Below are 72089 nucleotides of genomic sequence, written 5' to 3' on the forward strand. Positions count from 1 at the left end.
GCAATGCCAGATCCCTAGCCCACTATGCTGGGCTGTGTCCCGGCCCTCCCAAGACACTGCTGACCCTGTTGTGCCACAGCGGGACCTCCAAGATATAACCATATATCTATATGTCTATATATAGATATATTTGCTTTTTAGGGCCGCACCTGCGGCAAATGGAAGATCCCAGGCTTGGGGTTGAATCAGAGCTACAGCTGCTGGCCTACACCACAGTCATAGCAAAGCGGGATCTAAGCCGCATCTGTCACCTACACCAGAACCCTGACCCACTGAGTGAGGCCAGGGATTGAACCCACATCCTCATGGATACTAGTTGGATTCGTTTTCATGGCACCACAATGGGAACTCCCCAAGATATATACATTTTTAAGAAGCCGTATATAAAGGGTATAAAATATGGGAGGGGTGGTGTGAGGTTCAGAGCAAACATCTTCATTTACTGGCAAGCCAATGGTGTTTTTTCTTTTTTTTTAATGGTCCAACCTGTGGTCTATGGAAGTTTCTGGGCGGGGATTGAACCACACGTCCACAGTGACCTGAGCAGCTGCAATTGCAATTGGATTCTTTTTTTTTTTTTTGAGATTGGATTCTTAACCCACTGAATGGCAGCAGGTGCTATTTTTAACAAGTGCATTGACTTCAATCACAGTTTTCACTAATGGTTTCCTGAATTTTCCCTCTCCCACCTCCACCAATAATCTTACATCTCATCATATGGAATTTGTGAAAACGTTCTAATTTTTTAATATATTTACATTTATTATTCCACAAATGTATGATCAATTGATTTTGACAAAAGTGCCAAGACAATTCCATGAAGAAAGGGGAGTCTTCAACAAATGGTACTGAAAGAATTGGAAATCCCTATGCAAAAAAAAAAAAAAAAAAATAACACAAAATATATACATAGACATAAAGGTAAATTCTAAAACTATTAAACATTTAGAAGAAAAATAAGAGAAAATGTTTGCAATCTTGGGTCTTAGGACACAAATATTGTGACTCATTAAATTTTTCTGAATTTGGACTTTATCGAGATAATAAATATATATTTTTTATATTCTTTTAAGGAAAAGAAAAGTCAAGCCACACACTGGGAGAAAATTTTTCAAAATAGATGTATGATAGCTGACCTCAGTTGGCCATAAACTTGGTCTTGCATAACTGAGTATGTCATAGAATGGGGACAGTACCTGAAGCTACAGGTAAATTGCATGAGTAGGTGTCTCAGTCTCCTTCAACACACACTCTGTTACATTGCCTCCTTTCCTGAAATCTATGCCTATGTCTCCTTAGGAAGTTCCTTTTGACCACCTGACTAAGGAAGAAAAATCTTAAGCCTGTTTTAGAGATGGATCTGAACCATATGATGGCACTACCATGGTAAAGGAAAACCCTTGCAGTGGCCAGAACTTTGAGTGGAACTTTTGGTTGTCCAATATGACTAGAGTGAGAAATGGCTAGAAGTGAAAGTCTACACTGCTTCACAAGCCTTTGCCAGTGAATTGGTGAAATGGTCAGAGACTGGAAGGATTAGGTTTGGAAGGTTTATGACAAGGAAATCATGCACTTAGTGAGTGTGGCTGGGAACTCAGGAGTCCATGTGAATGAACACAAACTATGAAAATATTTGTGTCCCGTGTGAATGCCCACCAATAGGTATCTTTGGCAGATGAGATTCTAAATCATAAGGTGGCTTAAATACTGTGCTATGTGGATGTCAGGTAGCCTCTTCCCTCAATTACCCTAGTGCTTGTTTCACTGGCCCATGAACAAAGTGGTGTAGTGACAGGGATGGAGTCTATGCCTAGACTCAACAACATGGACTTCCTCTTTCTAAGGCTGGCCTGACACTTGCTGCCGCTGAGTGCCTAGTTTGCCAACTATAGACACCAACATTGAGTTCTACCAATAGAGACAACCATCCCCTAGGGGCCCAGCCAGCCACCTGGCAGCAGGTAGATTACCCTGGACATTTTCTATCATGGATGCGGAAGAGATTCATCCTCACAAGAGCAGACACATATTCTGCAGTGCCATCATCATAGAATGTTTTATTCACCATCTTCCCACAACATCATGTCTTATCAGGGAACTCATTTTAGAGCCAAAAAAAGGAAAAAAAAGAAAAAAAAGTGTGGCAATGTACTTCACAGATCTTACTACATATTCTATCACCTAGAAACGCCTGGTCCAGTTGAAGGGTTTACAGGCTATTGACATATCAGTTGTAGTACTTGTTGGGAGACAGCAACCAGGAAACTTCAGATTCTGTCTTGGAAAACTTAACATGGTCTTTGAACCAACCATCCCTCTTAAAGCCAGAATGAAAGGGCCAATAATCAAGGGGTGGAAGTGGCAGTGATGATCTCACTTTCCTTCTAATGCTACACTCACTGAATTTTTGTTTCTCATCTTGTAAACTTTGAGCTCTGCTGGCTAGGAGGTCATGTACCCCAAGGAGAGGATATTTCCACCAGGGGACCGGGCAGTGGATCCATTGACTTAGAAGATTAAATTGCTGCCTGGCCCTTCCGGACTCCTTCTGCAACTGAGCAATTGGGTAAAATTAAGGTTTCCTACTGGTTGGAGTATTGACCCTAATTCCCAAGAGTAAATTGGTTTGCTAGGACATAATGGGGACAAAGAGAAATCTGTCTGGAACATAGAGGCTTCTCAGGGTGCCAATTACTGCTTTTATATCCTATAATTAAAACTGATTGAAAACTACAGCAACAAATCCAACTTTAAATCCTTATTTTTATAATCACAGCACCATATCCCCCTAATTTACTATCCTTTAACTTTTCATTATTACATTAATGTCTGACAGCACATTGTGTGCCAGTGTCCACAGTCCCAGCAAATTTTCTTCACCAGGGTACTTCACTTATGCCAATGCAAACTGGCTCTAGTCTTCAGCCAAGACTCTTGGGTTTTGTGCCAAGAGATCTTGCCCTCCGGTCACTCAGATTCATTTCCTCCCCTTTGCCTAACACCACTTTAATTGGCACTGATGCCAAAGGGGTTATAGACTCCTCCTGTTTATAATTATCAGGTATTTTTTTTTAAATTAAAGCTAACACTAATTGAGAGCATCCACTGTGGCCCTTTAAGAGTTTGAGGAGTTGGTAGAACATCAGGATCATTTAACATCTTACAGAGATACAGTACAATTTTAGTAGATATTCCATCTATTGTCACCCTTTTCATGCCATTTTTAATGTCAGGATCTAGGCAGCTATCTCCTGATGGATGTCTAATTTTTCAGTCTTTGATTTGTGAGGTTAACTTCTTCCCAAAGGTGATACTTTTCCAGGCAGCTTATTGGAAATACAGTCTTGTTTTGTTTTTTGTTATTTGTATTTTTAGGGCCGCACCCAAGGGAAATGGAAGTTCCCAGACTAGGGGGTCAAATCAGAGCTGTAGCTGCCGGCCTATACTATACCACAGCTCATGGCAACACCAGATCCTTAAGCCATTGAGCAAGGCCAGGGATCGAACTGGTGTCCTCATGGATACTAGTCAGGTTTGCTAACCACTGAGCCACGATGGGAACTCCATAAATACAGTCTTATGTTAATTAAAAAATTTAAAAATACGTACCAGCATAATAACTGTCACTTATTTCCTGCAATGCATTAGAAGGGATGTGGCCGTTAAAGAAAATCCCAGTCAGTTTTTTCAGAACACCTTCTTCAAGTTCTATTTTCTAATTTATAACTTCAAGAATAGAAAAATTCCTTAAAGCACTCAATTACATTAATAATTTTAAAAATTGCCCTCTTTTTTTTTTTTTTTGTCTTTTTGCCATTTCTTGGGCCGCTCCCACGGTATATGGAGGTTCCCAGGCTAGGGGTCGAATCAGAGCTGTAGCCACAGGCCTACGCCAGAGCCACAGCAACGCGGGATCCGAGCCGCGTCTGCAGCCTACACCACAGCTCACGGCAACGCCGGATCATTAACCCACTGAGCAAGGCCAGGGATTGAACCCGCAACCTCATGGTTTCTAGTCGGATTCTTTAACCACTGAGCCACGACAGGAACTCCAAAAAACTGCCCTCTTAAGATGCAGATTTTCAAGGACTTGTGTCTGTCTTTATGAAGTGATCTCAATAAGAAAGTATTAAGAATCTATTTTAAAAATAAACTCAGAATTTTTTCTCTTGAATTGTAAAATAGAAGGAAAAGTTACTTAATATATCTCCTACTTTAGGGAACATCTGAATTTGACTATGCAGTCAAATTTTACAGTGTGAGAAAATTGTTATTTTTTCCCATATTAAAATTAATATGGGATTAATTTTAAAAGTTCCAAAACGTAGGAACATTACTATCTTAGTCAGTATTCTCCAGAGGAATAGAACCAGTGGTTTAGTTATGAAGAATTTACTCATGTTAATTGTTATGAAGAACTGACTCATGTGATTACAGATAAGGTTCACATTCTGCCATCTGCAAGCTGGAGATCCAGGAAGCTGATGGTGTGATTCTAGTCCGAATCTCAAGGCCTCAGAATCTGGGAGCCAATGGTATAAATCCCATTCCAAGGGCAAGAGAAGACTGATGGTGTAGCTGTGTTAAACTCTTGACAAACCCAAAATAAATTAGCTGGTACATTTTACTGCAGTCCTTAAAAATCCTTATGATATAATTGGGAGGTATGTTCATAGTTGTTCTTATTGAAAAATCTAGTACAACTGAGCTGGGAAGAAGGAATATGTAAGAATTAGCTGGTAAGTGGAAGGGTCAATCAACTCATTACACAAAACAATGGTCTCTGGCTGGAAGCCCTTCATCCAAAGTTGGAGGATGACTTATAATTCATCTGGCAAGTGCATTTCATTTAAAATGTCTACAGGTTATTTTGGTCTGTTCTCCCCTCCATCTCCCATGTTGAAAAACAATAGTTTGAAACATCTAGTCATAGTTGAGAATAGGAAGAGTAAAGAATTTTCTAGCTGTCCTCAAATTTGGGAGAGGTAGTTCCAATTTTCCAATAATTCAACTTATTGGAATCAATGTATAAACAAATATCATTATCTGCTATTGTTATAGTGCTGATCATAAGAATAATCAAGATCAATGTACTGCACTATATTTATAGTATTTTTCAGAGTTTATGACATCTTTTGTATTTTCTGTTTCAAGACTGGTTCAACCTGGAGCCAGCCCTATTTGGGAACCTAAAATATGTTTAATTTAACTTACTTGTTCAAGATATTGTTTTTTTGGCCTTTTGCCTTTTCTAGGGCCACACCTGAGGCATATGGAGGTTGCCAGGCTGGGAGTCTAATCGAAGCTACCTATATCTGCCAGCCACAGCCACAGCAATGTGGGATCCAAGCCATGTCTGTGACCTACACCACAGCTCATGGCAACACCAGATCCTTAACCCGCTGAGTGAGGCCAGGGATTGAACCCGTAACCTCACGGGTGCTAGTTGGATTCGTTAACCACTGAGCCACGATGGGAACTCCTGTTCAAGATATACTTTTCTGTATTAATGATAATAGAATAAGACTTTTGAGTAACATGGAAATTCATTAAAAACTTCAAAGAGTGCAAAGTGCCAACTATACTTAACAATGATTGAAACAAAAGTAAACATAACTATTATAATATGAATTTTTTTTAGATATTGTGCTGATTTTCACCAGTCTTTGATATTCTGGGGCTTACAAATTCTTCTGTTGCAAGTGATGAAAGATGGAGAGAGTCAGGATTTAGTATTGGCTTTAAAAATAACATACTACATCTGCTCTTCATTTTTATGTTTTTGCATCATTAGCACTAGCAATTTAAGATTGATGAGAAGAATAATGGAACTTAGAATTGGCCTTGTCTTAATCTCCAGAATCTGTGAATATACTCCACGCTTAGCATCCAAGGGGGCCAGATCCAAGACCCTCATGCCAAAATCTGTAGGTGATCAAGACCCTTATATCAGATGGCATGTATTTGCACATAAACCCGTGCACGTAATCTCAAAAATTTACATAATCTCTAGATTATCTATAAAACCTAATACAATGCTTTTTTTTTTTTTTGCTTTTTTAGGACAGCACTTGTGGCATATGGAATTTCCTGGGCTAAGGGTCGAAATGGAGCTGCAGTGGCTGACATGCCACAACTGAGCTGAATCTGGGACCCACACCACCGCTCGAGGCAATGCTGTATCCTGAACCCATTGAGAAAGGCCAGGGAGTGAACTTGCATCCTCACAGAGACTAGTTGGGCTTTTAACTCACTGAGCCACATAGGAACTCCTGAATCCTTTCTGAAGATAGCACTTTCTCTATCAGCTCTCCAATGGTAGATTCTCTGCCAATTCTTAAGGCCTCCGTCTTTGTCTATGTAGCTAGAAGGTCAATGACCACACTGGTAATGACCTATTTTGATCTTTGAGGTGCCTCTTGTCATCTCCCTGTTCCTAAGATCTCTTTTTTGGATGCTTGTCCACATTGCAGGTGCTCAGTGGCTGTGTGGACAGAGGGCAATTTATCTCCTTGTAAAACTCTTCCTCTTACAAATAAGTGAATCAGAAGAAGACGGTTTTCTCCAATTGGACCAATCATATCCTCTTTCCAGGAATTTGGATTTAGAACTCAGAACTCAGATATTTAAAAATGAATATCCATACACATATCTCAATATATTTAAATGCATTTGATACATATTTGTATATATATTGAATATATCTATGATGGAAATACATATTTGTGAATGATTGAAGCCGCCATTACCTTCCATGTGCACAGACAAGTGGAAAGAAATAGTCTGTAGGGAGAGAAACATGAATCAAGTACGTATTAGTTTTCTGTGATGGCTATAACAAATCACAAACTTACTGGCTTAAAACAACACTACCATGGTCTGTTCCAGTTCTGGAGGAGAGAAATCCAAAGTTAGTTTCACTGGGCCTAAACCTAGCTGCCAGATGCTCTGGGGGGAAAGAATCCATTTCCTTGATTTTTCCAGTGTTTAGATGTGTATTCCTTGGCTCATGGCTCTTTCTTCCACTTCCAAAGCCAGCAGCATGACTTGTTCAAATCTATGCTGCCATCATTGCATGACCTTCTTTGTGTGAATCTCCTTCTATCTCTCTCATGTAATGACATGTGTGATTACCGTTAGTACTCGCCTGGGTAATTCAGGATGCCCTACTTATTTCTAGATATTTAATCACACCTGCAAAATCCTTTTACCGTATACACTCTATATGTTACTTAGATTCACAGGCATCGGAGATTAGGTTGAGAATATCTTCGAGGGCCTTCATTCAGCCTACCGCAAGATATTTGGGAAAAAGCCTAGAAATACAGAACCTGTATGAGCCCAGAGGAAGCTAGAGAGGGATCAGAGATTCAGAGGGAAGAGAGTGCTGTCCTGGATTTTTAAGGATTTCTAGTTCCTTATTCTAGTCCCTTAGCAGGTCTTGCTGTTTCTTACCTTCTGGGATTTCATGTGGCACTCTGGATTATTATTATAATAAATACCCTTTTTACTTAAGCAAGCTTGATAATTTGTATGCTTCTGTTTTTCCCCAACCGATGAATCCTAGAATACTAATGCTTGTGTAGATAATGGCCACATTTTCCAGTTACCACAGATGATCTGTCTGGACTCATTGTCGGTTACTGCCTCTGAATAATTGGTTTTTCTTTCAAAGAAATAGTCTCTTATAGTCTATTCTCCCTCATCCTGATAATCCCTGATCTGCAGGTTTTTCAGATACTTAGTTCTGGGGGGAATGCTCTTGTCTCAGAAAAAGTGGGTAACTTCTATTTTAACTTCTGTTTCCCCTCTTAAGTTTCTTCCCATTCCACACTTCATGATATAAGGAAGTGCTAAAGTAGCATGGACTACTTCACATATATCTGCATATGTGTGTGTGCGGAGTGTGTGTGTGTGTGTGTATACACACTAAAGTACATGTACAAAAACTGGGTTATTATTAATCCTCTTCCTTGTTTTGGTTACTTGTTAATATTATTCTTTATAGTATTTGGATGTTAGTATTGATCAATTACTCTTGTAAATTCTGAAAAAAACCCAGTCAGAAGGGTACACATTTATTTTTTAATTTTTAATTTTTTTATTTTTTTTTGTCTTTTTTGCTATTTCTTGGGCCGCTCCCGCGGCATATGGAGGTTCCCAGGCTAGGGGTCGAATTGGAGCTGTAGCCACCGGCCTACGCCAGAGCCACAGCAACGCGGGACCCGAGCCGCGTCTGCAACCTACACCACAGCTCACGGCAACGCTGGATCGTTAACCCGATGAGCGAGGGCAGGGACCGAACCCGCAACCTCATGGTTCCTAGTCAGATTCGTTAACCACTGCGCCACGACAGGAACTCCGGGTACACATTTAATTACCTATGGTTGCATGTAATTACCTGTGGTTGTATGTCTTGGACTTATCTCAGTTGATCCTACTTTAACTAAAAAAGAAAAAAAAAAAAAAGGAAAAGGGCAAATGATAATTCCCCCTTTCAGATGGGAAACTAAGGCTCAGACTAAGTGTTATCTGATAAAAAAAATGACAGTAGCAGGCTTAAAATTAAGGTTTTCTGAATTTTAGTTTACTTTTCATTAATCAATGCTATTCTATGTGAGAAGGTTCAATACTAGAGTTCAGAAGATGTTATTTTCTTTGGCTGAATTGCCTGCTCTGGACCCTGACTACAATACCTTGCATTTGATGTAGCACAAAGCTTTTTCATCTTTTCCCACATATCTTTAATTCTGTGGTCCTCAAGCATGCCTTTCTCTGCATTGTGTCCAAGAGGTGAAAATGCCATTCTTAGTAAAGAAATTTCATGGTTTCCTGTGCAATAACGTTTCAAGGTTTCTGGTGCCATAAGGACATAATTTTGTTGACTGCATCTCTCAAAACTTCCTTTACCTTTTCATTCCTTAGACTATAAATGAAGGGGTTCAGAAGTGGGGTCCCCATTATGGTGAGGACAGCTGTCACTTTGTCGAATTCCAGGGAATGACTCTGGCTGGGCCTCACATACATGAAGATGTTGCTCCCGTAGGCAATGGAGACGACGGTGATGTGGGAAGCACAGGTGGAGAAGGCTTTCTGACGTCCCTGGGCGGAGGGGATGCGCAGGATGGTGGAAATGATGTAGGTGTAGGACACGGTGGTGAGCACCAGGGAGGTCAGGAGGATGAGGGAAGACAAGAGGAAGCTTATCAACTCAAGGAAATGAGGGTCGATGCAGGCCGCCTGTAGCAGAGGGGCGATGTCACAGAAGAAGTGATTAATCTCCTTAGAGCAGAAAGGCAACCTGGACAGCAGAATAACTGGGCAGAGCACGGACAGGAAGGCCCCCACCCAGCAGCCCAGGACCAGCAGGAGGCAGACCCTGCTGTTCATGATGATGGTATAGCGCAGGGGGTTGCAGATGGCCACGTAGCGGTCAAAGGACATCACCGCCAACAGGATAAACTCCACTGTCCCCAGGAAGAAAAAGAAGTATGTTTGGGTGATGCAGCCTGCAAGGGAGATGGTCTTCCTGTCCTCTAGGAGACAGGCCAACAGTTTTGGGGTAACTGAGCTGGTGAATAAAATGTCCAAAAATGACAAATTACTGAGGAAGAAGTACATTGGGGTTTGGAGGCGATTATCAGCCCATATTAGGGAGATGATGACACCGTTTCCTGTTAGAGTAAGCATGTAAGTCACCAGGAGAACTGCGAAGAGGAAAACCTGCAGCTTGTGGAGGGCAGGGAAGGCAGTCAGGATGAACTCAGTCACTGTGGTCTGATTCTGCACCTCCATTGAATGCAGTGCAAGGCGGGCAACCTGTCTCTGAAAAGAGAACTCCAATCTGTTTCTCTTTTGTTCTTTGCAAGTCAAGCTTAGGAGTTCCCTGGTGGCTCATCAAATTAAAGACCTAGCATTGTCACTTTTGTGGCATGGTTTCAATTCCTGGCTCAGGAATTTCCACAGGCTGGAAGAGTGGCAAAAAAAAGAAAGAAAAGAAAAAGAAAAAAAAGGAAGCAAAATCAGCTTAAATAAGTTTTCAACTGTCATTGATAAGATGCAGTAGAAAAATGTCTGACTGAAGAGTCGAGTGATTTGTTTTTATCCTGACTATGACCCTAATAAACATAGGATCTAAGATAAATGACATGAATTCTCTAAACTTAGTATTGTCATACTTAAAATTTTTAGTTGAATGAAAATAAAACTCTGGTTTTTATGATTTTACTCTTTTTAATACAGTTTTCTTTCTTTTTCTAATTCAACATTCTTGAACTACTTTTTTCCAGCCAAGTTCTGTACGTAAGAGAGACCTACCTGAGAATCCAATCAATTTGGGAAATGGAGAAATGGAATGTGAATAAAGTTGAGTTACTTTTCTCAAAGTTTTTCAACTTTTAGGTATTGTGTAAATCACAGAGCAGAGAGCAATGAAATCTGGACAGTCAAATGAAAGGGAACTTGTATTTGTTTCTACTTACTTTTGCTATTAGTATTATGTGTTCACTATTAATGTAATATCTAGTTGGACACAAGTTATTTTGATGTAATGGTAATTGAATTCTCCATAAGCTTGCATCGTTTAATTTTTTAAGTTTACTATGTGGTATAAATTTTTGAACATATGCAGTTATAAAAGTAGGTTAATGATACATTGTTCATAATTTGTGAAAGCAATTTTACATATTTTGAAAAACATTTTTGGGAAAATGGTCAATGTGTTTTCTTTTTTTTTTTGGCGCTGCTTACGGGATGTGGAAGTTGAAGTCCCTGGGCCAGGGATTGAGCAAGTGCCAAAGGAGTGACCCGAGTAGCTGCAGTGACAATGTCAGATCCTTAACCAGGTGGACTGCAAGAGAACTCCAATCTGTTTCTCTTTTGTTCTTTGCAATAGTATATCTATGGCAGCATCCGGAATAAACTTTACCCCCCCCATCCCCCAACTGATTTTTTTCCTTTTAAAAAGCTTTATTGAAGCATAGTTGATTTACAATGTTGCGATATTTTCTGCTCTACTACAAAGTGATTCAGTTATACATATACACATATCTATTCTTCAGTATCCCAACTGATTCTTATAGGTCCTCTCAAATAGGACTCTTTACCACATATTCTTTTCAGCCATTTGATGATCAGGTTATTAACAGTAGTTCTAAAATTGATGCAGATAGTGTTGGAAGCACTCAACTTAATCTTAATCTTTGTTGAACATCTGCTGCACGTCTATAGAATGCAGTTGACCCACTGTCCTTTACTGTATTGTTTTGTGACTAATCCTTTTGTTCTGAGTTAAAACAAGAAACTTATGAACCTTGAGCTGGGTTTTTCTTAGGCTTGGAGGCCACCTGGTTCCTCTTTAAAGGAGGTCATTTTCCTCAGGGTCTATCTGGAAGAGGTAACTTCTTGGTGCCCTTTGCCTTAAAGATATCTTTGCTGTTTTTTTCTGAACAAATTTCCATCTGAAAAGTTGGCTGTGACTTTTTTTTTTTTTTTTTTGGTCTTTTTGCTATTTCTTTGGGCCACTTCTGCGGCATATGGAGGTTCCCAGGCTAGGGGTCTAATCAGAGCTGTAGCCACCGGCCTACGCCAGAGCCACAGCAATGCGGGATCCGAGCCACATCTGGAACCTACACCACAGCTCACGGCAACGCTGGATCGTTAACCCACTGAGCAAGGGCAGGGACCGAACCCACAACCTCATGGTTCCCAGTCGGATTCGTTAACCACTGCGCCACGACGGGAACTCCGGCTGTGACTTTTTATGATCCTGCATTTGCCTCTTGTTTCTATTCAGTACTCATTTATCCTACAAGTCAAATTATCCTTATTTTAGCAGCAAGAGTTTTGTCTTCACCTTCCCTGTTTTAGATTAGGAAATACTGGTTTCTTAAAATTAGTTTATGTTTCTAAGTAAATAAACTTCTTTGCAGATGCATAATAGTTTCTGTCCATCTAAGAGTAATTTTTTAATATAATTGGATCTGAATAACCTGGCTTGCTGTTGAATTCAACAGGAGAGTTCTTTTCAATTTCTTTTTAATCCTTGGCCCCAGTTTTTGCATCTACAAAAAAGAGTGTTGAAGAGTTCCTGTTGTGGCTCAGGGGAAACGAACTCAACTAGTGTCCATGAGGATGCCGCTTCAATCTCTGGCCTTGATCAGTGGGTTAAGGAGCCAGCGTTGCTGTGGCTGTAGTGTAGGCCAGCAGCTGAAGCTCCAGTTCGGCTCCTAACCTGGGAACTTCGATATGCCACTGGTGCAGCCCTAAAAAGCAAAAAAAAAAGAAAAGAAAAAAGTATTGATTATCTATATATTTCTTTTCAGTCTAAATATATCCTTTGTTTTCAACGAAGGCAGGTACAGTATCTGAGTCCCCTTTCTTTGGGCACAAACAGCACTCATATTTTTAAAGAAATAGATCAGAATTGATGGCACTCCCCCCTTAAGCATGGGGTGATAGCTGCCCACATTAAACACTGATAAGTTCAGTGGTCTGCATTTTCTTGTACCGAATACAGCTTTGATCATAATTTCTGCCTTCCTGGTGTGTGTCAACTTAGTTGATAGTGTGGGATTTATGTAGTTCTAGAAAACTGATTGCTGCACTGTTAATGCTGGGCATGGGGAAGGTATCCATAAGATCTGATCTTTCAGGGTCTGTCTAGTGATGGAGAAGGTGACAAGAAGGCAAGAGTCTGGGATATAAGAGAGCAGTTTACAGTTACAAGGTGCATGATTCCATTTCTCTAATAATCTTCCAAATTGTTACAAAGCAGTTTGTTCCATCTTCCTTTAAATTATCAAAGGTCTCCGAAGAGCCTCACCTATTGAAATAGGGTTTTAGTACCAATAGGAATTCTTTCCACCACAAACATTCTTCTTCTTCTTTTTTTTTTTTGGTGGTGGTGGTGGTGGTGTCTTTTTTTGCCTTCACCACAGCCACAGCAACTTGGGATCTGAGTTGCATCTGCCATCTACACCACAGCTCACGGCAACGCCGGATCCTTAACCCACTGAGCAAGGCCAGGGATCGAACTTGCAACCTTATGGTTCCTAGTCGGATTCGTTAACCACTGCTCCATGACAGGAACTCCCACCACAAACATTCTAATATTCCCTTCTCACCCATTGCTCCTGCACCCAGATAATAAGCTTCCAAGCTGTTTACTACAGCAAGGAAGGAATAACCATGTCTGGGTGGACAAGTATTAATGTTATTGTTGTTTAGTATAATAAGAGAATAGAGCACACGCTGCAGAGTAGAAATGCTCCAAGCTTCCCTTTTCTTTACCCCTCCCCACCTTCATCACTGACAACACTGGAGATTGATAGGTATCTTAAAAGAATACTGTGGATTCTCACAAAGCTGCCTCTCATCTATTCTCTTGTTTCTTTCATTTATCTAGTTAATTGTTTCCCCACTCCGATAATGTTCCCCACTTTCCTTCTTGCCTTTATGGTCTCTGATGGCCCCGGTAGGAGCTTGATTCCCCTCCTGTACTGTAAAATATGAACAATTCGATATCTTCAGAAGCATTATGCCTTTTTTTTTTTTTTTTGCCACACCAGTGGCATGTGGAATTTCTCAGGGCAATGATCAAACCTGCGCCACAGCAGTGACACAAGCTGCTGCATTGACAATGCTGAATCCTTAATGTACTAGGCTACAAGAGAACTCTAGTACTGTGCCATTTTTAATAACAAAAATCTTGGGTGGTTGAATACAAATAGAGTTGCTGTTTGCCGTGGGTGTCATAGGATGTGTAACTATGGGAAAAATGGCATGAGGGCTTTCTATTCTGTTGTATTTTGCTCAAATAAACTTCTCTGAGAAGAACTAAAGAAGTAGCTTTGGGAGTTCCCATCGTGCTCAGTGGCTAACAAATTCGACTAGGAACCATGAGGTTGTAGGTTTGATCCCTGGCCTTCCTCAGTGGGTTAAGGATCTGGTGTTGCCATGAGCTATGGTGTAGGTTGCAGACACGGCTCGGATCCCACGGATCCCACGTTGCTGTGGCTGTGGCGTAGGCCAGTGGCTGCAGCTCTGATTAGACCCCTAGCCTGGGAACCTCCATATACCACGGGAGCGGCCCTAGAAAAGGCAAAAAGACCAAAAAAAAAAAAAAAAAGGAAGTAGCTTTGCTGTCCTCTGTGGAGTCTCTCAAGTTTATGGCAGTGAATAAAACCTGGCTTTGTGTTAGCCTTTTCTAGATGATCTCTGTGCCCTCACCATCCCATCCTGTCCAGGAGGAAAGGTTCTGGATCATGACAATCAGTGTATAACAACCTAATTATAACTTTGTTAAATGAGGCCTTTTGAGGGGGGTATTTTTCCTCATTACCATTTCTGTGGATCTTTAAAATTTGTATAAAACCACATATTTACACATTCAATAATCCAGATTTAGGAAAATGTGGAATGATGGAAAGAGTATAGTATGTATTGGAATCAGAGAACCTGTGCTATATTTCTTCTTTGGCCACTTAGAACTCTGGGATTTTTTTTTTTTTTTTTTTCTTTTCAGGGCCACACCTGAAGCATATGGAAGTTCCCAGACTAGGGGTTGAATCGGAGCTGGATCTTTAACCCACTGGTCAAATCAGAGCAATGCTGGATCCTTAACTCACTGAGCAAGGCCAGGGATCAAACCTACATCCTTATGGGTATTAGTCGAGTTCATAACTTGCTGAGTCACAACGGGAATTCTGAGGCTTGTGATCTTTAATAAGACTCTCCCTCAACCTGAGTCTTATTCCTTATTTCTAAAATGAGGATAGTAGTAATGCCAGATTTAAGGTCCTAAGACAGAGCTGCCACAGTGATTTATACTTATTAGTGTTCAATAAAATTTTAAGAATATAGGGTTGGGGAAGGAAGAATAGAGAAGGACAAAGAGGAGATCCCCTGGTGCCTCAGGGGTTAAGGATCTGACATTGTCACTACTGTGGCAAAATGTTGATCCCTGGATAGCCAGGGAACTTCTATATGCCACAAGCTTGGCCAGAGAGAGAGAGAGAGAGGAGTATTAAGATGTGGTGGGGATGGGGCAATCTGTGCTGCTATCAGTGAAATGTGAAAAAAGTTAACTATAACTGAGGTTACTTTAAAAACATGAATTTTCATAGTTATGGTAAAGCTAGTATATTCAACATCTACTGTCCCTAATTCTTTGGCATAGCAGTAACCGGACTTTATAAAATATACATGCAGAGGAATGTAGTAAGGTTCAGATTATTTAAAATGTAACATAGATAACTACATAATAATATATACTCACATCATACTCAAGTTGGTATTTCCTTCATTCAGTTATATGAAGAACCTTGATTTTGGGATATTTTCTTCTTATGCCTCCATCCATTATTCTTTAAATTCTTTTATTGCTTCAATTTTGAATTCCCTATAAATCTCTCTCAGCCCTAGTCTGTGCCTCTTCCCCTGAAGAAACACATCCCTTTTTTCAAAACCACACCAAATGGTTATTCAGTTTTTGCTGAAGCACTTCATCCTCTTCCTTTGAAAGCAAACCCGTCCTTGTATAACCATGGATTACTTCTCCCAGTTTTTTCTTATTCCCACAAAAAGTCCAAGTTTTGACTTATTATAACCCCAAGTGTTACGTTAACCTTTAATCTTTTACTTTATACATTCAGTGAATCTTAATCTTAGAATATTTTCCCGAGTTTCAAGTAGCATATATTCTGGATCACATTTTGCCAAGAAAGCAGAATGGTGAGTTTGGTAATGAAGTCAGACCCAAATGAATCAAGACAGTCTCTGTCTTCTAGTTTAGATCTCTGGCAAAAAGACCGAAAGTCTTTCTGGCTGAAATCTTCCAAAGTATCAGATCTTTTTTTCCCCCTCACTTGTAGGGAGGTAATTTTTTGTCCATTCACTTAATTTCTATGTCTTCTGTGGATCCATCCAGAAACTTGGAACTATTCAAAACCACAGACTATCAGATTAGAGGAGAACTAAAGGGATACGAGAGAGTCTGATCCTAAAATATTCTGCACCGTCTCTGCTGTCCAGTGATGTGAAACTCACTATTTCTCGAGGTCTTGATTTCTAGAAAAGTTCATATTTGTATTCTTTGAACTACCTAAACTTTCTTCATTTTGTTTAGTCTCTTTGTTCATTCATCAGACATATTGCAACTTGATATTAGGTATATCCACCTTATTCACCTTCTCCTGGAAATAATATTAGCTGCTGGGTATAAATGTGATTCCAGTTGGATGAGTTGTTATATTGAAAGATTTTTATTCACATTTAGAGAGTTTGTTTAGAATGGCTCTTGGGATTCTGGCCTTAAAAAAGGTTAATTATTATTATTGTGATCATGGGATGTTAGAACTGAAGTAACTAATCACAGCAAGTTATGGTCTCCTGGGAGACTCTCTCAGGTGTTTATTTTATTTATTTGAGGAAAACTTAGAGACCTGCTTAAGCCACAATGAACTAGAAATGTGGAAAACTTGAATAAAAAAAATGTTCATAATTATTGATAAGCTTTAAGGTGTTTTTCAAACTGAGGTTATTTATATGATATATGTCTATGTACATATTTTTAAAAGGTATTTTATGGAGATGTGATTTATACACAATAGAACTTGTGGGGTTTTTTTTGCATACCTGTGGCATGAAGAAGTTTCTGGGCCAAGGACCAAACCTGAGCCACAGCAGTAAAATGCTGGATCCTTAACCTGCTGGGCCACCAGGTAACTCTAATAGGAACTTTTAAGGGTATAATTTGTTGACTTTTGACAAATGTATACAGTCATGTAGCTACCACCACCATTATACTAATGGTTTAAAACATTTATTTGACCTTAAACATTTCTTGCGACCTTTCATAGGTAAATGCTATTACCTCCTTACTTCAGCACCCGTCAGGGTAATTTTGCATTTTCTATTTTTTTCCCTAAATTTTTGAATATAAAAGCAACCTTCAGCATGTAGTTTTCATTTTTTTTCCCACTAATCTAATGGGTTGAGATTTATCTGAATGCTTTAGTCATCACGGACACCTGAATTGTTTTCATTTTTTTGTCGTTGTGAGTAAAGCTTCAAAGAACATTTGAATTAATGGTTTTTTTGTTTTTGTTTTTTAGGGCTGCACCTGCGGCATATGGAAGTTCTCAGGCTAGGGGTCTAACCAGAGCTGTAGCCACTGGCCTATGCCAGAGCCCACAGCAATGCAGGATCTGAGCCGCGTCTGCAAACTACACAACAGCTCAAGGCAACGCTGGATCCTTAACCCACTGAGCGAGGCCAGGGATCGAACCCGCAACCCCATGGTTCCTGGTCGGATTTGTTAACCACTGAGCCACGATGGGAACTCCCAGTCTTTTCTTCTTGAAGGAATTTTAGTGCATCTGGAGTAGCATCACCTAAATTATTTATTTTTCATTTTTCTTGAGGTATAATTGACAAAAGTATATGTAGTTAAAGTGTATAGTGTGATGATTTTGCATACACATCCTTTGTGAAATGAATATCACAATTGAGTTAATTAACACATTCTTCATCTCACATAGTTACGATTTTTGTGTGTCTGAGATGCTTAAGGTCTCTCTTCTTAGAAAATATCAGGCATGCAATACAATATTATAAACTATGGTTATCTGTACGCTAGATACCCAGAGCTTTTTTGTCTTATAACTGAAGGTTTATGTCTTTTGACCAGCATCTTCTCATCTCCCTATCCTCCAGGCACTGATAACCACCATTCTTCTCTCTGTTTTAATGAATTTTTTTTATTGTTTTTATGAATTTGATTTATTTTTTATTCCATCTATAAGTGAGATCATATAGTTTTTATCTTTCTTTTTCTGGCTAATTTTACTTAGTGTAATGTCCTCTGAGTTTCATCCCTGTTGCTGCAAAAGTCAGGATTTCCTTCTTTTTAGAGGGCGAATAAATAATAATATTGTCTATCAATCTCTCTCACATAACTATCTTTCTACCTATCATCTATCTCTCTCTCTTTTTTTTTCTTTTTTTCTTTTTTGCTTTTTAGGGCCTCACTCATGGCAGAAGGAAGTTCCTAGGCTAGGGGTTGAATCAGAGCTGTGGCTGTTGGCCTACACCACAACCATAGCAACGTAGGATCCGAGCTGTGTCGGTGACCTACACAGGAGCTCACGGCAATGACGGATCCATAAACCACTGATCTATCTCATCTTCTTTATCCATTCATCCATCAAAGGACACTTCTGTTGTTTCCGGATCTTGGCTAATGAATATGAAATTGCAGCTATCTCTTTGATATATTTCGATATATTTTGAGATATTGATTTTGTTTTCTTTGAATACATACTCAAGAGTGGAATTTCTGGATATTATGGTTGTTTTATTTTATATTTTTGAGGGTCCTCCAGACTGTTTTCTATAGTGCCTGTATCAATTTACATGCCCATCAACAATGCTCCAGGGTTCCCTTTTTCCACATGCTTGTCAACACTTGTCATCTGTTGTCTTTTTTGATGAATACCATCCTAAGAGGGGTGAGGCGATAACTCATTGTGGTTTTGATTTGCTTTCCCTAATGATTAGTGATGTTGAGCACCTTCTCATGTTCTTGTTGGTTATTTGCGCGCCTTATTTGGAGAAAAGGCTATTTAAGTATGTAAAACAAGAATATCACTTGCCATCCGGTTCTACAAAGATTAAGTCATTGTCACCTTCAACCATAGTGTATGCTGAATTGTACATAATCCTTAGCCAAAATCACCACAATCCCGGCCTCTACTCCTAACCCTTTGGAGCAGATCCTCAGAGCTATTTGAGAGGCTGTCTCCTGGGTAATAGTCCTCAGTAAGTCCTAGAATAAAACTGAAACTCAAGTTCTCACATTGTGCATTTTAAAAAATTTTTACTTCTGTCGACCATTACTTTGCCCATTTTAAAATTAGGTTGGGAGAGTTCCCACTGTGGTGTGGTCTGGCATTGCCAAAATGGTGGCTTAGGTCTCAGCTGCAGTTTGGATTTGATCCATAGCCTGGGAACTTCCATATGCTGCAAGTGTAGCCAAAAAAAAAAGGTTATATTTTTTATTTTGCTATTGTGTTGTATTATGGATATTAACATCTTATGAGATATGTGTTGTGCAAATATTTTCTTCTATTCTATAGGTTGCCTTTTAACCCTATCAATTGCTTCCTTTGCTTTGCAGACCTTTTAGTTTTATGTAGACTTATTTGTTTATTTTTGCATTTATTGCCTGTGCGTTTGGTTTAATTTCCCCCCGCCCCAAATCTTGCCAAGACCAATGTCAAGGTGCTTTTCCCTTATGTTTTTTTCCAAGAGTTTTATGGTTTTGGTCTACATTAATGTCTTTAATTTTGAGTTAATTTTTGTGAGTGGTATAAGATAGTGATCCAGTTTCATTCTATTGCATGTGGATATCCAGTTTTCCAATATCAATTTTGAAGAGACTATTCATTACCCATTATGTGTTTTTGGGACCCTTGTCAAAGATTAGTTGACTGTACATGTATAGGTTTGTATCTGAGCTTTGAATTTTGTTTCATCAATCCAGGTTTGTTTTTAATGACAGTATACCACATTGTTTTGAGTATTATAGCTTTGTGAGACAGTTGGAAACTAGCAATTGCGATGCTTGATGACTCTTGCTTTGTTCTTCTTTCTTGACATTTCTCGTCTCTTTGTGGTCTTTTGTGGTTTCTTACAAATTTTAAGATTTTTTTTCTATTTTTTTTGTGAAAAATGCCAATAGAATTTGATAGTGATTGTATTCAATCTATAGATCAGTTTGCTTGGTATGGATATATTAGTATTAATTCTTCTAACCCATGAGAAATATTAATATTAATTCTTCTAACCCATAAGAAATATACATCTTTTATTTGTGTTTTCTTCATTGTTTAAAAATATCTTATAGTTTTCAGGGTACAGGTTCTTAAACTCTTTTTATTTTATTTTTTAGTCTTTTTGCTATTTCTTGGGCCACTCCTGTGGCATATGGAGGTTCCCAGGCTAGGGGTCAAATTGGAGCTGTAGACACAGGCCTACGCTAGAGCCACAGCAACGTGGGATCCGAGCCGCGTCTGCAACCACAGCTCACGGCAATGCCAGATCGTTAACCCACTGAGCAAGGCCAGGGACTGAACCCACAACCTCATGGTTCCTAGTTGGATTCGTTAACCACTGCGCCATGACGGGAACTCCCTTAAACTCTTTTTAAATATTTAGTCCTATGTATTTTCTTCTTTTTGGTATTATTGTGAATGGAGTTGTCTTCTTAATTTCTCTTTCTTTCTTTTTTTTTATTATTCAGTCTTTTTTTTTATTACTCAAATGAATTTATCACATCTGTATTAATTTCTCTTTCTAACAGTTCATTTCAGGGTATAGAAATGCAACTATTGGAGTTCCCATTGTAGCTCAGCTGGTTAAGGACCCAATGTTGTATCTGTGAGGATGCAGGTTTGATCCCTGGCCTTGCTCAGTGGGTTAAGGATCCAGCATTATTGCAAGCTGTGGTGTTGGTTGAAGTTGTGTTTTGGACCCATTGTTGCTGTGGCTGTGGCATAGGCCTGCAGCTGTAGCTCTGATGCAACTCCTAGCCTGGGAACTTCCATATGCTGCAGGTATGGCTGTAAAAGAAAAAAAAAAGGGGGGGCTATTTTGTACATTGATTTTGTTTCCTGAAACTTCATTGCATTCATTTATTCATTCCCAACAGTTTTTTTTTGTGGATTCTTTAGAATTTTCTAAATATAAGACCATCTCTTCTGCAAACAGAGGTGATTTTATTTTTTTCTTGATTTTGATGATTTTATTTTTGTTATGTAATTTTTCTGGCTAGACTTCAGTTTTATGCTAGATAGACATGACAAAATGGACAGCAGCGATGGATCATTTAACCCATTGACCAAGGCCAGGGATCAAACCCGCATCCTCATGGGTACTAGTCAGGTTCTTAACTTGCTCAGTCTCATGTAATGATACTTGTGACTACAGTTAGTAATCATGTGGGTAATCCAGGATAATCTCCCTATCTCAGGATATTTATTAAATCTGCAAAATCCTTCTACCATATACATTCTATATGATACTTAGATTCATAGGCATCAGAGATTGGGTCCAGACATCTTTGGGGGGCCATTATTCAGCCTACCACAAGATATTTGGGAAAAAAAACTAATAATACAGATCTCATATAACCCCAAAGAAAGGCAGAGGGAGAGCAAAAATTCAAAGGGAAGAGAATGCCTGCTTGTATTTTTAAGGATTTCTAGTTCTGATTCTAGTCCTTTAGCATATCTTGCTGTTTCTTACCTTCTGGGATTTCATGTGGCACTGTTGATTATTATTATAATAAATACTCATTTTACATAAGCCAGCTAGATTATTTTTCTGCTTTTATTTTCCCCCAACCAATGAATGCTAGGATACCATTTCTTCTGTAGATGGTAGCCACATTTTCTAGTTGCCATAGATGATCGGTCTAGACTTGAAACCAGCAGAACATGTTCTCAGAACTTAGTAAAGTGTAGGTTCTTCTGTCTCAGCACAGAAAGAATACAGTGAGAAAAAGAGTGACAGGTAAGGAAAGAGTTTATTAGTATAGGATGCTTGTAAGAAATACAAATGATTGGGTAAGACGATGCTGTGCCGAGAACTTCGTAGGCTTCAGTTTTATAATCAAAGGAATGGAGAGGTGAGAAGACTAACTTCTTTCTCATTCTTGAATAGACATCAAGCCTCCATCATCAGCTCCTCCTCCATGTAGGGCAAAGGAGTTTTCTTGTTGGGTCAAACTGGGACTACCGTGGAAAAATGGAAATGAGCAAAAAGGCAGTAGCATATATATGAAGTATGGTAAGTCATCTCAGGTTTCAGTATAATGCCACTTTTCCTATGTTTTTGTTTTTAGTGTGTGTGGAGAAGAATGCCCTAGGCATCATTAACTTACTATCTTCACTGGGCAGGATGTGGGTCTCATTCCACTATCGTTTATTGTTTGGGGGCATGGCTCATGCTTCTGCTGCATGGTTTTGTTTCCAAGCAAGCCTCCTTTCTTGAGTGGTCATTAACTTAGAGGGGTTTCCCATACTTTTTTCTACCTACAGTCCCCTATTGGGATTAATTATATGATCACTTAATTTGTCACTTTACTTTGTACCTATCAGATTCATTGTCAGTTACTGTCTCTGAATAATTGATTTCCCTTTCAAAGCCACTGCCTCTCAGAGTCTATTCTGACTGCATCCAGGTCTGCCTTGATCTGCTTGTCTTTAGATGGTTAGAGCAGGCAGGGAATGCTCTTGTCTCAGAAAAAGTGGATAACTTTCATGTTAACTTCTGTTTCCCATTTCAAATCTCGTCCCATTCCACATTTCATGATATAAAGAAGTACAAGTAGACTGGAATTCACAAGTATCTGTATATCTATATTCAAAACTAGTTGTGGAGTTTGATACAAGTTGCTTAACCTCAATGAACCACAGTTTTCTCATCTGTAAAGTGAAGATAATAGTATCAGCATTTCAAGTTTGTTAAGAGGATTAAATGAGATATATATGTACCTTTTTAAGTACAAGTACACCTATTTAAGTACATTTAACAACTGAAATATGTTACTTCTCTTCCTTGCTATGATGTTGTCGTAATTATCTATAGTATTTGGCCATCAGGGGTGAAAATTATCTTGAAAATTATGAAAAAAATTTAAACTACATGTGGTTGTATTTCTTAGACTATTTTGGTTAACCCTACTTTAACAAAAAGAAAAAGGAAAAGTATAAACTATATTACCCACTTTACAGCTGGGAAACTAAGGTTCAAATAGGATAAGTATCATCTGATAAAAAAAGTGATATAGCAAGGCTTAAAATTTAGGTTTTCTGCCTTTGATATTTTTCTTTTTCTTTCTTTTTTTGGGGGGCCACACCCCTGGTATTTGGAAATTCTCTGGCCAGGGTTTGAACCTGCATCATAGTTTCGACCTGTGCCACAGCTGCAGCAATGCTGGATCCTTAACCTGCTGGGCCAAAAGGGAACTTCCCAGTATTTTTCTTTAACCAATGATATTCTGTGGGTGAGAAGGTCCAATAAAAGTATTCAGAGCATGTTATTTTCTTTATGGCTCAATTGCTTCCTCTGGACCCTGACTACAGTACTTTGCATCTTATGTGAATGAAGCTTTTTCATACTTTTTTTGTTTTTGTTTTTGTTTTGTTTTGTTTTGCTTTTAGGGTTGCACCTGTAGCATATGGAAGTTCCCAAACTAGGGGTTGAATCGGAGATGCAGCTACCAGCCTACACCACAGCCAAAGCAACACGGGATCCTAGTCGAGCCCTATCTGCAACCTATACCACGGATAACAGTAACACTGGGTCCGTAATTCACTGAGCAAGGGCAGGGATGGAACCTGCATCCTCATGGATACTAGTCAAGTTCGCATTGCGCTGAGCCACAACGGGAACTCCTCTTTCCACATGTCTTGATGCTATGGTCTTTGAGCATGCCTTTCTCCATATTGTGTCCAAGAGTTGAAAATGCCATTCTTTTTTTTTTTTTTTCCAGCTGTGTCTGCAGTATGTGAAAGACGAGAGCCACTGCAATGACAATGCCGGATCCTTTACTCACTGCCACACAAGGTAACTCGAAGATGCCATTCTTAGCAAACAGAGTTTCATGGTTTCCTGTGCAATAAGGTTTCAAGGTTTCTGGTGCCATAAAGACATAATTTTGTTGATTATGTCTTTCAAAACTTCCTTCACTGTTTCATTCCTTAGACTATAAATGAAGGGGTTCAGAAGAGGGGTCCCCATTATGGTGAGGACAGCTGTCACTTTGTCGAATTCCAGGGAATGATTCTGGCTGGGCCTCACATACATGAAGATGTTGCTCCCGTAGGCGATGGAGACGACGGTGATGTGGGAAGCACAGGTGGAGAAGGCTTTCTGACGTCCCTGGGCGGAGGGGATGCGCAGGATGGTGGAAATGATGTAGGTGTAGGACACGGTGGTGAGCACCAGGGAGGTCAGGAGGACGAGGGAAGACAAGAGGAAGTTTATCATCTCAATAAAATGTGTGTCTATACAGGCGACTTGTAGGAGAGGGGCGATGTCACAGAAGAAGTGACTAATTTCCTTAGAACAAAAGGGCAACCTGGACACCACAATAGTAGGGCAGAGCATGGACAGGAAGGCCCCCACCCAGCAGCCCAGGACCAGCAGGAGGCAGACCCTGCTGTTCATGATGATGGTATAGCGCAGGGGGTTGCAGATGGCCACGTAGCGGTCAAAGGACATCACCGCCAACAGGATAAACTCCACTGTCCCCAGGAAGAAAAAGAAGTATGTTTGGGTGATGCAGCCTGCAAACGATATGCTTTTCCTGTCCTCTAGGAGACAGGCCAGCAGTTTTGGGGTAACCGAGGTAGTGTATAAAATGTCCAAAAATGACAAATTACTGAGGAAGAAGTACATTGGGGTTTGGAGGCGATTATCAGCCCATATTAGGGAGATGATGACACCGTTTCCTGTTAGAGTAAGCATGTAAGTCACCAGGAGAACCGCGAAGAGGAAAACCTGCAGCTTGTGGAGGGCAGGGAAGGCAGTCAGGATGAACTCAGTCACTGTGGTCTGATTCTGCACCTCCATTGAATGCAGTGAAGGCGGGCAACCTGTCCCTGAAAAAAAAAAAAAGAATATAAAGATGAAAATCAGCTTAAATAGGTTTTTAGTTGTCAATATCATTGAAAAGATGTAGTAGAAAAAAGTCCGAATGAAGAATCAAGAGTGATTTGTTTGTCACCCTATCTCTGACCTTAATAAACGCAGAACCTTGGATCAATAACATGAATTCTCTAAACTCAGTATTTTCATATTTAAAATTTTTGGTTGAATATTGCATGTCTACAGAATACAGTTGACTCACTGTCCTTTGTTGTATTATTATGTGACTAATTCTTTAGTTTCAAGTTAAAACAAGAAACTTTTGGAGACTGAGCTTGGTTCTTTCTAGGCTTGGAGCCCAACTAATTCTTCTTTAAAGGAGGTCATTTTCCTTAGGCTTTATATGGGTAAGTAACTCCAAACTGCTGTTTTTGCCTTAATTTTTTTTGTGTGTGTGAACAAATTTCCATTTGAATAGTTGGCTGTGACTTTTTGTGGTCCTGTAGTTTCTTCTTTATTTCTATTAAATATTCATCATCTCATGTATCAACTTATCCTTATTATTTTAATAGTAAGACTTTCATCTTCACCTTTTTGTTCAAGTCAGGACATATTGCTTTCTCAAAATTATATGACATTTCTAAGCTGTTTGTTAAGTAAACTCCTTTACAAATGCATAGTGGTTTCTGTCCATCTCAAGGAGTAATTTTGGGGTAAACTGGATCTGAATAACCTGGCTTGCTGTTGAATTTAGTAGGAGAGCTCGTTTTACTTTCTTTTTAATCCTTGGCTCCAGTTTCTACATCTACAAAAAAGAATATTGAGGAGTTCCTGTCGTGGCGCAGTGGTTAACGAATCTGACTAGGAACCATGAGGTTGCGGGTTTGATCCCTGGCCTTGCTCAGTGGGTTAAGGATCTGGTGTTGCTGTAAGCTGTGGTGTAGGTTGCATATGTGGCTCAGATCCTGCGTTGCTGTTGCTCTGGCGTAGGCTGGTGGGTACAGCTCTGATTCGACTCCTAGCCTGGGAACTTCCATATGCCATGAGAGCGGCCCAAGAAAATGGAAAAAGACAAAAAAAAAAAAAATTGAACATCTACATATTCCTTTTCAGTCTACATCCTTTGTTTTCAATGAAAGCAGGTACAGTATCTATTTGAGTCCCCTTTCTTTGGGCATAAACAGCACTCATATTTTTAAAGAAATAGATCAGAATTGATGGCACTCCCCCCTTAAGCATGGGGTGATAGCTGCCCACATTAAGCACTGATAAGCTCAGTGGTCTGCATTTTCTTGTACCAAATACAGCTTTGATCATAATTTCTGCCTTCCTGGTGTGTGTCAACTTAGTTGATAGTGTGGGATTTATGCAGTTCTAGAAAACTGATTGCTGCACTGTTAATGCTGGGCATGGGGAAGGGATCCATAAGATCTGATGTTTCAGGGTCTGTCTAGTGATGGAGAAGGTGACAAGAAGGCAAGAGTCTGGGATATAAGAGAGCAGTTTACAGTTACAAGGTGCATGATTCCATTTCTCTAATAATCTTCCAAATTGTTACAAAGCAGTTTGTTCCATCTTCCTTTAAATTATCAAAGGTCTCCGAAGAGTCTGGCCTATTGAAATAGGGTCTTGGTACCAGTAGGAATTGTTTCCACCACAAATATTCTAATATTCACTTCTCATCCACTTGTCCTGTACCCAGATAGTAAGCTTCCAAACTGTTTACTACAGCAAGAAAGGAACAACCCTGTCAGGATGGACCAGTATTAACGTTATTGTGGTTTAGAATAATAATGGAACAGAGCACACTCTGTAAAGAAGTAAAAATGCTTTAAAATTCCCTTTCATTTCCAGGTACTCACCTTTATCATTGACAACACTGAGGATTGATATTTATCTTAAAAGAATCATGTGGGTTCTTATGAAGCTGCCTCTCATCTATTCTCTTATTTCTTTCATTTATCTAGTTAATTGTTTCCCCACCTCCATAATGTTCTCCACTTTCCTTCTTGCCTTTATGTCTCTGATGGCCCTGGTAGGTGCTTGATTCCCCTCCTGTACTATAAAATTTGAAGAATTTGATATCTTCAAAAGCACTGTGCCTTTGTTTTTTTGTTTTTTTTTTTTGACTTTTTAGGACCTGACCTGTGGCATATAGAAGTTCCCAGGCTGGGGGTGGAATCTGAGCTGCAGATGCCAGCCTACACCACAGCCAAAGCAACGCTGGATCCTTAACCCACTGAGTGAGGCCAAGGATTGAACCTGCATCCTTGTGGACACCAGTTGGGTTCATAACCTACTAAGCCACAATGGGAACTCCCTGTTCTGTTGTATTTTGGTCAAATACACTTGTCTGAGTAGAACAAGAGAAGTAGCATTGCTTTCCTCTGTGGAATCTCTGAAGTTTATGACAGCAAATAAAATGTGGCTTTGTGTTAGCCTTTTCTAGATGACCTCTGCACCCTCAGGATCCCATCCTGTCCAGGGGGAAAAGTTCTGGACCATGACAATTTGTGTATAACAATTTAATTGTAACTGTGCCAAATGAAGGCTTTCTCTCTCTCTCTCTTTTTTTTTGGATTTTTTTCCTCATAACCATTTCTGTGAATCCTTAAAATTTGCATAAAAATTGCACATTTTAGGAGTTCCTGTCGTGGCGCAGTGGTTAACGAATCCGACTAGGAACCATGAGGTTGCGGGTTTGGTCCCTGCCCTTGCTCAGTGGGTTAACGATCCGGCGTTGCCGTGAGCTGTGGTGTAGGTTGCAGACGCGGCTCAGATCCTGTGTTGCTGTGGCTCTGGCGTAGGCCGGTGGCTACAGCTCTGATTCGACCCCTAGCCTGGGAACCTCCATACGCCGCGGGAGCGGCCCAAGAAATAGCAACAACAACAACAACAACAACAAAAGACAAAAGACAAAAAAAATTGCACATTTTAAAAATCCAGATTTAGTCAAGAAAATGTGGAATGACAGCATATTAGGTTTTGGAGTCAGAGAACCTGTGTCGTATTTCTTGTCTGGCCACTTAGAGCTTCGTGATCTTTAATAAGACTCTCAAGCAACTTGAGTCTTATTTTCCTCATTTCTAAAATGAGGATAGCTGTAGATTCAAGGTCTTAAGACAGAGCTACCACAGTGAATTATACATACTTTGTGTTCAATAAATACCTGTTAAGAATATAGAGTTTGGGAAGGATGAACAGAAAAGGACTAAGTTGTGGTGGGGATGGTATAATCTGTGTTGCTATCAGTAAAAATGTGAAAAAGGTTTAACTCTAATGGAGGTACATTAAAAATATGAATCTATATAGTTATGATAAAGCAATTACATTTGACATTTCTGGTCTATAATCTTTTGGCAATATGATGATTAGACTAATTTATTACACACACACATACATATATATACATATATATACACATAAACTTAGTATATATGTAAAGAAATTTAATTAGATTCAGACTGTTTAAAATATAAATATGGATAAAAGTATAAAATATACTTACATCATACTTATTGTAAAATCGTTGCTTTTTTTCTTCATTCAAATATGTTAACGACCAAGAACTTTGGGTATTCTCTTCCTACTGGCTTCCATCCATTTTTCTTTAAGATCCTTCTTTCCTTCAACTTTGAATTCCATATAAATCTCTCCCAGTCTTAGTCTGAGACTCTTCCCCATATGATTCACATCCCCTTTTGTCAAAACCACATCGAACGGTTATTCGGTTTTTGCTGAAGTACTTTGTCCTCTTCATTTGAATGAAAATATGTCCTTTTATAATCTCTGATCACTTTTCTCAGTTCTTTTTCTTATTCCCACGCGAAAAAATCTGTCTTGACTTACACTAAGATTAACTCCAAGTGTTATATTATCACTTTATCTTTGTTTCTGTAACATTCATTGAATCTTCATCTTTGAATATTTCTGAGTTGAAAGTAGTAAGTGTTCTGGATCATATTTTTGCCAAGGAAGCAGAATGGTAAGTTTGGTGATGACTCAAGAAGTCTGACCCAATGAATTAAGAGCAGATCTTCTGACTTCTAATTTAGAGAAGATTATAGATCTCTGGCAAAAAGACTGAAAGCTTTTCTGATTGAAACCACCCCAGGTCTCAGATCGTCTAGGCATCCATCCAGAAACTTGGAACTATTCAAAACCATAGACTCAAAGATAGGTCATATGAGATAGTCTGGTACTAAAATATTCTGCACTGTCTCTGTGGTCCAGTGATGTGAAACTCAGTATTTCTTGAGGCATCTCATTCTGCTTCAATGGTCCTGATTAGTAGAAAAAGTCATATATTTATTCATGGCACTGTGTCTCTTAAGTCTGCATCATTTTGATTAGTCTCCCTGTTCACTCCTCAGGCATATTGTGACTTGATTTTAGATCTATCCAACCAATTTTACTTTTTCCTGGAAATAACATTACTTGTGTATATTAAAGTGATTGCAACTGGATGAGTTGTGATATTTAAAGTTTCTTATTCACCTTCAGAGACTTAGTTTAGAATGGCTCTTGGGACTATGGCATTAAAAAATGTTAATTATTATTATTGTGATCATGGAATGTTAGAACTGAAGTAACTAATCACAGTCAGAAAGTTAGGGTCTCTAGAGAGACTCTCTTGGGTTCTTATTTATTTAAAGAAAAACTTATAGATCTAATTTAAAGCCTCAGTAAATGAGAAACTTGGAAAACTTAAATTAAAAAATGTTCTTACTGTATTGATTTTAAGATGCTTTTCAAATGAGATAATTTGAAAAGATTAAAAGATTTTAAGATGCTTTTCAAAATGAGATAATTTGCATAGATATGTGTCTGTACAAATTAAAAACATTTTATTCATATATTTACAGACAAGGGACATTACAAAGTGTATAATTTATCAAATTTTGACAAATTCATGTAGTCATGCAGCCACCTTTACCATTACACAATTTTTTTTTTGCCTTTTTTTCTTTTCTAGGGCTGCACCTGCACCTGCAGCATATGGAGGTTCCCAGTCTAGGGGTCGAATCGGAGCTGTAGCCGCCGGCCTATGCCACAGCAACGCCAGATCCAAGCCAAATCTGCAACCTACACCACAGGTCATGGCAACGCTGGATCCTTAACCCACTGAGCAAGGCCAGGGATCAAACCCACAACCTCATGGTTCCCAATTGGATTTGTCTCTGCTGCACCATGACTGGAACTCCTACAATGTTTTAAAATATTTGCATTATCCTAAACATTTCTTATGTCCTCTTGCAAGTAAATACAATCTTCTTCCTACCTCAGCATCTGGCAACCATGGTGTGTTTTCTATCAGTGTACTTTTGAATATTCTAGAATATTATATAAATGCAATCTTATAGCATGTAGTATTTTGATTTTTTTCATTTTATCTGATGCTTTGAGATTTATCCGCGTGCTCTAGGCATCAGTAGTTTCTTCCTTCATATTACTGAGGATTATCTGTTATATGTGACAGTTTGTCTCTTCACCAAATAATGGACACCTGAATTGTTTTCAGTTTTTGGTTGTTATGAATAAAGCTTCAATGAACATTAGAATTCATGTTTTTATGTGAGTGTTTATTTTTACTTCTCTTGGGCACATTCCTAGGAATGGAATTACTATATTTTGTGGTAAATATATATGTAACTATGTAAGAAGCTGTCAAAGTCTTTTCCAGAGTTGCACCATTTTCATTTGTACTAACCATGTGCGAAGGTCCCATAGTTCCATACTTTGTTAATACTTAGTGTCATCACTAAGTATTTTAGAATACTTTTTTCTTCTAAAAGGAATGTATTGCATCTGGAGTGTCATAGTCTAATTTATTTTTATTTTTCATCATTATTGAGATATAATTGTCAAAATTGTTTATAGTTAAAGCGTGTAGTGTGATGGTTTGGCATACATGTCCTTTGTGAAATGAGTATCACAATTGAGTTAATTAACACATCACATAGTTAATGATTTTCCTGTGTGTGAGTTGCTTAAGGTCTCACTTCTTAGCAAATATCAGGCACAAAGTACAGTATCATTGACTATAGTCATTAGATAGCTGGAGCTTCTTCATCTTATAATTGAAGGTTTGTATCTTTTGACCAGCATCTTTCTCCAGACCTTGGTAACCACTATTCTACTCTCTGTTTCTATGAGTTTATTTTTTATTCCACATATGAGATCATATAGTTTTCATATTTCACTTCCTAACTTCCTTCTACATAACATCTTCAAAGTTTCATCCATGTTGTTGCAATTCTTCCTGACATGTGAATAATGATGCAATTAATATGAAATTATAGCTATCTCTTTGAGATACTGCTTTGGTTTCCTTTGGATATAAGGAGTGGAATTGCTGGATTTTATTTTATGGTTGTTCTATTCTTAAATTTTTGAACGATCTTCACACTGATTTCTGTAGTGCCTGTATCAATTTATGTTCCTACTGACAATACACAAGTGTTTCCTTTTTTCCACAGGCTTGTCCACACTTGTTACCTGTTTTCTTTTTGATGAAAGCCATTCTAGGAGGTGTGAAGTGATATCTCCTTGTGATTTTGATTTGCATGTCCCTGGTGATTAGTGATGTCAATACCTTCTCCTGTACCTGTTGGATATTTTTTTTGCTTTCTATGTAGAAATAGCTATTTAAGCATGTAAAACAAGAAATGTCATTTGTCATCCAGTTTAACAAGGATTAAGTCATTAGCTGCAACAGGCACTGACCTGTGGTACACTCTGCAGACAACAGAGTTGTAACCTCTCTTACTTCTGGTGTCTGCTTGCCTCGTGGCTGAAGTTGGTAAGGGGGCTTGCTGTAGGCTTCCTGATGGGAGGGACTGGTGCCTGCCCAGTGGCAGGTGGAGCTGATTCTTATCCCTCCGGTGGGTGGGGCTTTGTCTCGGGGTGAAATTAGAGGCAGCTGTGTGCCTGGGGGTCTTTAGGTGCCTGTTTACTGAGGGGCGGGTCTGTGATCCACCTGGATTGCTGTTTGGCCTGGGGCTTCTCAGTGCTGATGGGTGGGGCCAGAGTTTCCCAAAATGGCCACCTCCAGAGAAAGGCACGCTGATAAATATTCCTGAGCTTGGCCGCCAATGCTCTCCCCCACAACAAGCCACAGTCACCCCTGTTTTTCCAGGAGATCCTCCAAGAACTGTAGTCTGGTCCAACCCAGATTAATATGGAGCCTCCGCTTCACCCTGGGACCCAGTGCGCATGAAAGCCTGTATGCGCCTTTCAAGAACAGGGTCTCTGTTTCGCCCTGTCCTGTGGAGCTCCTGCACACAAGCCCCACTGGCCTTCAATGCCAGATGCTCCGGGGGCTCTTTGTCCCAGTGCCAGATCCCCAGGCATGGGGACTTGATGTGGGGCCTGGAACTCTCACTCCTGTAGGTAAGTCACTGTGATAACAGTTACTTTCTAGTCTGTGGGGCTTCCCACCCGGGAGGTATGGAGTTGCTTATATCATGTAATTACCCCTCCTACCTCTTGATGTGGCCTCCTCTTTGTCTTCTGGAGTAGGATATCTTTTTGAAAGTTTCCAGTCCATTTGGTTGAAGGTTGCTCAGCATTTGGTTGTAATTTTGTTGTTTTTGTGAGAGAAGTTGAGCTCCAGTCCTTCTATTCCGCCGTCTTAATCCCGTCTCCCACCTACTGTACACTCTGAAAGGGACTCAGAATGAAGGACAAGACAAGACACTCTGTGCTTTGGGAATACAGGAAATTCAGCCCTTAGTTGACTATATTTAAGGGAAAAATTTTTGTGAACACATATTCTTACATTTTCCAATACTTAGAAAAGCACAAAATCATTAACTGAGATATCTGTTCCTCGTGACAAGCAGTGCCCTTCTAACAAGATGTATTCTGGACTGCACATACTCCTTAGCCAAAACCACGTAACACACTGGCCTCTCCCCCAACTTCTTTGGAGCAGTTCCTTCCTCAGAGTTATCTGAGAGGCTGTCTCCAGGGCTATAATCCTCAGTAAATCCCAGAATAAAGCTGAAATCCACAGCTCTCATGTGTATTTTTTTTTTTTTAATTTCTGTTGACATGTACTTTTAAAGGATTGGGTTATATTTATTTTTTGCTATTGCATTGTGTAAGTTCCTCATGTATTTTGGATGTTAATATCTTCTCAAGAAATATGGTTCACAAATATTTTCTCCTATTCCCTAGGTTGCCTTTTCTCTTTTGATTCTTTATCCTTGCATAGGCTTTTTGGGTTGTTGTCATGGTAATCATCACCTGTCGTGGTGCTGGCCGTGGGCCTGTCATTTTGCATGCTAATACATTACATTGAGCACATAATGAGGCTCAAGGTTTGCTGGAGTTTAGATCTTCCACTGTCTTGGGCACAGTTGGTTCTAACTGGTTCTTGCTTTTTCTCTTTGAAGTTAGATAAGAAGTTTCTCCTGAAACTTAGAGTAATTGGTTTCTATTTGAGGAAGAGGCAGGGGTATGATTCTTGGTCAATAGCTTTTGTTACAAAACCTGTGTTGGACTTCAGATCTATGGAACTATAAGATCATAAATTTGTATTGTTTTAAGCTGGCTTTATGTGTGTGTGTGTGTGTGTGTGTGTGTGTGTGTGTGTTTATTGGCTGCACCCATGGCATGGGAAAGTTCCAAGGCCAGGGACTGAATTCAAGCCACAGCAGTGACAATACCAGATCCTTAACCCACTGTGCCACAAGGAAACTCTTTAAGCGACTAATTTTGTTATGGTAGCATTAAGATTCTAAGTAACTTTCAAAATTCCATCTAAATTAGTATCTGATTACAAGTACAAAGCAGAAAATTATATGGCTGCTTTATTCCTGGTGATGTTGTTGTGCCTTCTTTTGATTTTTAAACATTTGCCCACTGTTTTATCTTTTGATGGACTATATTCTTCTATGCTATATTATAATATTATGAATCCATTTTGAAGATGGCAAGGTCTCTATCAGCTCTCCAATGATGGCTATGCAACTAGAAGATCAGTGACCACACTGGTACTGACCTATTTGGATCTTTGAGGTGCCTCTCCTCATCTTCCTGTTTCTAAGCTTTCTTATTAGATGCTTGTCCCCACTGCACTTGCTTAGTGGCTGTGTGGACAGAAGGCAATTTATCTTCTTACAAAACTCTTCCTCTTACAAATAAGTGAAACAGGAGAGGACATCTCTCTTTAGCCAGACTGATCAGATCCTCTTTCCAGGAATTTGGATTTATAACACAATTAAAAATTATATATATGTCCATATAAATTATATATATCTCAATATATTTAAATGTATTCTATTTATATGCACATATGTTAAAAATATCTATGATTGAGGAGTTCCTGTTGTGGCTCAGTGGTTAACAAGCCCGACTAGCATCCATGAAGACATGGGTTCGATCCCTGGCCTCGCTCAGTGGGTTAAGGATCCAGCACCGCCGTGAGCTGTGATATAGGTCACAGACATGGCTCGGATTCCATGTTGCTGTGGCTGTGGCGTAGGCCGGTGGCTATAGCTCCGATTGGACCCCTAGCCTGGGAACCTCCATATGCTGCAGGTGTGGCCCTAAAAAGAAAAAAAAAAGAGACAAAAAAAAGTCTATGATTGAAATATATATTAGTGAATGATTGAAGCAGTCATTACCTTCCATGTGCATAGACAAGTGGACAGAAATAAATCAGGTATGTATTGGTTTTCTGTGACTGCTATAGCAAATTACAACAAACTTGGTGGCTTAGAACAACACTAATGTATTCTATTCAAATTCTGGAAGAGTTGGTTTCACTGGGCCTCAACCTAGGTGTTAGCTTGGCCATGCCAGAGACTCTAGGGGAGAAAGAATCCATTTCATTGCCCTTTCCAGCTTTTGGATGTGCATTCCTTGGCTCATGGCTCTTTCTTTCACCTTCAAAGCCAGCAGCACGGCATCATCAAATCTCTGATTCCATCATCACATTACCTTCTTTTGTGTGGTTAAAATCCCCCTCTACCTCTCTCATACAGTGACACGTGTGATTACCTTTAGTACTCACCTGGGTAATCCAGGATAACCTACTTATCGCAAGAGAGTTAATTTAATCACACCTGCAAAATCCCTTTGCCATTTACTCCACATGTCACTTAGATTCACAGGCATCAGGGATTAGGTCTGGATATCTTTGGGGGCTGTCAGTGAACCTATCATGAGATATTTGGGAAAAAATGATAGTAGGAGACCAAATGACCCCAGAGAAATCTAGAGAGAGATCAGAGATTCAGAGGGGAGAGAGTGTCTGCTTAGATTTTTTTTTTTTGTCTTTTTGCCTTTTCTAGGGCCGCTCCGTGGCATATGGAGGTTCCCAGGCTAGGGGTTGAATCGGAGCTGTAGCCACCAGCCTACACCAGAGCCACAGCAACATGGGATCCGAACCGCGTCTGCAACCTACACCACAGCTCATGGCAACGCCGGATCCTTAACCCACTGAGCAAGGCCAGGGACCGAACCCACAACCTCGTGGTTCCTAGTTGGATGCCTTAACCACTGTGCCACGATAGGAACTCCCCTGCTTAGATTTTTAAGGATGTCTAGTTCTTTTTTTTTTTTTTTGGTTTTTTGGTTTTTTTGTCTTTTCAGGGTGACACCTGTGGCATAGGGAGGTTTCCAGGCTAGGGGTCTAATCAGAGCTGTAGCCGCTGGCCTGCACCACAGTCATAGCCACACCAGATCTGAGCTGTGTCTGCTACCTACACCACAGCTCATGGCAACACTGGATCCTTAACCCGCTGAGCAAGGCCAGGGATCAAACCTGCCACCTCATGGTTCCTAGTCAGATTCATTTCTGCTGCGCCACAGTGGGAATTCCAGGATTTCTAGTTCTGATTCTAGTCCCTTAGCAGGTCTTGCTGTTTTACCTTCTGGGGTTGCATGTGGCATTCTTGATCATTATTATTATCAATACCCTTTTTACTTAAACCAGCTTGATTACTTGTCTGCGTTTGTTTTCCCCCAACCAATGAATCCTAGGACACTCATTCTTCTGTATCTTCCTCCTGGCTATGTTGCCACAGAAAATCGTTCTGGACTCATTGCTAGTTACTGCCTCTGAATAGTTGGTTTCCCTTCCAAACTGTTGCCTCTCACAGTCTATTCTGACTCTATCCTGATCTCTAGGTTTTCCAGGCCATTAGGTCTGGGGAATGCTCTTGTCTCAGAAAAGGTGGATAACTTCCATGTTAATGTTTTTTTTCCCTTCTTAAGTTTCTTTCCATTCCACATTTCATGATATAAGGAAGTGCTAAGTAAAATGGACTTCACATATATCTGTATATATGTGTTTTAAACCAGTAGCATATTTGGGCAAGATGCTTAATCTCAGTAAACCTCACTTTTCTCATCTATAAAATGGAGATAATAATACCGCGTGGTCAAGGTGGTTAAGAAGATTAATATATACATGTACATATTTGAATACACTGCACAAACAATGGAATATGTTACTCCTCTTCCTTCCTTTGTCATTGTTATTAGTATTATCTACAGTATTTGGTTGTCAGGGATGAAGCCAATCATCTTGAAATGTTGGAAAAGACCCAGTAAGAAGTACTTCCTTTGTTTGTTTTTTGGCTCTTCCTGTAGCATGTGGAAATTCCCCGGCCAGGGATTGAACCCACACCACAGCAGTGTACTTGAGCCACTGCAGTGACAAGGCCAAATCCTTAACCCACTGCACCACAAGGGAACTTGAAGAAGTGCTTACTCTTTTTTTTTTGAGGGCCACACCCTTGGTATATGGAGGTTGCCGGGCTTGGGGTTGAGTTGGAGCTACAGCTGCAGGCCTACACCCCAGCCACAGTAACACAGGATCTGAGCCATGTCTGTGACCTACACCATAGCTCGTGGCAACGCTGGTTCCTTAACCCACTGAGTGAGGTCAGGGCTGGAACTAGCAACCTCATAGTTCCTAGTCGGATTCGTTTCCACTTCGCCACGACAGGAACTCCAAGAAGTGCTAACTTTTAATTATATGTGGTTTCATTTCTTAGACTATCTTGGTTAAACCTACATTAACAAAAAGGAAAAGCAAAGCAAAAACTGTATTCCCTACTTTACAGATGTGAAAATAAGATTCAGAGGGGCTCAGTGTCACCTGACATAAAAGTGATAGAACCAGGCTTAAAATTCAGGTTTTCTGATTTCAGTTTATATTTTCATTATTCCATGATAATGTGTGTGAGAAGGTCCAATAAAAGAGTTCAGATACATTATTTTCTCTGTGGCTGAGTTGCCTCCTCTGGACCCTGACCACAATAACTTCTACCTGATGTGGCACAAAGCTTTTTCATCTTTTCCCACACATTTTTGATTCTATGGTCCTCAAGCATGCCTTTCTCCACATTGTGTCCAAGAGTTGAAAATGCCGTTTATTAGCAAATAAGTTTTCATGGTTTCCTGTGCCATGGGGACATAATTTTGTTGACTGCATCTCTCAAAACTTCCTTTACCTTTTCATTCCTTAGACTATAAATGAAGGGGTTCAGAAGTGGGGTCCCCATTGTGGTGAGGACAGCTGTCACTTTGTCGAATTCCAGGGAATGACTCTGGCTGGGCCTCACATACATGAAGATGTTGCTCCCGTAGGCGATGGAGACGACGGTGATGTGGGAAGCACAGGTGGAGAAGGCTTTCTGACGTCCCTGGGCGGAGGGGATGCGCAGGATGGTGGAAATGATGTAGGTGTAGGACACGGTGGTGAGCACCAGGGAGGTCAGGAGGATGAGGGAAGACAAGAGGAAGTTTATCATCTCAAGGAAATGTGTGTCTATACAGGCGACTTGTAGGAGAGGGGCGATGTCACAGAAGAAGTGACTAATTTCCTTAGAACAAAAGGGCAACCTGGACACCACAATAGTAGGGCAGAGCACGGACAGGAAGGCCCCCACCCAGCAGCCCAGGACCAGCAGGAGGCAGACCCTGCTGTTCATGATGATGGTATAGCGCAGGGGGTTGCAGATGGCCACGTAGCGGTCAAAGGACATCACCACCAACAGGATAAACTCCACTGTCCCCAGGAAGAAAAAGAAGTATGTTTGGGTGATGCAGCCTGCAAAAGATATGCTTTTCCTGTCCTCTAGGAGACAGGCCAACAGTTTTGGGGTAACCGAGGTAGTGTATAAAATGTCCAAAAATGACAAATTACTGAGGAAGAAGTACATTGGGGTTTGGAGGTGATTATCAGCCCATATTAGGGAGATGATGACACCGTTTCCTGTTAGAGTAAGCATGTAAGTCACCAGGAGAACCGCGAAGAGGAAAACCTGCAGCTTGTGGAGGGCAGGGAAGGCAGTCAGGATGAACTCAGTCACTGTGGTCTGATTCTGCACCTCCATTGAATGCAGTGCAAGGCGGGCAACCTGTCTCTGAAAAAAAAATATAGAATATAAAGATGAAAATCAGCTTAAATAGGTTTTTAGTTGTCAATATCATTGATAAGATGCAGTAGCAAAAGGTCTGAATGTAGAAAACCAATTTTTTCTAGGTCATTCTTTCTGAACTGCTACTTTCTCAGCAAGTTCTGTGCCTGAGAAGAGAGATCTGCTCAACTGAGACTCTAGTCAATCATTTTGGAAAACAGAGAAATGGAATGTGAAAAAAATTTGAGTTAGTTTTCTCAAAGTTATTTCAAATTTTCAGGCATAGTCTAAATCAAAGAACAGAAAATCCAAAACAAACGAAAGAGAACTTGTGTCTCTCCTCACTTTTGTTTTTGATATTATGTGTGAGTATCTAGTGGTACTGAAATTATTTTGATATAATAGTAATTGATCTCTCCATCAAGATGTATAGCTTTTCTTTAGAAGGGATAAGAAATGAGGTCCTGCTGTACAGCACAGGGAACTATACCCAGTCTTTTGGGATAGACCATGGGGGAAGTAACATAAGAAACAGAATGTGTATATCTATGTATGACTGAGTCATTTTGCTGTACAGCAGAAATTGGCATAACATTGTAAATCAACTATACTTTAATAAAAAATAAAAAAGATGTGTAGTTTTATTTTTTCTATAATGATATAAAATTTTATGTCTACATTGCTTAGAAAAAGGTCAATTATACATATCTCATCATTTACAAAACTCATATTTTGAAACATGTTTTTGGGAAAATGGTCAATGTGGTTTTTTTTCGTTCTTTGCAATTTTACATTTATGGAAGCATCCAGAAGAACAACTTTTACCCTTATTCCCCAATTGATTCTTATAGGTTATCTCAAATAGGATTCTTATACTTTATATTCATTTCAGCCATTTGAAGATCAGGTTTATTAATAGCAGCTCAAGTATAGATGCAGATAAATGGTGTCTGAAGCACTCAGCTTAATATTGGATGCTGGGCAACTTTGCTTAACATCTACTGATGTCTACAGAATACAGTTGACCCACTATCCTTTGGTGTATTACTTTGTGGCTAATTCTTTAGTTTTAAGTTAAAGCAAACCATTTATACCAGTGCTGGGTAATTTCTAGGCTTGGAGTCCAACCATTCCTCTTTAAGGAAAATCTTTTAGGATCTCTATCTTAAGTATGTAACTCCTAGCATAAGTTTTTTGCCTTAAAGATGTATTTGCTAAACAAATTTCCATCTGAAAATTTGGCTATGATTTTTCTGGTCCTTGCATTTGCTTCTTTATTTCTATTCACCATTCATTTATCCTTCCTGCCTTTATCATCTCGGACAGCCCTGACAGGAACTTGATCCCCTTATGTACTGTAAAATTTGAACAATTCTATATCTTCAAAAGCACTGTGCCATTTTTTAACAACAAAAATCTGGGATGGTTGAACACAGGTGTAGTTGGTGTTTGCCATGGTTATCATAAGGTTGTATAACTATGGAAAAAGGACACTGAGGGCTTTCTATTCTGTTGTATTTTGGTCAAATAAACTTCTCTGAAAAGAACTAAAGAAGTAGAACTTTCATGTGCCACAGGTGCAGCCCTAAAAAGACCAAAAAAAAAAAAAAAGAAGTAGCATTGGTCTCCTCTGTGGTGTCTTTCAAGTTATGGCAGTGAATAAAATGCAGCTTTGTGTTAACCTTTTCTAGGCGATCTCTGCGCCTTCAGGATTCCATCCTCTCCAGGAGGAAAGGTTCTGGACCATGACAATCTGTGTATAACAATTTAATGAAACCTTGCCAAAGGAAGGCTTTTTTGGGGGTATTTTTCCTCATTACCATTATTTCTCTGGACTTGTAAAATTTGCATAAAATTACACATTTACGCATTTCAATAATTGCGATTTAGTCCAGGAAATGAGGAATGATGGAAAGAGCATAGTAGGTTTGGTATCAGAGAACTTGTGTTGTATTTCGTCATCTCTAAAATGAGGCTAGTCATAGATTTAAGGTCCTAAGAGCTACTGCAGTAAGTTATACATACTTGGTAATCAATAAATATCTGTAAAGAACATAGCGGATAAAGAGAAAAGGGCTGAGATGTGGTGGGGCAGGTGGTTAATGACAATTTGCAATTGGTGCTGCTGTCAGGTTTGGAATTCCCGTCACGGCTCAGCGGTTAACTAGCATCCATGAGGATGCAGGTTCGATCCCTGGCCTTGCTCAGTGGGTTAAGGATCTGGCGTTGCTGTGAGCTGTGGTGTAGGTCGCAGACTTGGCTCAGATCTCACGTTGCTGTGGCTCTGGCATAGGCTGGAGGCTACAGCTCCAATTGGACCCTGGAAACTCCATATCCTGTAGGTGCGGCCCTAAAAAGACAAAATAAATAAATAAATAAAAGGGTTGATTGTAACTGAAGTACGTTAACCACATGAATTTACATACTAATAAAGTATTCATATTTGACATCTGCATCACTAAACTTTTTGGCAGAGCAGCTATTATACTTGAATTCATAAAATACACATGTAAATAATTAGTAAAATTCAGACCATTTAACATGTAAATATGGATAACTCTATAATCAAATATACTTACATCATATTGATTGTAGAAGAGTTGGTATTTTCTTTACTCAAATCTGTTAAGAACCAAGAAGTTTGGCTATTTTTTCCCTACTGCCTTCCATCCATTTTTCTTTAACTGCTTCAATTTGAATTCCATATAAATCTCTCTAAGTTAAATCTCAGTCTAAGACTTTTCCCGATGTGATACACATCTCCTTTTTCAAAATGACACCAAATAGTTATTCAGTTTTTCCTTTCTTCATTTGAATGAAAAAAAAAAAAACAAACCTGTCCTTTTATAAACTCTACTTTTTCAGTTCTTTTTCTTATTCCCACAGAAAAAGTCTGTCTTGACTTACACTAAGATTAGCTCCAAGAGTTCATTTAGTAACATTCAGTAAATCTTCATCTTTGAATATTTCTCTGAGTTGAAAGTAGTAAGTGTTCTGGATCATATTTTTGCCAAGGAAGCAGAATGGTGAGTTTGGCGATGACTCAAGAAGTCTGACCCAATGAATTAAGAGCAGGTCCTCTGACTTCGAATTTAGATCTCTGGCAAAAAAGACTGAAATCCTTTCTGACTGAAACTACCCCAAGTCTCAGCTTTTTTTCTCCCACTACTCAGTTAATTTCTATCTCATCTATGCATCCATCCAGAAACTAGAAACTTGGAGCTATTCAAAACCATAGACTGTCAGATTCAAAGAGAGGTCATATGAGATAGTCTGGTATTAAAATATTCTGCACTGTCTCTGTTGTCTAGTGATGTGGAGCACATTGTTTCTTGAAGCATCTCATTTTACTCTGATAGTCCTGATTGTTAGAAACATTCATATATTTATTCATGGCACTGTCTGTCTAAAGTCTCATCATTCTGATTAGTCTCCCTGTTCACTCCGCAGGCATATTGTGACTGGATATTAGATATATCCACCTAAGTCTACTTTCTCCTGGAAATAATATTACCTGTGTATATTAAAGTGATTACAACTGGATGAGCTGTGATATTTAAGGGTTTTTATTCACATTTGGAAGTTCTGTTTAGAATAGCTCTTGGGATTCTGGCATAAAAAAGAATAATTATTGTTACTGCAATCACGGGATGTTAGAACTGAAGTAACTAATCCAGAAAGTTATGGTCCCCTGGGAGACTCTCCTGGGTGTTTATTTATTTTAAAAAACCTTAGAGGAATTCACTCTCTCTCTCTCTCTTTTTTAAAAATAAATTTTACTGCAGTATAGTTGACTTAAAAAGTTCTGTTAGTTTTAGGTACACAGCAGCGTAAATCGATTATACATATACAAATATCCATTCCTTTTCAGATTCCTTTCCCACATAGGTATTACATAATTTTACAGAGTAGGTTTCCTTGTGCTATACAATAGGTCCTCATTACCTATCTCTTTTATATATAGTAGTGTGCATATGTCAATCCAAACCCCTAATCTATCCTTTTACCCCCCCCCATGTTTCCCTTTGGTAACCATACATTTGGTTTCAAAATCTTTGAGTCTGTTTCTGTTTTGTAAGTTCTTTTTTATCCTTTTTTTTTTTTTTTTTAATGGTTACACTAGCTGCATATGGAAGTTCCTGGGCCATGAATTGAATTTGAGCCACAGTGCAGCAACACTGTATCCTTTAACCCACTGCCCTGGGCTGAGGATTGAATCCACACCTCTATAGTGATGGGAGCTGGTGAAGTCTAATTCTTAACCCACTGTGTCCCAGTGGGAACTCCACTTTTCTATCATTTTTTATTAGGTTCCATATATTAGTGATCTCGTCATATTTGTTTTGTTTGACTTACGTCACTTAATATGATAATTTCTAGTTCCATCCATGTTGCAGCAAATGGCATTATTTCATTCTTTTAAATGGCTGAGTAATATTCCATTGTGTATATGTACTGCAACTTCTTAATCCAATCTAAAGGAGTTTTCTTGTTATGCTGTGGGTTAAAGAACTGGCATTGTCACTGCAGGGATGTGGGTTGATGATGTTGATCCCTGGCCCAGGAGCTTCCATATGACATGGGTGTGCCCCCCCACCATGGGGGAAAAAAGCCAAAAAGCCTTAGAGATCTGCTTAAAGCTTCTTGAAACTAAAAACTTGGAAAACTTAAATTTAAAAATGGTTTATCATGTATTAAAATGAACTTTAGGCTGCTTTTCCAACTGAAATTACTTATATATGTCTATGTACACATTTAAAAAACATTTTAATGAGATATGATTTATATAAGTAGATAAATTTGAGTGTATAATTTGAGTTTCGACAAACCTATGTAGTTATGTAGCCACCATCACTGTTATGGCAATGGTTAAAAGTACTTGCATTTCATGGAGTTCCCGTCGTGGCGCAGTGGTTAACGAATCCTACTGGGAACCATGAGGTTGCGGTTCCATCTCTGGCCTGGCTCAGTGGGTTAAGGATCTGGTGTTGCCGTGAGCTGTCGTGTAGGTCACAAACACGGCTTGGATCCCATGTTGCTGTGGCTCTGGTGTAGGCCAGTGGCTACAGCTCTGATTAGACCCCTAGCCTGGGAACCTCCATATGCTGCAGAAGCAGCCCTAGAAAAGGCAAAAAGACAAAAAAAAAAAAAAGTATTTGCATTTCCTTGAAACATTTGCTTGTGTCTTTTTGCAGTAAAGCCTATCCCTCACCTCCACATCCCCTGAAAACCACGGATTTGTTTTCTGTCAGTTTGACTTTGAATTTTTTAGACTATTACATAAATGTAATCCTACAGCATGTGGTTTTGATTTTTTTCCCACTTAATCTAATACTTTGAAATTAATCCAAGTTTTTCAGGCATTAGTGGTTTCTTCCTTTGTATTATTGAAGACTGTATATTATATGGATTGTGTAGATATATGATGGTTTGCTTATCTGTTCACCAGTTGATGGGCATCTGAGTTTTCATTTTTTGGTTGTTATAAATAAAGCTTCTATGAACATTTTTATTTACATGTTTTTATGTGAATATTTGTTTTCATTTATCTTGGACATATTCCTAGGAGTGGAATTACTATGTTGTTTGGCAAGTATGTGGTTAATGATATAAGAAACTATCAAAGTTTTCTCCAGAGTTGCTGGATCATTTTCAATTTGTACTAGCCATGGGTGTGAGACCCATAGTTCCACACCCTTGCTAATACTTGGTGGTGTATGTCTTTATCCATTAGATCACATATAGTGGAATCATCTAATTAATTTTTATTTGTTTTTTTAGCTCTATTGAATAATTTATGAGTAAAAATTATATCTATTTGAAGTGTGCCATATGATGGATTGACATACATGTATTCATGAAAAAAATATCAAATAGGTTAATTATCAACACATCTTTCACTTCACAATGGTTACTTTTTTTTTGGTGAGAACACTAAAGATCTCCCTTCTTAGCAATTTTCAAGCACAGCACACAAGACAATATTATTAACTACAGTCGCTATGCTGTGCATTAGATCACCAGAGCTTGTTCATCTTATAACTGAAATTTTCTGCCCTTTGACCAGCATCTCTCCATCTCCCACCTTCCCTCAGACCCTGGTAACCACCCTTCTACTCTCTATGTCTATGAGTTTCTTTTTCTTTTACTTTTTAGGGCCGCACGGGGGCATAAGGAAATTCCCAGGCTAGGGGTTAAATAGGAGTTGCAGCTGCCGGCCTACACCACAGGCACACCAATGCCAGATCTGAGCCACATCTGTGACCCACACCACAGCTCCTGGCAACACAAGATCCTTAACCCACTGAGCGAGGCCAGGGATCAAACCTGTGTCCTCATGGCTACTACTCAGGTTCCTTACTGCTGATCCACAATGGGAACACTGAGTTTCATTTTTTTATTCCATATATTAAAAAGGTTGAAGATGTGTTCAGGCTGATTTAAGAAACATTAATTCTGAAGTATCCTATGTATACAGTTTGGTGATAAGAGTTATGCCCGGTATATAAACATTGGGAATAATTGCAATGCTGTTTTATATTTTGGAAGGTAATTTGTGTATTGCTGCCTCCTATGTGTGTAAACAGGACATTGTTCAAGACAGAGTTATGGACCTGCTCTGCAAGTATTAACCTAAGTAATGATGTGTTGAAAAAATTCCCTAGATAACATGGACGTAAAAATGTCTACTGCATGCCTCACTTGTCATAGTGCTCTAACACATATAACCACGCATTTTGTGCATGGATGGCAGTAGCAAAGCAAAGATATTCGACCAAACAGAAATTGATGTTGGTTTAGGGATATCATTTGATGGGCTCACATACCTACCACTGAAAGCACAGTGCTTTCTAAGGGCGCTTATGTAAAACTTCTCAACATATGCAAACTAAGATCTATTTGTGGGTCACTGCTAACTATCTGACAGTCTTGGGGAATCAATACTTTTTTTTTTTTGTCTTTTTGCTATTTCTTTGGACTTCTCCCGCGGCATATGGAGGTTCCCAGGCTAGGGGTCTAATCGGAGCTGCAGCCACTGGTCTACACCAGAGCCACAGCAACGCGGGATCCGAGCCGCGTCTGCAACCTACACCACAGCTCACGGCAATGCCGGATCGTTAACCCACTGAGCAAGGCCAGGGACCGAACCCGCAACCTCATGGTTCCTAGTCGGATTCGTTAACCACTGCGCCACGACGGGAACTCCCAGGGAATCAATACTTTTGATTCAAAAATATGTACTCAGGATTTCCAATTGTGGTACAATGGGATAGGCGGTGTTTCTGCAGCGCCACGATGCAGGTTTGATACCCACCCACCTGGCACAGTGGGTTAACAGATCCGGTCTTGCTGCAGCTGTGGCGGAGGTTGCAACTGTGGCTCTGATCTAATCCCTGGCTGGGGAAAGCCGTATGCCGCAGGGCAGTCAAAAAAAAAAAAGTACTCAAATTCTGCTCAAGCAAGAATAAGTGTTCAGATTGTTGCATAAACATTGGTTGATACACTGTAAAAGAGATGGATGAAACTGGCACAGGGCTAGGAGTCCTATGACGAGCTGCATTTATATTTAATGAAAGGACAACCACAGAGGGAAAAGATTTAGTGGCCTCAAATAGGCCATTAGAAGGTCTGTCATTTTAGGAAGATAGTAATAGTAAGCAGCCTGAACAGATAATCTGGTGTTAGAAAAATAAAAGATAGTGGCCAATAAACTAGGGGATAAAGATGGGAAGAGGTGTGACCCTAAAGGGGTTATTGAGCATACTCCTCCAGTTGGAAGCAGAGGTTGCTCAAAGAAAACGGCCTGAGATCTCAGCAGGGAAAGCACAAGGGGTGAATTTAATGGTGGATTATGGTCCCCCTAGTCTGTGGGAACTTATAAATGAGGAATATAATTTTCATAGATGTTCCTTAACTCTCCAGGCCCCATACATATATACAAAACCCGGAATTGCCCATTAGTACAATTAGTAAGAATTAGAAACTATTAAACTTGACAAAGATATTACTTGTCAAACAAAAAATGTGATTAAGTTCATAAGCGACTTGAAATCCAGAATTAACTATAATTTGACTCCTGACTTATACTCCATTCCGTAATTTTTGGCATATGGACAAAAGCTGATTTTGTTGGGAATGATGAGAGAAAAATATTACAATATTATTGTAATTCTGATGTAGTCTGATTTTACGCCAGCTCATAATTACTATTTGGCTTAATATTAGTGCAACAGTTCAGATTAATTGATTTTAGTAAAACCTGTATTGATACTGATATTGACAGCCAAAATTTTATTGTAATAATAATATTATTAAATTATAGGGACAGTAAACAGACACTCCTCCCCCAGTATTCCAGTGGAATTGACAGATGAAAGAAATGGTGAGATTAAGAAAACAAGCAATTGTTTCACTGATCAATCTATTGATACCTTTCATAATGTTCACATATCAGTGGTGAAAAGAGGTAAAGGAGCTTTTACATGATTACAAACACACATATTTTGGAATATTTAGTAAACTGAAACTTTTTTTTTTGTCTTTTTGCCTTTTCTAGGGCTGTTCCCGAGGCATATGGAGGTTCCCAGGCTAGGGGTTGAATCGGAGCTGTAGCCGCCGGCCTACGCCAGAGTCACGGGATCCGAGCTGCATCTGCAACCAAACCACAGCTCACAGCTTAACTTGATGAGCAAGGCCAGGGACTGAACCCCCAACCTCATGGTTTCTAGTTGGATTCGTTAACCACTGTGCCATGACAGGAACTCCAAAACTGAAACTTTCTTTAAAGCAACACCTATACTTTTTGGAATGGTCAAATGAATAATTTTCTGGATTGCAGATGTGGTTAAATTAAGGATCTTCAGATGGAAACAAAATCCTGGATTATCCAGCTGGGCCCAACGTAACCACAATGCTCCTTATAAGAGGGAAGCAGGGGAGTTCCCTTGGTGGTGCAGTGGGTTAAGGATCTGATGTTGTCACTGCTGCAGCTCTGGTTGCAGCCATGGTGCAGGTTTGATCTCTGGTCCTGGAATTAAAAAAAAAAAAAAAAAAAAGGAGGAGGGCAAGAAAATCAGAGCCAAAAAAGGAGCTGTGATGATGAAAGTAGGGGTCAGAGTAAGTAGGGGCAAAAGTCAAGGAAGACGGGTGGCCTTCAGAAACTGAAGAGCAAGGAGAGAGTCTTCCTCAGTATCTCCAGAAGGAATGCAGCTCCACCAACCCATTTTAGACCTCTGACCTCCAGAACTATAACAGTAACCTTGTACCATTTAAGGCCACTAAGACCGTGATAATTTGTTTCAGCAACAGTAGGAGATGAATCCAGTCAGCGATCCTTTCCCTCTGTCTCTCTGGTAAATAAGATGCATTGGAACACAGTCACATCCATCCATGTACACATAGTCTATGGCTGCTTTTCTGGTAGAAGAGCAGGGTTGGGTATTTGTGACAGAGACCTTATTTATATTCTGCAATGCCAAAATGTCTACCATCCGGCCCTTTGCAAAAAGTCTGCCAAACTCTTCTGGTCCAGAACAGAGCTATCCAATGGAATTTTCTTTGATAATGGAAGTGTTCTATAAATTTGTGTTGTCCAGTAGAGTAGCCAATGGCCACAGGATAATCAGCATTTGAAATTTGGCTAGCAGGACGGAGGAGCTGAATTTTATCATTTTATTTAATCTTAAATACTTGTTTAAATATAAATCTAAATAGCCACATGGGGCTAATGGCCACCACACTGGAAAGCACAGATCTAGATCCTCACCTGTATCTTTTCATCCACTTGCAAACTCCTTCCTATTCTACCTTCCTCTCTCCTTAGCCCCCAGAGGTAACAATTACCTTGAGTTTTATATTTATTATTCCCTTTTGATTTAAAAATATAGTTACCACATATGTTATGTGTCTGTAAATTGAAGACATCATACTGAAGGCAGTTTCCTGCAACTTGATTTTTCCTTGAACATTTTATTTCTGCCATGTTGATATTGGTGATTGAAGCTTTTGAAGAGAGAGAATGTTAAATCATCTTGCAAAGGTAACAAAAGTTGAGTAGCTTTTTTATTTTCCCTGAAAAATTTTCTATAATGTTTATCTCTTTCCCTTCCTTCCTTCCTTCTTTCCTTCCTTCCTTCTTTCCTTCCTTCCTTCTTCCTTCCTTCCTTCCTTCCTTCCTTCCTTCCTTCCTTCCTTCCTTCCTTCCTTCCTTCCTGTCTTTGTTTTTTTGGCCAAACCCATGGCACGTGGAAGTTCCTGGGCCAGGGATCAAACCTGGGCATGGATTAAACCTACACCACAGCAGCAACCCAAGCTGCTGCGGTGACAACACCAGATCCTTAACCTGCTGAGCCACAAGCGAGCTCCTCTGTTTCTTTAACATTTGGAGAACTCACATATAAAAGTGCTTGAACCTGGTGCCTTTTGGTGGTGGACAAGTTAATTATCAATTGATTTTCTTTAAATGGTTACTAATTAGTTCATCTCTCTCTTTCAAACCAGATTTAATAGCGTATTGTTCTGGGTAATTACCCATTTCATCCAGGCTTCAAATTTTATTTTATTTTTTATTTTATTTTATTTTATTATTTTATTTTATTTTATTTTATTTTATTTTATTTTATTTTATTTTATTTTATTTTATTTTATTTTATTTTATTTTATTTTTTCTTTTTGCTATTTCTTGGGCTGCTCCCGCGGCATATGGAGTTTCCCAGGCTAGGGGTCGAATCGGAGCTGTAGCTGCCAGCCTATGCCAGAGCCACAGCAACTCGGGATCCGAGCCGAGTCTGCAACCTACACCACAGCTCACGGCAACGCCGGATCGTTAACCCACTGAGCAAGGGCAGGGACCGAACCCGCAACCTCATGGTTCCTAGTAGGATTCGTTAACCACTGCACCACGACGGGAACTCCCAAATTTTATTTTATAATACATATATTCATTATATTTTCTTATAAAAATCTCAATCTTATCTGTTGTTACTTCCCCCTTTCATTGATAATATTTTTTGACTTTTTGCTCTTTTAAATATGTTATATTAGACTTTTGAAAGACTGCCATTTAGTTTTGTTGATTCTTTTCATTTTTTCCCTCTACTATTATTTCTTTCACCCTACAAAATTGTTATTTTAATAAAATTTGGTTTTGGATGCTTTGCTTAATTTTGTCTTTATTTTCTTTTTAATAAATGTGACTAAGTATCTTCTAAATAAACTTAGTCAAAGTCTACAAGTTCTCTTTTGTTATCTTTTAGTTCTAAATATTCATAATATTCATTATGAATTCCTCTTTAACTCATGAATTATTGAGAAAGCGCATTTATATTAAAAACTATTTGTTCAGTTGGTGAATTGCTAACCTAGTTGCTTTGTTCTAAGAAGGGGGTTTACTTATTTTTTGAAGTTAATTTTCTTTTTGATATATCATGTGTCAACTTTGGTAAATATTTCACATGAACTTGAAGTAGATACAACTTCTATAAAAATCTATTACATTGCTCTTGTTAATTTTGTTTATTTACTTATTTTATTACTCTATGAATTTATTACATTTATAGTTGTACAACAATCATCACAACCAAATTTTATAGCATGTCCATCCCAAACCCTCAGTACATCCACCCAATCCCCAGCCTGTCTCATTTGGAAACCATAAGTTTTTCAAAGTTTGTGAGTCAGTATCTGTTCTGCAAAGAAGTTCATTGTGTCCTTTTTTAGATTCCACATTTCAGTGATAACATTTGATGTTGGTGTCTCATTGTTTGACTGACTTCACTTAGCATGATAATTTCTAGGTCCATCCATGTTGCTAAAAATGCCAGTATTTCTTTCCTTTTAATGGCTGAGTAATATTCCATTGTGTATATGTACCACATTGTCTTGATCCACTCCTCTGTTGATGGACATTTAGGTTGTTTCCATGTTTTGGCTATTGCAAATAGTGCTGCGATGAACATTGGAGTACATGTGTCTTTGCGAGTCGTGGTTATCTCTGGATAGATGCCCAGAAGTGGGATTGCTGGGTCAAATCGTAGTTCTATTTTTAGTTTTCTGAGAAATCTCCATACTATTTTCCACAGTGGTTGCACCAGTTTACAATCCCACCAACAGTGTACTAGGGTTCCTTTTTCTCTACACCCTCTCTAGCACTTATTGTTTGTAGACTTTTGGATGATGGCCATTCTGGCTGGTGTAAAGTGCTACCTCATAGTGGTTTTCATTTACATTTCTCTAATGATGAGTGATGTTGAACATCTTTTCATGTGTTTTTTGGCCATCCGTATGTCTTTGGAGAATTGTCTGTTTAGATCCTCTGCCCATTTTTGATGGGGTTGTTTGTTTTTTTTTGGTATTGAGTAGTAGGTGGTGTTTTGCTCCTGTTGATTTTGATATTCCTTTTTTTTCCCTTTGCTCTGCCACATCTATATGCCCAGATAGGACCAAGTATTTATTTTTGGCCACCCTGAGGCATATGGAATTCCCAGGCCAGGGATCAGATCCTAGCCACAGCTGTGGCAACACCAGATCCTTTGTGCTGGGCTGGGGATGGAACCTGTGTCCTGGTGCTATAGTTGCTGCTAATCCTGTTGCAGCACAGCAGGAACTCCTAAAACCAAATATTTTAGTTATCTTCAGGGAAAGTTAGTCCAAAGTACTTGTATGCCACCCATGGTATACATTCATGGATGTGAAAATCCATTCTTAGTTCTTTATTCTAAAAATAGAGCCCTTTGCTCTTGGCCAGCAACTACTGGTTAATTTAGTAAGGAAAGTTTATTTACTGTCTACCTTATTGAGATTGTAGTGTAGCCAACAACCACTTTGGGTCTGGGAGTGAATCAGATGTAGCCAGGTGTAAATGTCATATTATTTATCATCAAAACATATTACTGGATTTCCCATCGTGGCTTAGTGGTTAACAAACCTGACTAACATCCATGAGGACACAGGTTCGATCCCTGGCCTTGCTCAGTGTATTAAGGATCCAGCATGTCATGCAGGCCAGCAGCTACAGCTCCGACTTGACCCCTAGCCTGGGAACCTCCATATGCCATGGGTATGGCCCTAAAAAGACAAAAGATAAACAAAAAACATATTCCAAATTCTACTGTCTCCCTGCTCTTCCATTGCCACAAGCCTGGTCCGACACATTGTTGTCTGTGGTTTGGACCTTTGCTTTGCCTCTTACTAGATTTCTCAGTTTCCATTCTCTTCTCCCCAGGATCTCTACTCCACATGGCAGTCAAAATGTGATTGTACTATTTTTCATCTGAATATCCTCCAATGACTTCACATCCTACTAAGGATAAAATCTAAGCTCCTTTCCCAACTTTTTAAATCTCTACATGCTGACTGTACTTTGCATAATTTTCAAATTCTCATTTATTACTTTCAGTCACATAGACTCCTTGAAAGTCAAAGTCTTTCTTTCCTAAGAATTTTACTCTAGCTGTTACCCCATTTTGGATGTCTTAGATGGCTGTTTCTCCCCATTGTCCCATGACTGACTTCTTGTCATTAAATCTCAGTGCAAATATTATCATCTCAGAGATGCTTTCTCTGCTCATCTACTCTAAAATAACCATTACTCACTTTCAAGCACTCATCTCTAGTTCCATTCTCTGCATAGCATTAGTCACTTGAAATTTCATGATTTATTTATTTAAGTCCTGCCTCTCACCACTAGAATACATACCCAGCGACAACAGAGATGATCACTTGTGTTTGTTGCTGAATTCCCTGTGCCCAGGACGGTGCCTGGCACATTTAGGTGTTAAATACACATTGACTGAGAAGGTGATTGAATAGATGTGTATTAAATATAGCTAATTGTTGCTCATAACTAGTGATACAGCAATGGTATAGGTGAAATACCTGCATCCATGGACTTCATGGGTGGAAGATGAGAAAAATCGACAACCATGGTGGGAATAATGAATGAAGATGAGTGATGCTGTGGAAACAGAGGAAGGAAAGCATTCCTCTTCCTGAGTGTTGGGAGAGTGTTAGGCAAGAATGCTGTCACAGAGAAGGTAATGACTCTTGAAGGTTAAGGTATATGTTTCTAGGCAGACAAGGGACACTATTGTTAGGGGAAAATAATTATGTCAAAATAAAATTTTATAAGACAAATGATTTCAAAAGGCAAGAGCATCCTGGTAACTTCAAGTTATTTAGTGAGGCAGGTGCTTGGGAGGGAAGAGGAGTAGTGAGGCTGACACAGGTGAAGGACAGATATGGTGGTTTAATGACCTATGGTGAGAGGTCATCAGGACCACTGAGAGAATGATATTTAATCATATTTGTATTTTAAAAAGCTGCTCTGGCTAACATATGGCAGTTAATTAGATAGAGATAAGGCTAGAGATAGGGAGATTTGTTTATAGGCCAGGCCATTCTGGTAATCCAATGAGGCATAATAAAGGCCATAATTTCTGAAACGTAATAGGAATGAAGAGGAGAAAACAGCTTTGGAAGTTGGAAAAGAATAATAGTCCTAACTATGGACTTCCCTGGTGGATCAGTAGGTTAAGGATCCAGTCTTGTCCCTGAAGAGCCTCGGGCTGCTGCTGTGGCACGGATTTGATCCCTGGCCTGGGAACTTTCACATACCACAGGTGCAGCCAAAAAATAAAAAAGGGGGAGAGAGAGAGACCTGACCAATCATTTTAGGCACTGAGGTAAGAGTCTATGATTTACTCAAGTTTCTGACATCAGAAATGGAAAAGCTTTTGGTCGCTTTTAAAATTATTTGAGGAATTCCCGTCGTGGCTCAATAGTTAACGAATCCGACTGGGAACCATGAGGTTGCGGGTTTGATCCCTGGCCTTGCTCAGTGGGTTAAGGATCCAGTGTTGCTGTGGCCGTGGTGTAGATCGCAGACTCAGCTGGGATCCTGAGTTGCTGTGGCTGTGGTGAAGGCCGTTGGCTACAGCTCTGATTCGACTCCTGGCCTGGGAACCTCCATATGCCGTGGGTGCGGCCCTAGAAAAGACCAAAAAAAAAAATTATTTGAAAATTCTTGGTTAAAGGCACAGTGTATCACATTGCTCTAATTTCTCTCTGGATGTGCTAATTTGCACATCTCACTAAAGTATATCATATTATGCTCCATAAAGAATCACAAATAATACATTCTTTCAAAAGTTTACAGACTTGTCACTTGAAGTGGGGCCCTGAGTATCATGATAATCATCTCTTTCTCTCTTCTTTTTTCTTTCTTTTGTTTCTTTCTCTCTCCCTTTCTTCTTCCTTCCTTCCTCTCTTCCTTTTTGCTTTTTAGGGCCACATCCATGGGGTATGGAGGTTCCCAGGCTGAGGGTCAAGTCGGAGCTGTATCTGCCGGCCTAAGCCACAGCAATGCTAGATCCTAGCAGTGCCTGCAGCCTACACCACAGCTCACAGTAATGCAGGATCCTTACCCCACTGAGTGAGGCCAGGGATGGAGCAAGGCCAGGGATTGAAACTGTGTCCTCATGGATACTAGTCAAGTTTATTACCACTGAGCCAGAACAGGAACTCCGACAATTATTTTTTGTTGATGGATTAGTTTGACTTTAATTTTAATTTCAATTCTACCCCAAAGCTACAATTTATTTACATCGGAAATGGGGTCCAGAGTCCCAGATTAATTACTATGTTCTTTAGTTACTATGACCATTTAGGAACTTCGTCACTAACTTAACTGCGGGTGGAGATTGTCTGAAAATAGTAAATGATGCAACCAGTTTGGTTTGGCTCATTTGTTTCCCTCAAGATTAATTTTCAAACTTAAGGAAAAAAGAAATTCCTTGGGTGTTTAACTACAATAATAAGGCAAAAAATAATTAGGCTTTTAAAAAGGGAGAAAGCTTTAGATACTTGTTTCTGCTTCTAAAATGGATATCAAATTTAAGAACATGAACTATGTGAATTTAACAGATTTAATAAAATAATTTCCCATTTATCTACCTAATAACAAATATGGGATTCACCTTTTTTTGTTTGTTTGTTTTTGCTGTTTAGGGCCGAACCCCAGGCATATGGAAGTTTCCAGGCTAGGGGTTGAATCAGAGCTGCAGCTGCCAACCTACACCACAGCCACAGCAACACCAGATCGGAGCCTAGTCTGTGACCTTCACCAGAGCTCACAGCAATGCCAGATCCTTTAACCTGCTGAGCGAGACCAGGGATCAAACCCATGTCTTCATGGATACTAGTCGGGTTTGTTACTGCTGAGCCACAACAGGAACTCCTGGGATTCACTTCTTAGAGGAGTTCTTGTGCATCAACATAGAAATGAATTTAGCCTCTTCAGAAAAATTTCCATCCCAGTATTTTTAAATTAAATTTTATGCATTCCAGGCACAGAAAATGTAGGGAATATAGAAAAATAGAGTATTAGGAATGCTACCTAAACCATAACCCACATTTACTTGCATTAATTATTTGGAGTACTTCCTTTCTGCCTTTTAAAATTTTTCATGTGCAAGATAGCTATGAAATAAGAGGTTTCAAAAATCCCTTTTCTAACTATTTAGTTTCATACCTACTTTTAGTTTCTTTGTATACTACAAGTGAAAGCACCTTCCACTTTTCATTTGAACATAGCTTTCTCCTCCCTGCCAGTTTCCATAGCATGAATTCAATGGATGTAGGTCTTCTCAAAGTAAATAAGACCATCCTGGACGTTCTCAGATGCTTTGGTGATATCAGGTACTGCTTGAATCCAGTTATTACCAGGATGTCAAAACCATGTGCATGAATAGAAAAAAGACTATTAACATAAATAATTTTAACTTAGCCTTTTAGTGTATAGGATCGAAGCTTATGTTGAAAGAACTCTTTTCGAAGACATTTGGGGAGTGTTGTCTGACAATCAGCTCTCTCTTAGAACGATGGTGACAATGGTAATAAAGAAGTGGGGGCAAGGGGAACATAGAAAAGACATTAAAAATGATTGATTTTATAACTGACAAGGCCTTAAATAATATTTTTCAGCTATTGCAAAATTGCGTGAGAAAATTCAGTAATTGAGCACAGTTTAGTCAGTTGGATTTATAAACCAACACAGATCTCTTTGGGTGTAGAGTCTGGATTCACAAGCAAAAGATAACAGGATTTAAAAAGTGAGTGGGAGTTCCTGTTGTGGCTCAGGGGAAATGAATCTGACTAGTATCCATGAGGATGTGGGTTCTATCCTTGGCCTCGCTCAGTGGGTTAAGGATCCGGCATTGCTGTGAGCTGTGGTGTAGGTTGCAGATGCAGCTCAGATCCAGCATTGCTGTGGCTGTGGCATAGGCTGCAGCTGCAGCTGCAGCTCTAATTTGACCCTTAGCCTGGGAAATTCCATATGCTACAGGTGTAAACCCTAAAAAGAATAATAAAAAAAAAAAGCATAAAATTGGAGTTCCCATAATGGCGAGGTGGAAAAGAATCCTACTGGGAATCATGAGGTTGCAGATTTGATCCCTGGCCTTGCTCTTTGGGTTAAGGATCCGGCCTTGCCATGAGCTGTGGTATAGGTCACAGATGAGTCTCGGATCCCGAGTTGCTGTGGTTCTGGCGTAGGCTGGCAGCAACAGCTCTGATTAGGCCCCTAGCCTGGGAACCTCCCTGTGCTGTGGGTGTGGCCCTAAAAATACAAAAGCCAAAAAAAAAAAAAAAAATGAGTGGTTCCAAAGAAAAAATAAAAATCTAAATGGCATTTGAGGAAGAAGTAATCAAAATAGGGCTTTTCTTATTGCAAAGTGTTACACAGATTTATTTGCAATTCCTTATTTGGGCTGTTCTTTTTTCATACCAGAGGGGTTACAAGTGTTCTAATAACTGGTGCCCTCATGGGCTTTTGGTACCAAACTCATAAACAAATATTGGTTGTGCCTATTTATATTTACCTGTTTTCATGAACACTATCTAAATGAAGTTCTTTAACTCAGGGATTTAATAACATAGGTAATATCAATAACTGAGAGAACAAAACTAATTTTAGGGGTAAACAAAACACATTTTTATTTTAAATACATAACTAATACAATATGTAATTTATGATGTTGTCTTCTGTAACATCAATCCCTTCTAATTAGGAATGTTTAGACTCATCAGGTGATGAAGAGGCAGATTCTTGGTCCTTTTTGTGGTTCTTTTTTTATCTTATTCTGTGTTTTGTCCTTATTTTTGGGTTTCTCAGATGTCCTGTAAGCCTGATCCAGGAACTCCGAGCTGGATTTTAAGTGTTGCTCTGCTTTTCATCAGGGTCTTATGTCCTGCTATGCGTCATTGACCTTATGCCAAAGACTACCAAGCACACATCTTTTGTTTAGAGAGTTGGGTTTATGATTCACTGCAGTGAGAGGAAACTCACAAGAAGGAGAATGTGGAATGTCTCAGTAAGACAATGAACCTAAGGAAAGCGGGGCTTGCTCTGGACTGGATGTTATCAGAACGATGTGGTGGAGTTCTCTTGTGGTGCAGCGGGTTAGGATCTGGTGTCGTCGCTGCTGTGGCTGGAGTCGCTGCTGTGGTGCAGGTTCAGTCCCTTACTGGGAACTTACACATGCCACAGGCACAGCCAAAACACAAATTATAATAATAAAGAAATAATTAATTGCTTAAAAAGAAAAAGATGTGGCAATTCTATGACTGGATATCACAGTATATCTTATTTATAGTGAGGGTAGGCAGAGTGAAATAAAGCTGTAATTGGTAAAGAGGTAGCAGCCATTTGACTTGGCAAAGAAAGAAGGATGTGTGGTATTTTCTGTTGCATAGTCACCTTGTATGAGATGAAAGTTTTGTAAAATTGTGTCCAATGGGAGAAAAAAATGTAGAAGCATTATATCAGTTTTTCAATAACAATGAAACCTATTTGTGAACATCAGATCAGCTCTGGGCCAGAGGCTGCTTTTTTTCTTTTCTTTTTGTCTTTTTAAGGTCACACTTGCGGCATATGGAGGTTCCCCGGCTAGGGATTGAATCAGAGCTGCAGCTGCCAGCCTACGCCACAGCCACAGCCACAGCAATGCAGGATCCGAGCCACCTCTGTGACCTACACCACAGTTCACAGCAACACTGGATCCTTAACCCACTGAGCAAGGTCATGGATGCTAGTCAGATTGGTTTCTGCTGAGCCGTGTCGGGAACACCCCTGCTTTTTTTCCTTATATGTTATATACAGTTCTCTTCACAGTGGCAAAGTGTTGCTTCCTTCTTTTGGTTGAATCCACTTCAGTTCCTAAGATTTAATTGTTGAACCCCTCTGGATTCTTATCTTCCAAGATACTCAGCTGCAAGGTCGGAACTTCCTGGTTTCATCTCTTTCTTTTCTTTTTTTTTTTGTCTTTTGTCTTTTTAGGGCAGCACCCGGCATATGGAGGTGCCCAGGCTAGGGGTCTAATCGGAGCTGTTGCCACCAGCCTATGCTAGAGCTGCAGCAACGTGGCATCCAAGCTGTGTCTGTGACCTACACCACAGCTAATGACAACACCGGATCCTTAACCCACTGAGTGAGGCCAGGGATTGAACCCGCAAGCTCATAGTTCCTAGTTGGATTCGTTTCCGCCCAACCATGAACTCCTCATCTCTCTTTCTAATCTTGCTTCCTCACAGCCTCCTTCCTTTCCTTTCCTGGCTACACTGGGACACCGCCCAATTGTCCTTTCTGACCAATAAAGATTCTGCTGAAATAAAAGTTTGTAGAAAAGAGATGTGCATATACTCATAGGAAATGATAATAACTTTAAAAGGTGTCATTGCTTTCTAGATATATTCTTTGTGCGGTCCTATTATGTTATTAAATTCATCACATTTCATTACACTAAATCAGAGATCAGATCCACATTAATCAAAATATAATAGCAAGAGTTGCTGTCGTGGCGCAGTGGTTAACGAATCCAACTAGGAACCATGAGGTTGCGGGTTCGGTCCCTGGCCTTGCTCAGTGGGTTAAGGATCCGGCGTTGCCATGAGCTGTGGTGTAGGTTGCAGACGTGGCTCGGATCCCGCGTTGCTGTGGCTCTGTCGTAGGCAGGTGGCTACAGCTCTGATTCGACCCCTAGCCTGGGAACCTCCATATGCCTCGGGAGTGGCCCAAGAAATAGCTAAAAAGACAAAAAAAAAAAATAGCAATTACTTTGCAAGAGAGTACTAGATGGCTAGACAACTTTTGCTTTGGCTAGAATGTTTTGTCCAAATTAGCGAGCTATATGGGAAGGCAAAACTATGTTCAAAGGTGTTTGGTGGACCTAGAGTCAGAACAAAGAAAGAAACTAAAATAAAATATTTAACGGAACCAGGTAAAAATAAGTATAACCTAAGCCTAGTGCCACAGAAGGCATATACCTGACTTGAGACTCTACCTGGAAGCAGCAGTTGATAGTCTTTTCATTCATCAGTTTTTAAAACTTGTTTCTTTTTCACACTGGGTGGCAGAATTAAAACTTGCCTTTGTAGGATGTGGAGTAAAGGGAAACCTCATACAATTTGGTGGGAATGTAACTTGGTGTAGCCACTGTGGAGAACAGTATTTTGAACTAATTCAAAAAGATACATGCGGAGTTCCCGTCGTGGCGCAGTGGTTAACGAATCCGACTAGGAACCATGAGGTTGCGGGTTCAATCCCTGGCCTCACTCAGTGGGCTAACGATGCAGCGTTGCCGTGAGCTGCGGTGTAGGTTGCAGACTCGGCTCGGATCCCCCGTTGCTGTGGCTCTGGCGTAGGCTGGTGGCTACAGCTCCGATTCAACCCCTAGCCTGGGAACCTCCATATGCCGCGGGAGCGGCCCAAGAAATAGCAACAACAACAACAACAACAAAAGACAAAAAAAAAAAAGATACATGCACCTCAGTGTTCATAGCAGCTTTATTTATTTATTATTTTTTAATGCCCATGCCCAGAGTATATGGAAGTTCCTAGTCTAGGCATTGAGTCCGAGGTGTTGAGGTCTAGTCCCAGCAGCCAGGGAGTGCCGAAGGAGAGGATGGGCTACAAATGGCGTGGAAAGAATTGGAGCCAAGTCCTCAGCTGCATGCTGCAGATGACCCAATTTATTAAATGGAAAGCATCAGTTTTTATACTATATCACAATCAGGTTTCGTGTAAGATTTGACATTAACATTTGATTTAAAGCCCTTTCTATTCCCTCCACCTGAGATACAAAAAAAAGGTTAGTTAAAACGTGTTCCTTTCAACTTTAGATTTTTCTTCAATATTACAAACTTAAAGTTTCACACTGTATTTTTCTTAAAAGGTCAACAATAGTAGCTATTCTATTCTATATTAAGAACAAAGCTTTAAAAAGTAATAAACTATGATACCTAACATTCTTTAACTAAAGGCGTATGTAGTTAACAAAAACGCATGAAAGCCTTGGGCTCATGACATTCTTGAGACTACGATTTATTTGGCGCCAGCAAGCTAAGCATTTAACCTATTGTGTTGATTTACGTAGGTTCCAAACCACCAATTTCAATAGAAAGGAGTATTATACCCAAAAATTATCAAATGCCCCCACAAGGGATGAAAGTTACAGGTGACACTGTTATTTGATAAAAAATATATCTATTATAGAAAATAGCAATTTATAGGCCAAACAACATTTTTCCCAGCCCCAAACTTCTTTTCAAGTGAAGGGACTGAAATCATAAGTTTCCCCTGTATACTCTCACAAAATAGGTGCCATAAATTGTTACTCCAAAACAAAGGCTTTTTCCATTACATTGTCTAAATAACTTCACTCTGTTTTGGTTCAGGTGTTTTACGTACCCGGGGCAAATCCTTAGCTGTAAGAAAACTGTGAATCAAAGATAGAAAAAGAAGGATAAACACAGAGAAAATAGATTAACATATTTTTTAGGGGATATCATTTTTATTTTCCTGGAGCCGATGTTTTTCAAGGGATTGCTCTGCAATCCTTCTTCTTTCTTCAGCTTGTCTGTAGCTCTGCTAACCAGACAAGCCTCATGCATCCGCAATCCTTCTTCTTTTTTCAGCTTGTCTGTAGCTCTGCTAACCAGACAAGCCTCATGCAGGTGCTGACTGTGGCGTTGCTGTCTTTACTGGAGCAGCCTTATGGCTCCCGACACCGAGGCACAGCTATGACCCACACTGCAGCTGCAGCAACTCCAACTCTCTTAACCTACTATACTGGGCTGAGGATCGAACCCTCACCTCCTCAGTAATTTGAGCTGCTGCAGTTGGATTATTAACCCACTGTGCCACAGCAGGAACTCCACAGTATTTATAATTACCAAGATATGGAAGCAATGTTTATGGAACAGATGAATGGGGGAGTTCCCATTGTGCCTCAGAAGGTTAAGGACCTGATGTTGTCTCTCTGAGGATGCAGGTTTGAGCCCTTGCCTTGGTCAGTGGGTTAATGATCTGGTGTTGCCATGGCTGTGGAATAGGTCATAGATACAGCTCTGATTGGACCCCTGGCTCAGGAACTCCCATATGACGCAGGTGCAGCCATAAAAAGAAAAAAAGAACAGATGAATGGATAAAGAATACTACTCAGCCATAAAAAGAATGAAGTTTTGCTATTTCCAACACCATATATGGACTGGGAGGGTATTACACTAAGTGAAATAAGTCAGACAGAAGAAGACAAATGTTGTATGATAGCACTTATATGCAAAATCTAAAAAATACAAAAAAAAAATAGGTGAATATAACAAAAAAAGAAGCAGACTCACAGATATAGAGAACAAACTAGTAGTTACCAGTGGGGTGGAGGGGAAATATAGGGGTAGGAGATTAAGAGGTACAAACTATTATGTATAAAATAAGCTATAAGGATATATTCTATTACATAGGGGATATAGCCAATATTTATAATAACTGTAATGTGGAATTCCCATCATGGCTCAGTAGTAACAAACCCAACTAGGATCCATGAGGACAAGGGTTTGATCCCTGGCCTTGCTCAGTGGGTTAAGGATCTGGCGTTGCTATGAGCTATGGTGTAGTTTGTAGACACAGCTCAGATCTGGAGTTGCTGTGGCTGTGGTGTAGGCCAGCAGCTGTAGCTCTGATTCGACACCTAGCCTGGGAACTTCCATACGCCACAGGTGTAGCCCTAAAAAAACATACATACATAATACATAAATAAATAAATACCTTTAAAAATTGTGAATCACTGCATTGTACCCCTGTAACTTATATGATATCAATTATACTTCAATTAAAAAAAAGAAGAAGAAAAAAACCTTGTCTCAAAATAGTCAAGATGTCAGAGGGGAAGCATCTCAGGGCTGGTGCACATTTCATGTTTTCTACCCCACCAATCTCTACATGTGATAACAGTGTTGTTTTCATGAAGACAGTCTCATTTGTAGGCACAAATGCCCTGTAAGATAATCAGAATGGAAGTTACTGCCACCATTTTGCAGATGAGCAAAGAGAAGTGACATTGGAGTCTAAGTCCATGGAAATTAGTGCATGCACAAATTTAGACATTATCTCTTATGACTCAGGGTCTGCAGTGTTTCTGCCCTGCTAACATTACTACATGCAAAATATATCAAGGAATAAAGGACCATAGAATCCTTATTTTTTTATCTGGTTTTGCATAGCAAGTTCATAACACTTGACTGTTGGGGATGTGTGATGGTTTTTCATCCTGCCTACAGATTGTGAGCAAAATGCCACATAGAGGAAGCACACCTTAGATGTCCTGAAACTTCTTAGTGTCATGTTCCTTTGGAATGTGATGAAACTATCTTGCCCGTTGACTCTCTCCAGACTTCCTTTACCTTTTCATTCCTTAAGCTGTAAATGAAGGGGTTCAGAAGAGGGGTCCCCATTGTGGTGAGGACAGCTGTCACTTTGTCGAATTCTAGGGAATGACTCTGGCTGGGCCTCACATACATGAAGATGTTGCTCCCGTAGGCAATGGAGACGACGGTGATGTGGGAAGCACAGGTGGAGAAGGCTTTCTGACGTCCCTGGGCGGAGGGGATGCGCAGGATGGTGGAAATGATGTAGGTGTAGGACACGGTGGTGAGCACCAGGGAGGTCAGGAGGACGAGGGAAGACGAGAGGAAGCTTATCATCTCAATAAAATGTGTGTCTATACAGGCGACTTGTAGGAGAGGGGCGATGTCACAGAAGAAGTGACTAATTTCCTTAGAACAAAAGGGTAACCTGGACACCACAATAATAGGGCAGAGCACGGACAGGAAGGCCCCCACCCAGCAGCCCAGGACCAGCAGGAGGCAGACCTTGCTGTTCATGATGATGGTATAGCGCAGGGGGTTGCAGATGGCTACGTAGCGGTCAAAGGACATCACTGCCAACAGGATAAACTCCACTGTCCCCAGGAAGAAGTAGAAATATGTTTGGATGATGCAGCCAGCAAAGGATATGGTTTTCTTCTCTTCTAAGAGGCAAGCCAGCCACTTTGGGGCGATGGTAGTTGTGAACAAAATGTCCAGAAATGACAAGTTACTGAGGAAGAAGTACATTGGAGTTTGGAGACGATCATCAGTCCATATTAAGGAAATGATGACAATGTTGCCTGTTATGGTGAGCACATAAACCAGGAGGAGGATGGCAAATAGCAAGACCTGAAGCTCCTGGACAACAGGAAAGGAGAGCAGGACAAATTCAGTTACCGTCGTCTGGTTTCTCCTGGCCATTTCTGTGTGAGGGGTGAAGAAACAAGGGAGGTTAGAGCAGTTTAAGATGTATTTCAAGTGTCCTATGATTTTTCTAAATGTAGAATAGAACATTTCAAGAGGGAGGGGTTCTAGTTCTGTGGGTGACTCTATTATGTGGCCTTGGGCGGATCAGATTATCTCACCTGGCCTTAGATCTCATCTATATCATTGACGGGCTGGGGGTAAAAAAAAGCACCAACTCTGCCATCCCTTTAAACTTTAACTTTTTGACTTTTATTGAACTTATATATTTCCTATTTCCTTCCTTAAATGCAAATTTATTCAGCTAACTTAAAACACTCAAGTTATTTTTTTTTAGGTTTTATCTCTTTATTATTATTATTTTGGCTGCAGTGTGGTGGCTTGATGTGGGATCTCAGTTCCCAGACTAGGGATTGAACTTGGGTTGCAGTGCTGAAAGTGCTGAATCCTAACCACTAGACCACCAGGGAACTCCCTCACTCAAGTAATTTTGATAGTATATTTTAATTTGTCGTATTTTCCTTGCAGTTTTGTCAGTAACTGATTTAATCTATTTCAAGGCTCTGCAATTTCACATATATATGTTTGACAATCTTTTGAGCAAATATTGTGATCTACAATTTACACATGAAAAACCTGAAATTTACAGAATTTAAAAAATTTACCCAAAGTCCCATAGCTAGTGCATAGCAAAGCCAGATTCAATTCCAGTTCTATCTGACTCTGAAAACTTGTATTGCATTCTTTAATGATAGTTATGAAATGAATTCTTATTCCCACTCTTACAGAGAGGGAAAAAATTTCAGAGAGGGTCTGGTTATGGTCTAAATGAGGATAGATAAATCACATAAAGCTGATCCAGACTCAACTCTCTAGTCAATGTAGAAATGTCAGTCTCACCTTGATCTTCCACATTTAGAAATATTGATCCTACTACTTTGAATAACTGAGTGTCATGAACATTTGAGATTTGGAGAAATCTTAGAAGGGATATTTAGGATCATGTTGTTCTATCGAGTGCAAAATGTAAATATTCTCCCCCAATATTTTTCTAGCTAGCCTGAGAGACTTACTGTAGATGGCCTATTATGTGTTTGTTCAGTTCTATCACAAAATCCATCATGACATTGATTTGGAATTTGCTTACCAGTTGTTCTCATGTGTTTATTCGGAAGCCTCCAAATCTTTTATAAGAGAAATAAAACGGAAACTTTGTACTTCTACTGCTTTTCTTTTTTCTTTGTCTAGGATGTGATGTGTCCTTTTCTCTATGAAATTAGGCCATGAATAAACGGTGATATTTGCAGCTCCTGCTTGCTCTTATGAATTTAATTGCGAATGACTCTTGGGAGTGTGAGGTAAAAGATGTTAATTATGTTTACTGTAATCAAAGAATTTTAACCCTGAAAAACCAATCATGATTATAAATTTAGTTGGAGATGCTAAATAGACATGTTGAGGATGCTAGGGGAATTATACCAGGTGCTTTGCTTTATTCAATTAATAAAAGCTGAGTGGCCCGCTTTAGAGTTTAGAGAAACTGAAAGAGAAAACTTTTGATGTTCCCAAATAATTGACAAAATTATATCAGATTTTCCTTTTCCAGGAATGCTGGCAACAATGATCCCTCCAATGCTGTGCAAATGACAAGCTTTACCTTTCCTCTCTGTTAAAATGGAGAAAAATTCTTTTACTGTTGTCAAAACCTGTAAAAAGTGACTTTGTCTTTGTTTATTATATTAGTCTATACCTAATCCTCATATAAGCCTAAGAATCCTTAGACTGTGATTTTTTTTTTTTTTTGTCTCTTTGCCTTTTCTAGGTCTGCTCCAGTGGCATATGGAGGTTTCCAGGGTAGGCGTCCAATCAGAGCTGTAGCTGTCAGCCTATGCCACAGCCACAGCAATGCAGGATCCAAGCCGCATATGTGACCTACACCACCCCTCTCTGCAATGCCGGATCCCCAGCCCACTGAGTGAGGCCATGGATAAAACCCGCAACCCCACGGTTCCTGGTCAGATTTGTTAACCACTGAGCCATGATGGGAACTCCTGGAGTGATGTTTGATGACAATAAGTGAACACAGAAGTTCTCTAGATTGACCAAATGTAATCTGTCTTTGGTAGAGACTTTCCAAAGCAGCCACACATGGAATAGAGTAGTGGCCAGGGGGCATTACTCTGCATGTGCTTCTGTGCATCATGGCTCTTGTCTATGCCATTTAGCTCAACATCACAAATTTAGTTTTTCTGACTCATCAGTTTCCCCCTGTCAAGGTGTAGAAACTTTGACAGGTCTCACTATTAAAAGTCGGAAGCGGTTGAATTAGTTTAAAAAATCCAACTATGTTTTCATTACCAGAGACACATCTACAGTAGAAGTAGAAATAGCAATTAAAAAACAAAGGGAAAGAAAAAAGATATACAAGGAAAACACGAACCGATTTTGGTAGATTGCATCTTTGCTCTCAATCATTATGCGTCCCTTTTCTTTATGAGTACACATCTCCCTGAACACATTCCATTCTCACACAGGCCAGGGGACATGCTGTAGAAAATGGCATATGAGTGAACCTGAAGTACTCAATGCCTAAGGTAAAATTTGAGTTATTGCTCTATTTTGTCGGGCACAAGAATGGCGTGTCTCTGGTAAGGGCTGCTGCTTTAGCCTGAATTAAGAATAAGAACATATGAGGAGCAAAGACAAATCAGATAGGGAACCATTAACATGCAATTTGGTTGATATATAAAAATATATATTTTTTGGCATATCTGTGGCACATGGACCTTTCTGGGCCAGGGATCAAACCTATACCACAGCTATGACCCAATGCACAGCAGTGACAATGCAGGATCCTTAATCCACTGAGCCACCAGGTAATTCCAAGAAATAAATCTTATTATTTTTGGTAGCCATTGACATTTGGGAGGTTGTTGTTAATGTAGCATAATATAACCAAATTGACTAATATGCTGCTGCCTATGGGGAAGGGGAAAAGCAACTACCAATCTAGAATCTAAGTCCAGAAAAAATATATCCACCAAAAAAGATGAAATATAGATATTTTCAGGCAAAAAGATAGCATGGAAATGTTAATTGTCAGCACAACTGCACTTAAAAAAAATTCTAAATATAGGAGTTCCTGTTGTGGCACAGCGGAAACAAATCCAACTAGGAAGCATGAGGTTGTGGGTTTGATCCCTGGCCTCACTCAGTGGGTTAAGGATCCGGTGTTGCCGTGAGCTGTGGTGTAGATTGCAGAGGCAGCTCGGATCTGTCATTGCTGTGGCTCTGGCATAGGCTGGCAGCTGTAGCTTCTATTAGACTCCTAGCTTGGGAACCTCCATATGCTGTGGGTGTGGACCTAAAAAGCAACCCCCCACCAAAAAAAAACAAAAAAAAACTAAATGTAGTTATTAACATAGAAGAGGAGAAATATAGGAGTTTCCATTATGGCTCAGTGGGTTAAGAACTCAATATTGTGTCTGTGATGATGTGGGTTTGATCTCTGGCTTCGTTTAGTAGGTTAAGGATACTGCCTTGCCGCCAGCTGCAGGATAGGTCACAGATGCAGCTCGGAACCTGTGTTGCCATGGCTGTTGCTTGGGCTGGAAGTTGCAGCTCCGATTTGACCCCTAGCCCAGGAAATTCCATATGCCTCAGGTGCGGCTGTAAAAAGAGCAACAAAAAAAGAGGAGAAATTTAGATACATAGAAAGAAGTTAAGAACAATATAGAAGTTAAATATGTAGGCAATGTGAACAAATTAGGCTTTAAGAAATGATGATTGAATAAAGTTTTAAATGCATTGATAATATACTATAAAATAATGTAATACATATAATTGAAATGGAGTTGTATGTTACGTGTAAATATGTTAAAATTTCTAATTAAAACATCTAGATTACCAGACTAGATACCAATCTCAACTATACACTGCTATAAAAGACCCTAAATATAAGGGAACAGACATGTTGAAAATGAAATAATTGAAAAAGATACACAATGAAAACTCTAAGAATAAAGAAGTGCAGTTATATTAATGTTTAAAACAGTGGACTTTATGACAAGAATTTACTAGAGCTAAGCTGCTATATTCTGAAATACAACAATTCTAAATCTGTACCTACCAAAACTATGACTTCAGAATATATCAAGCAAAAGCTGACAGCACTAGAAAGAGAAATAGACAAATTCATATTTGCAGTGAGAGGTTTAATGTTACGTCTTTATGAGATGAATTATCTCAAAAGATAGAAAGCAGGCAAAACAATTAGTAAGTATAAATATTTGAACAATACAATAAACAATTTGATGTAACTCTCCTGGATATTGCAACCAATGTGACAAGGTACGGAGTAGCTTTACATAATGATAAAGAGTCAACCCCAAAGAAGAAATCATAATTGTTATTGTGTACGTGCCTAATGATAATAGAGTGTCAAATTACATGAGGCAGAAGCTGATAGAACTGTGAGGAGAAATAGATGAATCTACTATTTATTATAGATGGAGAGGTCAACATCCCTCTATCAGAAATGGCAGAGAAGAAGCAGAGAGTTGAAGCCAATAACACCACTAATCAGTTGGATATAATTTACATCTATAGATTATTCATCACCAAACAGCAAAATACACATTTTTCTGAGGTTCACATGGAACATTTTTCAAGATAAATTACATTCTGGAACATAAAACATACCTTAACAAATTTATTTATTTATTTAAAAAATTTTTAGTGTTTTCCTTTTTATGGATGCCCCTGCAGCATATGGAAGTTCCTGGGCCAGGGATTGGAGACACATCTGTGGCATATGCCACAGCCATGGCAATACCAGATCTGAGCTGCATCTGGAAACTACACAGTTTGCATGCAACAACTGATCCCTAGCCCATTGATTGAAGCCAGGGATTGAACCTATATCCTCACAGAGACAATGTCAGTTTCTTAACCTGCTGAGGCACAATAGGAATTTATTAGCAAATTTATTTTATTTTTTAAATTATAGTTGATTGACAATGTTGTGCCAATTTCTGCTGTACAGCAAAGTGACTCGGTCGTTATGTACACACACATTCTTTTTAAAAATATTATTTTCCATCATGGAAAATATCCCAAGAGGTTAGGTATAGTTCCTTGGGCTATAGAGTAGGACTTGCTTTCTATCCATTCTAAATGTAGTAGTTTGCACCTATTAAACCCCAAATTCTCTGTCAATTCCACTCCCTCCCCTTTCCCCTTGGCAACCACAAGTCTGTTCTCATGTCTGTGAGTTTGTTTCTGTTTGGTAGATAGGTTCATTCGTGCCATGTTTTATTTTATTTATTTATTGATTGTTTAACATATAGGAGTTTATTCACTTACACTCGTCTTTTTTTTTTTTTTAAGGGCTGCACCCACAGCATATGGAGGTTCCCAGGCTAGGGGTTGAATTGGTGCTGTGGCTGCTGGCCTAGACCACAGACACAGCGACATCAGATCTGAGCCACATCTGCAACCTACACCACAGCTCACGGCAATGCCAGATCCTTAACCCACTCAGCAAGGTCAGGGATCGAACCAGCAACCTCTTGGTTCCTAGTCAGATTCGTGCCTGCTGCGCCACAATGGGAACTCCACACCAAGTCTTTTTATATCTATTATCTCATTTCATCTTCACAACAACCCTCCAGGATAAGTAGTTTTATTTTTTCTCCCTATTTTATTTTATTAATTTTTAAAAATTATAGTTAATATACAATGTCTGTCAATTTCTGCTGTATAGTAGAGTGACCCAGTTATACATATATATACATTATTTTTCTCACATTATCCTCCATCATATCCCATAGCCTAGGTATATCTCCCTGGGCTATACAACAGGATCTCATTGCTTATCCACTCCAAATGCTATAGTTTGCACTACTAAACCCAAGCTCCCAGTCCATCCCACTCCCTTCCTGCCCCCCTGGCAACACACAAGTCTGTTCTCCATGTCCATGAGTCTTTCTTTTCTGTAGATAGGTTCATTTGTGCCATATATTAGATTCCAGATATAAGTGATATCATATGGTATTTGTCTTTTTCCTTCTGACTTACTTCGCTTAGTATGATAATTTCTAGTAGCATCCATGGGGCGGAGAATGGCATTATTTCCTCCTTTTTAATGGCTGAGTAATATTCTGTTGTATATATGTACCACATCTTCTTTAAATTTAAATTTTAAAACTTAAAAGATTAGAAATTCTATACATTGTCTTCCACATACAGTGCATTATCTTGGCTTATTGTGTATGAATTTATTATTGAAAACCATAAACTTTTTCAAAACATTGTATAAGGAGGAAATTAAGGACACCTAGCTTACAGCCTAGAAAGAAAAAACAACTCAAAAGAAATAAATAGAAAGTGGCAAAACACTGCACGTATACTGGTCACACAGGAAAAAACAAGATCTGTAGATAAGTCTGTAAAATATCATCTCCTAGTGTAGATATTCTAAGGCTTAGCCTTTGATCACCTGGGACTGTATTGGCTGGGTCTTAGCCTTTGCTGGGTCTTCATTGAATTGCACTTTGATGTAAAATTGAACTGTAATAAGCCAGTTATTACAGTTAAAATTCTTCCACATTTATTATAAAGTTGCTGTAATGATTTCTACCACACTGTTCAATAATCCCTATGCAAATTTCCATTAGAGAAATCTCTTTTGAATGAGATAAATGAGACTTTGTCATACAAAAAGAATTTACTTTGTTTTCTTTCTTTTTTATTTTTGAAAATTTTAAATGTATTTATTTAAAAAATTTGTATGGCTGCATCCACAGCATATGGAAATTCCTGGGCCAGGAATTGAATCTGAGCTATAGCTGCGATCTATGTCATAGCTATAGCAGCACTGCATCCTTTAACCCACTGTGCCAGGCTGGGGATAAAAACCCACACCTCAGCAGCAATCAGAGCTGCTGCAGTTGATTCTTAACCCACTGCATCACAGCGGGTACTCCTGTTTTTATTGATATGACTATATACCATATAATGACTTTATTTTCTTTTTGCTTAGATTCAAGAAATTAAAGTAAAAATTAAAGTTCAATACAAGGAATGATACTAAGTTTAAAATATTTGCTATTTCTTACTTTCATACTTGTTTCACATTTTATTTAGTTTTCTGAAGATATATATGTATATATATTCAGAATTATACATATATATAAAATTTTACCTCAATTCAAATTATTTTTAAAAACTCAGGGCATAAACACAAATATATACACATACATAAATAAATCTTAAGCAAAAGCATATTCATTTTGAAGATATTTTTCTTCTTAAGAGTTTCATCAGTGCATTTTTTACTTCCTTGTTCCTCAAACTATATATCAGGGGATTCAACATGGGAATCACGTTGGTGTAAAATACTGAGGACACTTTCTCTTGGGTGAGTGAACTGCTAGAAGCAGGTTTGAGATACATGGACATGAGAGACCCATAAAATATAAGAACAGCTGTCAAATGGGAGCTACAGGTGCTGAAGGCTTTGGACCGGCCAGCTTTTGAGTGGATGCAGAGGATGCTGGAAAGGATAAAAGCATATGAAATGATGATTGTTAAGCTGGTAGCTGCCATGTTAAACCCTCCAATGGCAAAAACCAAAAGCTCATCAATGTAAGTGCTGGAACATGAGAGTTTAATAAGAGGAACGATGTCACAGAAATAATGTGCAATGATGTTTGAGCCACAGAAAGTCAACCTTAATATGCAACCTCCATGAATCAGAGCATCAGTAATGCCTACTGAGAAGACAGCAGCCACCAGCAGAGAACAGACTCTGGGGGACATGATGACATTGTAGAGCAGGGGGATACAGATGGCCACATAGCGGTCATAGGCCATTGCTGCCAGCATGTAGCACTCAGAAATGACAAAAATACAGAAAAAAAACAGCTGAGTCATGCATCCAGAATAGGAGATTGTTTTATCCCTTGCTAAAAGTCCTGCCAGCATGTTGGGGGTAATGACGGAAGAATAGCAGAAATCTAAAAATGATAAACTACTGAGGAAATAGTACATGGGGGTGTGAAGTTGAGAACTCAACGCAATTATGGAGATCATGCCGAGGTTTCCAACTGCAGTGACCATATAAATCCCTAGGAAGAGGCAGAAAAGAGGCAGCTGAAGCTCTGCTTGGTCAGTTAATCCTGAAAGGAGAAAATTGGTCACTTCAGATTGATTTCTTATATCCATTATCCTCCGAGGAAGCTGTGAAGATGAAAGAGTCCAATTAGACAGGCAGAATCACTCCTTGTCTTCGGTTCCCCAGAGCCCAGATATTCTACTCATGGAAACACTGAACCCAGGTTATCTTACCTATTGGCACTAAGCCTGCACTTCCATCCATGTGCAGAGACTTTACCCACCAAAAAGTCAGATCTCAGAAGAAACAGAGTAAGTAATCATCTATCTACCTATGGACTGTAGGAACCATAAGTACATTCTCACATCCTCCCTAGTGTCTCAAATTCCTTTAGCAGGAGTTCTCATGGCGCAGCGGAAATGAATCTGACTAGGAACCATGTGGTTGCAGGTTCGATCCTTGGCCTCACTCAGTGGGTTAAGGATCCGATGTTGCTGTGACCTGCGGTGTAGGTCGCAGACGCAGCTCAGATCTTGCGTTGCTGTGGCTGCAGCTGCGGCTGTGGCTGTGGCTGTGGCTTAGGCTGGCAGCAACAGCACCAGTTCGACCCCTAGCCTGGGAACCTCCATATGCTGCAGGTGCGATCCTATTAAAAAAAAAAAAAAGCCAAAAGACAAAATTCCTTTAGCAAAATATAAAACCTTTAGCTTCAGAATTAAAAATAAGTCCAATGCTAAAGAATATTGGGGAGTTTTTCTAAAGCAAATTAGTTGAAAAAAATGCATAAAGAAGAGGTTGTTGGCTGAGAAAATACTTTTGCTAATGAAATAGTTGTCAAGGGCTGGCCATGCCTCCAGGGTTTCCTACAGGGAAGGTATTTATTGTTAAAAATCTTTTATGATTTCCACTTCAAGGTTTCTAAGGGTGTTCAACAGAATATTAATTTCACTGAGTTGTTCATAGGTATACATGAAATAAGTGTCTTAGGAATCCTATGATTTCAGAGACTCAGAGTTGTACAAAATTAAACTGGTTTCTTAACTGAAGGATATTTCAAATTCTAGATGGCTATATAACAAACTTATTTGAGAATAGATTCCCCCTTTCACTTAAAAAATATTGTAGCACAAATGTTTCAGGAAACTGTATTATCATCTGCATGTGTTTGTGTGTGTTCTATTGCAATCTAATCATAAACTGATTACTAGGTGGGAAGCATATTTTTCTAATACTTCAGTAAAGCTGGATATTAACAAGAATTCCCTTGTGGCACAGTGGGTTAAGGATCCCACATTGTCAAAGCAGTGGCTCAGGTTACT

At 39.4% G+C, this 72089-nt stretch overlaps 5 protein-coding genes across 5 annotated transcripts; all 5 read right to left on the reverse strand.

Annotated features, from left to right (window-relative positions):
* Positions 1-8847: 8847 nt before the first annotated feature.
* LOC125112212 (olfactory receptor 6M1-like) lies at positions 8848-9795 on the reverse strand. The gene has a single exon (XM_047754445.1). The coding sequence runs from the start codon at positions 9793-9795 to the stop codon at positions 8848-8850; it is 948 nt and encodes a 315-aa protein (XP_047610401.1).
* A 13896-nt stretch (positions 9796-23691) lies between these two features.
* LOC125110554 (olfactory receptor 6M1-like) lies at positions 23692-24639 on the reverse strand. The gene has a single exon (XM_047751875.1). It carries the CDS (start codon positions 24637-24639, stop codon positions 23692-23694), a length of 948 nt encoding a protein of 315 aa, XP_047607831.1.
* A 12422-nt stretch (positions 24640-37061) lies between these two features.
* On the reverse strand, positions 37062-38009 carry LOC125110510 (olfactory receptor 6M1-like). The gene has a single exon (XM_047751795.1). It carries the CDS (start codon positions 38007-38009, stop codon positions 37062-37064), a length of 948 nt encoding a protein of 315 aa, XP_047607751.1.
* Positions 38010-61703: 23694 nt separating this feature from the next.
* LOC125112120 (olfactory receptor 6M1-like) lies at positions 61704-62651 on the reverse strand. Its single transcript, XM_047754363.1, has one exon. The coding sequence runs from the start codon at positions 62649-62651 to the stop codon at positions 61704-61706; it is 948 nt and encodes a 315-aa protein (XP_047610319.1).
* Positions 62652-69941: 7290 nt separating this feature from the next.
* Positions 69942-70880, reverse strand: LOC125112121 (olfactory receptor 8D4). The gene has a single exon (XM_047754364.1). It carries the CDS (start codon positions 70878-70880, stop codon positions 69942-69944), a length of 939 nt encoding a protein of 312 aa, XP_047610320.1.
* Positions 70881-72089: the final 1209 nt, after the last annotated feature.

This window comes from Phacochoerus africanus, chromosome 11 (assembly GCF_016906955.1).
Source record: "Phacochoerus africanus isolate WHEZ1 chromosome 11, ROS_Pafr_v1, whole genome shotgun sequence".
Taxonomy (NCBI): Eukaryota; Metazoa; Chordata; class Mammalia; order Artiodactyla; family Suidae; genus Phacochoerus; species Phacochoerus africanus.

What these genes read in the sequence shown, in the direction of transcription:
- LOC125112212 (XM_047754445.1), bottom strand. Translation starts at nt 9,795, where the DNA reads ATGGAGGTGCAGAATCAGACCACAGTGACTGAGTTCATCCTGACTGCC.
- LOC125112120 (XM_047754363.1), bottom strand. Translation starts at nt 62,651, where the DNA reads ATGGCCAGGAGAAACCAGACGACGGTAACTGAATTTGTCCTGCTCTCC.
- LOC125110510 (XM_047751795.1), bottom strand. Translation starts at nt 38,009, where the DNA reads ATGGAGGTGCAGAATCAGACCACAGTGACTGAGTTCATCCTGACTGCC.
- LOC125112121 (XM_047754364.1), bottom strand. Translation starts at nt 70,880, where the DNA reads ATGGATATAAGAAATCAATCTGAAGTGACCAATTTTCTCCTTTCAGGA.
- LOC125110554 (XM_047751875.1), bottom strand. Translation starts at nt 24,639, where the DNA reads ATGGAGGTGCAGAATCAGACCACAGTGACTGAGTTCATCCTGACTGCC.